This window comes from Oryzias latipes, chromosome 21, assembly GCF_053564925.1.
Source record: "Oryzias latipes strain Hd-rR chromosome 21, Olatipes_Hd-rR_3.1".
Lineage (NCBI taxonomy): Eukaryota > Metazoa > Chordata > Actinopteri > Beloniformes > Adrianichthyidae > Oryzias > Oryzias latipes.
Genome location: NC_136257.1, coordinates 4576621 through 4629070, shown reverse-complemented (window position 1 = coordinate 4629070; position 52450 = coordinate 4576621). Strand labels below are relative to the sequence as shown.

The following is a 52450-nucleotide window of genomic DNA, read 5'->3' as shown; positions in this document are numbered from 1 at the left end:
ATGACTCAAAAGTGTAGGCTTTTGTTTTTTTAAATACTCTTTCTCTTGTTGCTCTACTGATTAGCCGGCTTCAGTTACATTATTGGAGATCTGCCTTGCGATTAGTTTACATTGCATCTAGATAACATCTTTCTCCTGAGAAGCGTAAGAATTGTGGCAACATACAGTAGGTTGGGTGTCTTGCTTAAGGACACAATGACTGTCTAGCAAAGGTTTTAAACCTCAGATCAAGCAACTAAGTTGCTCCACCCGATGTGCTGCAGTCAGCCCACAAACAAGTGAATCGAAACCTTTGCGTAGTTGGAAATGAACCATAGTTGGGTTTTTAAAATGTCAGCAAATGTCTTTGAAAAGAAACTCTGGGCAGTGTAAAAGCCCCCTGGAATATTACAATTTAAATCAGAATCTAATAACCAATCTTACATTTTGTAATATATTTTTCTTTGCTTTTAATCTGCTCCTTTTAGGTTTTGCCACAGCAAACGATTCATACATTTAAACAGGATTCATCTTTATATCGGATGCTCTTCTTAACACGAAACCTGATTTTCATGGAAGCATTTGTGTAGCATTTTAAAAATAAAAGTCAAAACCAGAAATGCTTTTTCATTTTCAAAATAAAGCTGCATTTTTTGACAAAAAATTAAAATGAAAAAGCAATCTGCCAAAATAATTTTTCATTTTCTTCTTCAACACCGCTTATTCTGTCACTTAATTAAAATGATAATGAAACTGGTATTTGACATTTCATTTTCAAAAAGTTGTAGCAAAATTCATTTAGAAATGTCTAATTTGACCATTAAAATGGATTCACAGAAATGTTTTTTAATTTTCAAAATGTAACTGCATCAAAATGCTTTTTCATTTTCTACTTAAAAAACGCTTATTCTTTGTCAAACTTAAAATTTCTGGTATTGACTTTTATTTTTAACCATGCTACACAAATGCTTCCATAGATTTCACCCAGACTTGGGACTAGCACAAAAAAAAACAAAAGGGGGTGGATTGTGCCCCTAGTGGTCGCATTGAAAATGTCATGTCCCCGAAAACTGTTGCCAGAACTGTCAGTTTAAATGTCCGTCGTCACAAACATTTAGCCATCTGTGCACTTCTGGCAGAAGAATTCACAGTTTGTGTTTACAGTGAGAAAATAGTGGCGTCTACGTCAATGCCATTTACCAAAGGTCGTTTCAAAAACACGATAGAGGTGGAGATTCTGTGTCTTTAGGAGTCCTGCAGCTTTTTATTGAATGAGAGCGGCGAATGTAGCCACAGATTGTCATTGATCGTTTCGACTGACTGTCTCCATGACATTGGACCGACGTACAGAAGCCACACATGTACCGCACAATCAATCAACAATAGGCTCCACGGCTCGCTCAGGCAACAGAAACCTCAGGCAGGGTCATTTCTAAATATATAATCCACATATGGATAGACAGGTTTAGATTTTCTGCTGTGATCATTAACCCAGTTTCCCAGCATCCTCTACAGATGAAATTATTCAAAACAATGTAAACATGCTTCAAACTGACTTTACATTTAAAAATGTTTCACTCAAGCTGTATACTTCTGTGATGACATCATGCTGATGAGTACTAATTAGCATGGGCTGGGAACGACCACAACAAGATCAGCATAACAGAATATGAAAATTAAAAGCATGAAAGAATATTGATTAGTGAAACAGAGAATAATTAGCATTCACTTTCACACCTAATCTTTTATTAGGCTACTTCCCAACTTGGCAGTAAGCCTGACATTCCCAAAGAAGATGTGTGCGCTGTTCATGCATGCAAAGATGCAAGAAAAAAGTACAGAAACAGGTCTTTTTAAGCACCCAAACATGACCAGCTGGGCTTTTGTAATGCTTCCAGTTATAAGTGAGTGATGAAAGTCATGTCAGCAGACATGTGGCACCAAACTCTCACAGACTGCAAGATGCTGGACTTCCTAACATCTGTTTGTTGTGACAGCATGCTGACATTCACTAAACAATGACTCACAGGCTGACAGCGCCACAGTTTCGGATGACGTCACAAGGTCCAGCAAAGCAATTTATTCAGCTAACGGATCAATAACTTTGGAAAGTTCAGACCTGTTGGAGAAGCTTGGAGTGCCAGAACGCTGCCTGCATACTGGTAGAAATACTAAACCTTTCAAATAACATGAGTGCTGATCAAACGTAACACTTAGTTCTTTTCAAATATACTATCTCCAAAAATGTATGGTGAAGGGTTTTTGTTTCCTGTGGGTTTGCATTAAGTGTTTGCAGATATGAAAGCATGAGCATTTCTTTACAGCTTGTTCAAAAGAAAAAAAAATAACAGAAAAGTAAAAAACAACAGACTGTTATTCTTCTTTAACATACACACTAGTAGCATTTGCTTTATATAAAGACCCACTCCCAAAAAAATTGTTTTTGGTGTGTTTTGTTTTTATGTTTTGCCTATAAAAAGGCACAGTCACAGCCTTTTTTCACAGCATTACTTTACTATGATATCTGTCTATCTATCTGTCTATCTGTCCGTCCGTCCGTCTCTCTCTCTCTCTCTCTCAATATATATATATATATATATAAATAAAAACGTATTAGAAAAAAAGCGCTTAATCAATTATTGAAGATGGTTATAATGATTGATTACTAATCATATTAATTCACTTGCTCCAAAAAGTCATGATTTCTTATGTTTATTTTCTGATAGTGTTATTTTTTCCTAATCATAAACATGATTTTTCTAATGAAATCAATCTGAATATATTTTTAGATAACTGATCTGTATTATGGTATGTCATTATACAAAATAGTTAGAACTACTTTACATAAGTATAAAGTAATTCATCATTGTCATGTGATTTATTGCTACTTAAGCATACGTAATAACCTGAAACTGTGTTGGTAAGGCATAGATAACAAATGAAAAGTTAGGAAATGGATAATGATAAATCATGTAATAAAATGGTTACGGTAGAACAGGGGTGGGATTCTATAAATTCGCTTCCTTCCACTCCCTTTCAAACAATCTTTGATTTAATATCTAATTATCCTAATTTTGATTTGTCTTTAAATGAATGTATGAATACTTATTGTATTGTTTGGTGCATTATTCCGTGATTGCTTGAAATAAATCATTTCAAATCAAATCAAATAATTAAAAGAGCAATGGGAACGCTTTTACAACAGATTACTGTAAAAATGGGACTTTAAGAAGGGCTGTGTCCATTCACTGTCCATTCAGTGATTAGAAGTAATGCTGTTTTGTGGCAGCAAAGCAACCAGATTAGAATAGAAACCAAAGAGAAAATATCTTCTTAATGAACTTTTGATATGCAGAGATGTGACGCTGGTCTGATGTCACAACCAACTAACGTCACATCCAAAGCTGAGTCCTCCCCCCTCTCTCCTCCCTCCTCTCCCTTCCTCCAGAAATACTGTATTCCTGCAGGCAGGGCTGGATGACTACCTTACCTCCTCCTGGGGGGCACCTACAGCGAATATATTGATGACTAATGACCCCCCCCCCTCCTGCAGGTGCATCTTTCTGTTCCTGTTTTTTTTATTTTCATTTTTTTTAATCACAGATTGACAGGCTCTGACGTGTTGTAATAGATCAACACAGGCTGTTTACCGGCTGAATCTGCATTGTACAGGGTGTCACTGGGAAAAAATCACATTGTGACCATAAAGCAGAGAACAATTCATCAGGAGGCCCCAAACAGCAGATGGTTTAGGCATGCGTTCAGAAATACAACATCCTTCCACGCTGCAGTCGCCAAATGAATCACACAACACCAAACATGGCAACACGGCTGACGAGAACAATGCTTCCAAACATGCACAAGCTAGCTTGCAGCGTTCATGACACGCTGACAGTTTCCCCCCCTCACCAGACCGGTGGAGCCCTGCAGTCAAAGTGCTTGCAGCTGCCTCGGAGAACTGAAAGGTGTGGATCCAGCCTCCAACACCCCCCCCCCCCCCCCCCCCCCCCCCCCAGATCCAAATCATGCATTGCCTGAAGCTCCATGTCACAGTATGCTGCAGAACAGTAAGCTTGAGTGCACAGCGTGAACTACTCCCCTGCAAAATCACTTCTTGAAAAGTTACTGTGCAATCAGTGGATGACTGACAGCCAAACAGTGTTTCATTGCTACGGTAATTATTACGTGTTTCACATCACAGAGACTCTGACTGATGCTTATATTGGCCTTCTTTACAGGGATAAGCTGCTTTTTGTTGGACCAGCTAAGCTCATGCAGCTTGATGTAAAGTACCTGTTTTCAGCAGATTTCTCTTTTCTTTAAGAAACGCATTTAAATAGTTACATTGATTTCCTTTGTAACTAACATTTGTAAAAGTTTGACAATTTCCCCACTTTTTGTTGACCTGCAGTGAATATTTAAATAATGCTTGAATAAATAAACCTTTGTGCAGACTGGTAAATATTCTGTACTATAATATTTGCTTTATTTTTTAGTCATGACAACTTCAGAAATTTTTTTTCTTGTTTTTTGTGATTCTATTAGCGAACCAAATAAAAACCAAATTTTTAAGGATGTGGACTCAATCAGACTTCCACTCGCGGATGAGGTGGGATGTTGGCGATGTCAGAGATATTTAGCTCTGTTTGCACGTATCTATGGTTATAAAGAAAAGAATTTTACAAAAAAAATTAATCTTGAATGAAATGCAGGACACATTCGATCAAGCATATTCCAGATTTAGTTGGATAGAACAGGACATGGCGAATCATTTTTCACTGGTATTTTGTTTTATTTGGTCCAACAAGATGCCCCCAAAAAAATCAAACTTCTTTAAAAACGTCCTGCCACTAATACACATGATTTTTGGAAAGGCAATTGCATACCAATAGGTCTGGGCCTCCTCCTTCCTCCAAACCTAATAATACCATTTTTTGCCCTGCATTTTGTTTTTCATTTTATTTAAATCAGAATGCCTGCTTCCCCGTGAACCGCCACCTTAACGTGGTGGGGGAGTTTGAGAGCTCGGGTGATCCCAGGAGCTAAGCTGTCTGGGGCTTAAGCCCCTGGTAGGGTCTCCCATGGCAGACAGGTCCTGGGTGACGAGCCAGACAAAGAGCGGTTCAGAAACCCCTGATGAAAAGAAACAACGAGGACCCGATTACGTCGCCCGGATTGGCGTCACTGGGGCCCCACTCTGGAGCCAGGCCCAGGGTCGGGGCCCGCAGGCGAGCGCCTGGTGGCCGGGGCTCTTCCCACGGGCCCCGGTCGGGCACAGCCCGAAGGAGCGACGTGGGACCACTCTCCCATGGGCCCACCACCCGTAGGAGACCTCAAAAGGGGCCGGTGCAATGTGGTTTGGGTGGCAGTCGAGGGCGGGTGCCTCGGCGGCCCAAACCCCGATCATGGAACCTGGCTTTTGGGACATGGAATGTCACCTCTCTGGGAGGGAAGGAGCCTGAGCTGGTGCGAGAGGTTGAGAGATACCGTCTAGATATAGTCGGGCTCACCTCCACACATAGCCTGGGCTCTGAAACTCAGTCCTTAGAGAGGGGTTGGACTCTCTACCACTCTGGAGTTGCCCAAGGTGAGAGGCGGCGGGCTGGCGTAGGCTTACTCGTGAGCCCCCAGCTCAGCCGCCAAGTGTTGGAGTTCACCCCGGTGGACGAGAGGGTCATGTCCCTCCGCCTCCGGGTGGGGGACAGGTCTCTAACTGTGGTTTCGGCTTACGGGCCGAACAGCAGTTCGGAGTACCAGGCCTTCTTGGTGTCTCTCGAAGGGGTACTGGAAAGTGCCCCAACGGGGGACTCCATTGTCTTCCTGGGGGACTTCAATGCCCACGTGGGCAATGACAGTGGCACCTGGAGGGGTGTGATTGGTAGGAACGCCCCCCCTGATCTGAACCCGAGTGGTGTTTTGTTATTGGACTTCTGTGCTCGTCATAGTTTGTCCATAACGAACACCATGTTCGAGCACAAGGGTGTCCATCAGTACACCTGGCATCAGGACGCCCTAGGCAGGAGGTCAATGATCGACTTTGTAGTTGTTTCAGGTGACCTTCGGCCCTGTGTCTTGGACACTCGGGTGAAGAGAGGGGCGGAGCTGTCCACCGATCACTACCTGGTGGTGAGTTGGATTCGCTGGCGGGGAAGGAGGCCGGAAAGACTTGGAAGACCCAAACGTACTGTGAGGGTCTGCTGGGAACGTCTGGCTGAGCCCTCCGTCAGGGAAGTCTTTAACTCCCACATCCGGGAGAACTTCAAACAGGTACCGGGGGAGGTTGGGGACATTGAGTCCGAGTGGACCATGTTTTCCACCTCCATTGTCTCTGCTGCTGCTCGGAGCTGTGGTCGCAAGGTCTCTGGTGCCTGTCGCGGCGGTAACCCCAGAACCCGGTGGTGGACACCGGAAGTAAGGGATGCCGTCAAGCTGAAGAAGAAGTCCTACCAGGCCTGGCTGGCCTGCGGGACTCCAGAGGCAGCTGACAGGTACCGGTAGTCTAAGCGAGCTGCGGCCCGGACTGTTGCGGAGGCGAAAACTCGGTCCTGGGAGGAGTTCGGTGAGGCCATGGAGAAGGACTATCGGTTGGCCTCGAAGAAATTCTGGCAAACCATCCGACGACTCAGGAGGGGAAAGCAGTTCTCCACAGGCACCGTTTTCAGTGCAGGTGGGGAGCTGTTGACTTCGACTGGGGACATTGTCGGGCGGTGGAAGGAGTACTTCGAGGATCTCCTCAATCCCACTGACACGCCTTCTTTTGAAGAAGTGGAGAATGAGGATTTTGGGGTGGGGCTGTCCATTACCCGGGCTGAAGTCACTGAGGTAGTCAACGAGCTCCTCGGTGGCAAGGCCCCGGGGGTGGATGAAGTCCGCCCTGAGCACCTCAAGTCTCTGGATGCTGTGGGAGTGTCTTGGCTGACACGTCTCTGCAGCATCGCGTGGCTGTCGGGAACCGTACCACTGGACTGGCAGACAGGGGTGGTGGTTCCCCTCTTTAAGAAGGGGGACCGGAGGGTGTGTTCCAACCATAGGGGAATTACACTCCTCAGCCTCCCTGGGAAAGTCTATGCCAGGGTACTGGAGAGGAGAGTCCGTCCGATAGTCGAACCTCGGATTCAGGAACAACAGTGCGGTTTCCGTCCTGGTCGTGGAACAGTGGACCAGCTCTACACCCTATCTAGGGTGCTGGAGGGTTTGTGGGAGTTCGCTCATCCAGTCCATATGTGTTTTGTGGATTTGGAGAAGGCGTTCGACCGCGTCCCCCGTGGCATCCTGTGGGGGGTGCTCTGGGAGTATGGGGTCCGGGGAGCCTTACTGAGGGCTGTCCGGTCTCTGTATGACCGGAGTAGGAGCTTGGTCCGCATAGCCGGCAGTAAGTGAGACCTGTTCCCGGTCCACGTTGGACTCCGGCAGGGCTGCCCTCTATCACCGGTTCTGTTCATAGTTTTTATGGACAGAATTTCTAGGCGCAGCCAGGGGCCGGAAGGGATCTGGTTTGGGGACCACAGGATTTCCTCTCTGCTTTTTGCAGATGATGTTGTCCTGTTGGCTTCATCGAACCGGGACCTCCAGCGTGCATTGGGGCGGTTTGCGGCCGAGTGTGAAGTGGCTGGGATGAGGGTCAGCACCGCTAAATCTGAGGCCATGGTCCTTGACCGGAGAAAGGTAGTTTGCCATCTCTCGGTCGGTGGAGTGTCCTTGCCCCAGGTGGAGGAGTTTAAATACCTTGGGGTCTCGTTCACGAGTGAGGGAAGATCGGAGCGTGAGATTGACAGGCGGATCGGAGCGGCGTCCGTAGTTATGCGGTCGCTCTATCGGTCCGTCGTGGTGAAGAGAGAGCTGAGCCGAAAAGCAAAGCTCTCAATTTACCGATCGATCTACGTTCCAGTACTCACCTATGGTCATGAGCTATGGGTCATGACCGAAAGAACGAGGTCCCGAATACAAGCGGCTGAAATGAGCTTCCTCCGCAGGGTGGCTGGGCGCTCCCTTAGAGATAGAGTGAGAAGCTCGGTCACCCGCGGAGAGCTCGGAGTAGAACCGCTTCTCCTCCACATCGAAAGGAGCCAGTTGAGGTGGCTCGGGCATCTAGTTCGGATGCCTCCTGGACGCCTCCCTGAAGAGGTGTTCCGGGGCCCCGGGGAAGACCCAGGACACGCTGGAGAGACTACGTCTCTCCGCTGGCCTGGGAACATCTCGGGGTCCCCCCAGAGGAGCTGGAGGAAGTGGCCTGGGGTGAGGGAAGTCTGGGCATCTCTGCTCAGTCTGCTGCCCCCGCGACCCGGTCCCGGATAAGTGGAGGAAGATGGATGGATGGATGGATGGATGTCTGCATTCACAAATGTATGGCAGCATCTGGCATGTTCCCTATTCAAAAAAAAAACTAAAAGAGGATCAAATTTATAAATATATAAAGTTTGACATTTCTGTAAAAAAAAAACTACCTACAGTAGTAAGTTCTGAAAATGCAAACAAGCAGGCCCATTAAGTAATTTAAGCTAGTTTAAGAGAAGGTTATATTTCTGTCTCTACTCACTCTAACTGCTAGTTTCATCAACATAATATGTATAAGCTCACTTAAGCAGTTTCTGCCATAGGTTGTCAGATGTGGGAGGGGTAGAGTTACTGTCAGCAACACCCACAGCTTGTGGAGAAGAGTAAAAACAAAATGGGCTTCACATGAAAAGCTTCAAAAGAGAGCGGAAAAGGCCGAACAATGTTTTAATTTAGACAACTGATGAACTTCCGTGGGTCACATGCTGCAGGTGCGTGCAACCCTGACCTCTCTCTGTTTCTCTGGTTTATCTGCAGTCACACGGTAGTGAAATTCATCAAACTCAATAGAAGATACAGAGAGGATTGGTTAGACCACCAAAGTTAAAGTTGAGCACTCAAAACCTTTCACACAGATCAAGCTTTTCCAGAAAACTAACAGCCTTAGAGGGAAAGTCTTTATGTCTCCTAAAAAAGTTGAAATACTAACCTGAGCACATTTATGAGCAGTTTCTGTTCAGACCGTACACGTTGTTATGTCATAAAAGACGTAAAGCACCCACTCTCTAAAAACCTTAGATTATCACACTGACCTCACTGATTATCTCTACAAAGAAATCTGATTGCTCAAACACACATTTGCATTTTGATTAAATGAAGTAGCATTTTTTGAGCATTTTTAAATTTCATCTGTCGGGATGAAGGGACACCTCTGGTTTGAGTTTTCAGAAAAACAATCCGTTTTTACTTTTCTACCTTTCTCTTCCTATGTTGTGTCATTCTCCCACCTGACGCAAAGGACTGTAATATGTGAGCTTGTTCATAGAGGAGTGGACTCCAGTGACGCTAGCAGTCTGAACACAAAGCAGTTTCAACAGGAAATGGATTAAAAAGACAATGTGGGAGTCCCTGGGAAGGATTTTACCTTTGACACAAATAAAAGAAAGGCAGGAAAACAGAAAAAACAAAGGGTCCTGCTCCGTACCATGCCTTGTTATTTGGCTATGAAAGAGACACTGCGCTGTATAAACGCTTAAGATGCTTCATTATAAAAGTTAAAAAAGTTATTTTGACATTTTTGTTAACGTACACAAGGAAAGTCAGGATTGATTTGTTGTTTTTAGGATTTTTGCAAAAAGTGCTTTAAATTTTACATATTTTTGCCTAAAGTGTAACCATTTTTTAAAGGAATAAACAGAGAATTTTTAAGCATGTTTAGTGTCATTCCAAACACATTTGCTTCAGGATTTGAGGCCAACTTCCAATAGATTGCAATTCCTAAACATACCACTAGAGGCTGGTTTTGGGGAAAGATGTTTCTTCTCATCTTGGAAAGTCCAACTTTACAACAAATAAATGCATAAAGCTATGTTCACACCGCCTCTGGCAATGGCCGCTCGAGCGGCCACTTCCAATGAAAACTCCATGTAATCACACATATGTGCGCAATTCGGGCCTCCGTGTCCAAAACTACCTATGACTAACAGCTACGCATGTTTTTACGAACGTTTTTGGGCTCTACCTACAAAACGCGTGGCCATTAAACGGAATGGAAGTCGTACTTTGACCAATAAGGGACTCGGAAGTGCCAACAATTTAAACATTGATCATGGAGGAGAAAATCAAATTTGAAAGGAAATGACATTAAGCAGACAGGCATCCTGTAGATTTCATTGGTTGCTCTTGTGGCCATGACAATAACTATAGTTTGAGTAGATGACATGCACACTTCTGGTCTCTTGGAGGTTAGTGCTCAAACACTGTATTGTCCTTTAAAATAATAGACTCACGTGAAAGTTACACCTCAAACTAACTCTCATTTGCTGTTTTTTTTCAGGGGTGGATGCTCCGTCCACCCGTACATCAGAAGTTTCTTCCTCTTTTTCCTTGCTGTAAAATTGAAAAGCTTCTAGGAAGATTGAACTTGTGATACTTTATGATTCAGCAGGGTTGTTCTCCAGAGAATTGTCATCAACCCAATGACAGGTGAGACTTAGAAGCTTGGTTGTCTGGTAAACCCGTGGCCCGTTGTGGTGATGACAAAGGTCAAGGAGTTCACCTCTTGGGTTCTTCATGGTCATTGCGGCTTCCTGTACCTTCAGCACAACGTTTTTCAACAAAAGTCCCCAAAAGTTGCAAGATAGTTTTGAAAGATGGTGTGTCAACAAGAGAAATGGGTTGTTTGACCTCACGTTCAAAGGTCAACTTAAATTGTGTCACTCACCAACAGAGACTTTTGACTTTCTGTTTTCACCTTCCGTTTTTGTCTATCTTCATAGATGGTAATTGTGTTGGAGCATCCCCTCTCTGCTGATGCAGATAATATAATGGAAGGCACAGCGCCTTGGTTGACTGAGATACTCTTAGTGAGACTTAGCTGCTACATGTGCCCCTAACCCTTTGGCACCTGAGATGTCGCCAGTGGTCTAAGGATATGTCTTACCTCGTGAGATGTTCTTACCCATAGCACAAAATTATAAAGCTATCCAAATCTCCTATCTTATCAGATATTTCTACCTACTGTATATGAACAGACCAAGAGTTTTAATCGTAATCACAGCAGGGTAGGACAGATTCACGAGAGGCAGGGTAGACTAACGGGTGGGGTAGCAGTCTCAGGGGTCCAAATGTTGATGTAGTATGCCGTCGTGTGCAGGTGGAGAGTGTAAGAAACATGTGCGGCTCTCATTGATGAGCTGTATGGAGATGATCTGGAAGATCTGCGGCAGATGCAAGTCTACAGTGCCTCTCTGTCTGCGAGGCCTTTCAAACTGAACGCCGTGAAAGCGGCGCGGAATACAAATTCACACTGGAACTGAACCGCGCAGCCATATAGTTTATATTCCGCGATTTTTAAGCGTTAACCACACGGACAGAGAAGCACTGTTTGGGCACAGGTCTGGGCATTTGTTTTTGGAAACATGGTAAATGCCGCCATATGTAGCTGTTGTTATGTTCTCCTTAAGTGTAACATGCTTTGAACATGAGGCCACTGAAGTTCCTTCTCCTTCCCATCTGTTGCGTTGGACACAGATTTTATTTTTGCTTTTTTAAGGTGTCTTCGTGCTATAGAATGAAGAATTCATTCCATTAATTGAATGCATGACGTCTGGTGACTTTATTACAGAACAATCAATGTAGAATCAAGTCATGTAAAACCAAGCAGTGTTTCTCTGTAGCTCGAGTCGGTTGTGGCGGCAGCAAAGAGGAGAATCCTGGGAAAACTTTTATCTTCTCTGATGATGTCAGTCCTCCTCTGCGCCAGCGGAGCACAGAGGAGCTCCGATAGGAGCAGGTTACCGTCTGAAAGCTTCTCCATAGACATCAACATAGATAATCCTACAATGTGTGATGATTTCAAACTGGATAGATGCATGTGTGGACATTAATCATTCCCATTAATCAATGTACTTCACCCCTGCCTGTATATAGTCTATTCTATGTAGACATCAGATATTTTTGCATCTTACTTTACATTCTGTTTTTCTGTTTTTTACTTATTTCCATCGTTTTCCAAGTTTCTATCTTTTAAATTGAACCACCTCAGTTGGGTAAATGTGAAGAAGTAGCAGCGTCACTCTGAGCTTCTCCTGACCAACTAAACCTTTTTCTCTAGAGATGACTCCAGCAGAGCAGGAATCTCATCTGCAGCACTGCAGATCCGTCAGTCATGACCAAGTTTAGGTATCCGAGGGTTCTGTTTGTTCCGAACACCCAGATACTTGAACTCCTCCAACCAGGGAAGTGACTCATTCTCAACTTCCATCATTTTCTGTCTGAAAACTACAATCTATGACCTTGGTAGTGCAGATTTGTGTTGATTATTTACCGTATTTACTTGATCTGTAGTGATAAACACTATGTAAACAAATAGAAACTGAACTGGAGTTACTTGCGTGTTCAGATAATGTAAACATGTGTCAATGCTGCGAAAAGTGGAACTGAGAGAACTGTCTGATTAAGTAAAGTTTTGGATCAAAGTTCCACTTTTTGGTTGAGTTTACCAAATTTGACTGAACTGGACTTCCTTTCTTGAACTTACACTATAAGGTTTCATCAGTCTGTGCCACAAATTAGCTCTCTTTAGTGAGATTAGTGGTTGGGCCTTTTTTTTTTTAATATTTTGTAGCCAAGGAAATATTTACTGAAAAGTAAAACCTTAGTCAGTGTCTGCCACGTCACGCCTTCATACAAAAAAATAGAAAAAATAAAAACACTCGAGACGAATTTTTCTTTTTTTACCCATGTCAGATCATGGGCTCCGTACCTTCAAGTCATCTGAAGGGAAATTCAAGTCAAAAAGAAAGGAAAGAAACTGCTTTTTACCATAAGTAACCCTTGTGCTATCCTAGGAACATTGGGAGTTGGGTCATCTGGACCCACTAGACAGTGCGCTAAAGCTTTTTTCTTCAATGATTTGTGATCTTCACTGGTGTCCATGGATTACATTAAATCTTTCCACCTTTATCCACGTTTGTCATGGTAGGGAGAACACGTCAATGTAAAGGGGGGGGGTCATCTAAGATAGCACAAGGGTTAAATCCTAACACCTAATCGGTGGTGAGGGGTTCATCCACCACAAAGTCATTTTGTAGAAAGATTCAAGCTTTGAAAAAAGAGAGAGAGACAAATCCACCAATTTCCAGTGTGGCTGACATCCCACGGGGATGATTGCCCAACACCTCTGTGGAATTTCTCTTTCATCTGTGGTAGTTGAGTCAGAAGTGCGCTATTAAGTTTCAGCAAACGCCCCTTTGTTCTTTTCAGAGTGAATGTGATCCGTGTAAACCGAAAAGCATGAACACCATGGCCCAGAGCGGCTCTGAATTTGGGTTGGAGCATCATCATTCCTAATTTCAGAGCACCATGAACTGAAAGGAGCTTTAAGACGGAGAGTCCGTCTGCATGAAGCCAGCCGGGTAAACTGTCAGACTGTTTACTCGGGTGGGACATTGGCTGAGGCCGATAAGTTATCAGCAGACATTCCTGTGTAGTCAAGGTCAGCACAGATTAAGAGACCAGACCAGGCAGCAGGTCCATAAATTCATCCTGGATTGACGCATGAGATGACAGAATTAGTCATCGGAGTGACTTTACACTCGGCAGAACTCTGTGTGACAAACCCAGAAACACAGAAAGCAATCAAATGATTCAGCCTCACTGTCGTGTGGAAACGCTTGTCACCGTGTTGAACTTGTTCACAGAACGCACAGCGTCTTCAGCAAATCAATTGGATGTTTCCAAGATAAAAACAAATAGTTTGTTCCCCTATTCGTACACAGCGGGAAGGCTGGATTTGATCAAACATTACAGCAGCCGGAAGCACATGACAGACCCAAATCTGGGGCAAACACACGTCAGAAACTGGAAGAAACAAAACTAGGTATTAAAAATTAGACAGATATACAGATCTTTGTCACACGTATAATAAAATTAAAAGCGCCTCCTGGTCAGCGCAACAAGTTGCTTTAAAACAATAAAAACAACTCAGTACTAATCATTATAAGTAATACATAAAAAAGTGCTTCAATATGTGTTAAAATAGTTAAAAAACTGAGAAATAATGACAAATTTAATTAAAATAGAGAAAACTTCCCCAGTATCATATAAGAGGTCCAGGTTTAATGTTTCCTAACTTGTTAACATGTTTGTGGCAGCTGAATAAAAACTATTCTGGAGTTTTTTTTCCTGCTTCACCTGCAGCGTTTGCCTGAAGTTCAATGGCTCAAACAGGGAGTGTCCTGGCTGTGAAGTGTCTATGATGATGCTCTTTGCTCTGTTAAGACAGCGGGAGCAATAAAGATAAAAAGAAAAATGTAATAAATGACTGTTAATTGTTCTTTCTATGTTGTCCACCAGGCCTAGTTTAACAAAAATCAACTGCACAGGTTTTAATCAAAATGAATGCTATAAACTGAGGGAGACTCTCACTTTTAATCAGTTAGGTGCACTTAAAAAAACACAAAACAGCACAAACTAAACTTTGTAAACGCTGCTCCATCACTCCAGCTTCAAAATCCAACCAAGTCTGTCACCTCAGAACCTATGAAGATCCCATCCAGAACCTTCAGTGGTTCATCAGTTTTGTGAAGTCAGATTAATTTACTGGTATTTACCCATTTCAAATACTTTTACGTGAAAGAGTTGACTAATTGGGTATGGACAGAAATACATTGTAACAAACGGGAAAGGTTCAACCAAACCGTGACAAGTTAAAGTTATTTTATTTTTGCATTCTTTTTATGAGATGGGGGCATCAGTCACATGATTTTTTTTTTTTTTGTAAACTAAAAAGCTCCCTGCTCTGCTCTATTTTTCTGCATCTCCTTTTGTCCTCGTCTGAGGTGGAATGTGGCTCAAAACTCAACGCCTGGATAGTTTTGACATTGCTCGCCATTATTATTGCACTGCTAATGGTAGGTTAAGGGTGCGAGGGGCTGTAAGTCAGCGGAAGACCGGGTAAACAGATGCACGATAGGAAGTGGGGGCGGGGTTTCTCGCAATGGTACGGCCCCCATTTCAGAGGGAAATTTCTAATAAACTCCTGCTGTTCTGCAGGAAAATATGTCCTCGAAAACAACCCAGTGTTTTCTGATTTTGGATTAAAAAGACCACTGAGAACGGTTTGAAAAAAGAACAAAACAAATCTGCACAAAAATGCATACACACAAAAAAAAGAGGAATCTGAAAATCTCCATTTGATTAAGATGCTGACATCCAGTCTTATATCTCCCGTCTATCCTCTGGTTCAGAGAATAAAGAACCGCAGATCTCAGCAAATGTTCCCACAGTCAAATAATGAGGAATAAAGCAATATTTTAGATGAAATGACATGTTTTTCTCTGTATAATCATGAAAAATATACTGTTATAAGAGAATCCATTTATTCTGTTGAAATTTACATGACAAATAAAACTGAGTGTTGTCAACACTTTTAATAAAAACATGGAGAAACCCGTTCTTTGCTGCCCTGCTTTGGACTGGTGAACCATGGAGGGCGTACCACCTTTCTCTATTGACCCCCGTCAAGCTAAATGGGGATAAGGCATTCGGAAAAATGGACAGATAGCCGCTGTTTGTTTTTTACAACCCACGTAAAAAGCCATTGTTGTAACTGCAGCGAGCCGTCAGCGGAGCGTGACTTCATCCCAGTGGCTTGGCAATGACGCACCTCATCAAGCTTCATTAACATTCCCGGCATTCACTGCTCCTCTCATGACAGAAAACTGCAGCTGCTGAGGACGAGCCGTGCAGCTGTTCCATCCGGAGATCCGATATCCGACACGTATGACTGAACTAACACGCTAAAATCTTGTGTGATTACAAAAAAAAAAACCCAATCATACCTCAATACTTTGAGATATTTGCGTGCCAAAGACCACAGTAACAAACTCCCCTTAATTCCCCAATTTATTTGAAATGATTTACTTTTTTTTCTTTTTCTCATTTTTCGTGTGAAATGATTTACAATCTGAAAATGATCCTATGCGATGGATGTAAATCAAACCAATAACTGATTATCACCCATAGTTCAGTCAGATTATAAAGTAGCCTCATGCTGGTTCCATGTGATAATTAGGAGTCAAATGGCACTAATGAAGGGTATTTTATTGACTAATTAGCATTCATTGGTAGACATCGATAAAGGCACCTGGCTTTGACATCACAATTTCTCAACAGGATTTCGAATTTAGTCAACTTTATCGTTCCATCCTCACCAGACTTTGTGGTCTGCATCTCCCTCTAGTGTACCAAACCCAACCCACTGTCCTTTGTTAGCTCTCAAATCAACCCTGGATGTCCTTTTTCTTTTGATTTTATTTATTTATGCGTTTCTGCAATGGACCGAAGCCCATCATTAGGCAAATTCACACACTAAAATCACAAATTCTTCATACAAATCAATATTATAAAACAGAGAGGTGCCATATTTATGGCAAAATGGTCAAGAGGAACACTGACATCTGTTCATTATTATTTCCAGGTATTGGAAAATTTTTATACATTCTTATCGCTGTTCATTTGTTGATCTGGGATGATTATGAACTTACAATCATTTTTTTTTGTTTTTACTTTGAGACAGATCATCAGAAAAAAAATGTGTCAAGCATCAAAAACTGCTGTCTAGTTAATTCAGTTTTATGGGCGTTTCATTTTTCCTTCATCTGTTCAATGTGAGAAAAAAAACATTAGACACTTACTTTGTGCATCATTTTTTATTCAAGCTAAACTTTTAAAATAGCAAAGGTTAACACACACATACCTTAAGGTATAAAAGTAAAAATGAAACAAAGACAGCCCCCCCCCCCCACATATTTCCCACTGGTACAAACTGTACACATGAAATGCTTACCTCAAATTTACTACTCTTTTATATATATTTTTTAAGCTTAAGAGAAAAAAATTATAGAAAGAATCACATTTATCTTAAAAAAAAATCAATTTAGAAGCAATTTCCTTTGTTATTTTCTTTGTTTCTGTACATATTAAGGGGGGTTTTGTCTTTATAAAAATATTTTAAAATTTAAGAATATTTTTTTAAATTGTTCTAAAAAATGATAGATAACAAAAATCTTTTAATAGGACTCTTTATTCATGTCCTTACACGGAACAGTCCAAAACGGTGGCAGTGATGAAAACAAATAGGATGGCCTGTACAGTAATTAGGTTATCAAATTGCGACCTCTGGTGGACACTTCACTTCCAGATATATAAACATTGTTAAAAATATGATCTGACTTTTCCTAGGTTGTTTTTATAAAGAGACCAAGCTTTTATTCTGAAAATGCCAGAATTCATTTTCATTCCTTTTCTTTAGAACACGCCGAGCTAAATAATTCTGTTTTCATGCAGCATGCATGCAGCATTCTGAAACGTTTCCTTTTTGGGGGGGGGGGGGGGGGGGGTATTGTGTTTTGGTATTTAAAACAGAATGTTGTTTTTTTATATTATTAGTTTTACTTTTTAAACCGTTGTTATTTTTTTAAATATTTTTTTGCATTCAGTGATTTACTGATGAGATTTGTACTTCAGGGCCACCGTAGTTAACAGATTTTTTTGTTACCCCCCACACTGAACTGTTCGTGGGCTTCGACTCAAACTGAACGGCTCAGATGTACATTTCCATGAACAAAAACGATCTTTTTTTAAATTTTTTGCGAGTGTTACACCTGCATACATGTCCTATTTGTGGTTGTCTCTTAACCCGGGAGTACCGGCCAGAGGATCACCTCAAGGCCTTTATGAGGCTGGTGGGGTTGTCCGTCAATCCGTGTGTGAAACGGCAATGATGACCGAGGAGGGCTAGAAACCAGCTGTAATACAAACATCAGCCTCTCAATAAACTTAGAGTCAATCTGAATACATCTATTTGTTTGGGGTACATGGATGTGTAGTTTCTGGCAAAATATAAACACAAATAAAAATTAGATATTCAACTCAGATCACATACATATGTGCCGGAATAACTAGGAGCAGCCGTCATTTCCGGTTCCGGGTTAGGAACCGGATATTGATAAATCATGTAATAAAATGGTCATAGTATAACGGGGTGGGATTATATAAATTTGCTTCCTTCCACTCCCTTTCAAGCAATATTTATTAATATGTCTAATTATCCTAAGTTTGCTTAGTCACTGTATGATTTAACAGACCAGACTCGCGTGTGTGACAGACAGGGCTGTGGGTGTTAGTTTGTCCCTCATGGTGTTCCATAGATGAACATTCATGGCCAGCGCCTGCCTGTTGAGCTGTGATTGGCTCACAAGGCTGATAAATAGCAGCAGTGGGAGTTCCATCTAGATATTAAATCACTGATTTCAGAAATAGAGACATCTGAGGAACTTGATTCCCCAGTCAGAAAATGGGAATACTTTAAATACAGAATTCGTAAACTCTCAATTTGATTTAGTAAAAAGTTAAAATCAAATCTGGATAAAAAAGAGCTGGACATAATAAAACAGCTGAATGATCTTTGTTGTAAACCTAACCCATCTGAGGATGAAAGAAAACAGATATTGAATCTACAATCCAAATTAGATGAGCTTTATACTCAGAGAGCCCGAGGAACATATATCAGATCCAGAGCAAAATGGATAGAAGAGGGCGAAAAAAATTCAGCATATTTTTGCAGCCTGGAGAAAAGAAGACAAAAACGGAACAGCCTAAAGTCACTTCTAGTGAATGATATAGAAATTACTGATGAAAAGGCTATATCCTCAGAAATTTACAGATTTTATAGCCACCTTTACAGCTCTAAATTTTCAAGGACAGACTGTGACAACTTTATAAAAGAGATTACGCAACACATCCCCAAAATAGACGACAATTTTAAACAAACATGCGATAAACAACTTTTAATCTCTGAGCTTGATGCTGTCATTAGCCGACTCTCTCTTAATAAATCTCCTGGTTCAGATGGGCTCACAGGCAACTTTTATAGACACTTCTGGGAAGATATCAGAAATTTACTCTATCAAGTCTTTTTGGAAATCTTTGAAACTTGCACACTTCCAACCACAATGAGGCATGGGATTATAGTTTCTATCCCAAAACCTCACAAGGATCCTAGACTTATAGACAACAGAAGACCTATCACCTTAAGAAATTCAGACTACAAATTATTAACGTACATTTTCGCTTCTCGTCTCCAAACAGGACTTTCAGGACTTATTGCGGAAACACAATCTGGTTTTCTGAAGGGCCGTTCAATTCATAATAATGTAAGACTGGTTATGGACATCATTGAATACCGACACCTTATAAAAGATAATGGATTTATTCTCTTTCTGGATTTTTACAAGGCATTTGATTCAGTGGAGCATCCGTTTATAATGACAGCACTGGAAAATTTTGGTTTTGGTACTAAATTTAGAAACCTAATCTTTGGTCTATATCAGAATATCAATAGCTGTGTTATCCTTCCTAATGGTACCAACCAAAGTTTCAAAGTTGATGAATCCCTCAAGGTTTTCCCATCTCTCCATATCTGTTCTTATTAGCTACGGAAATGTTGGCCATTTATATTAAGAATTGTAGTGAAATCAAAAAGTTAAATGTCTTGGGCACAGAGATCATTATTAGCCAGCTAGCAGACGACACAACACTGTTTTTCAAAGATGAGCATCAAATTAAAGCAGCTATTGAAAAAGTAAAACACTTTTCCAAAGCATCAGGGTTAAACTTAAACTTAATGAAATGTGAACTGTTGGCTATTCATGACACACCTTTAAAAGAAATCAATCATATCCCCATTAAATCGGAAGTTAAATACTTGGGCATCTATATCAACAAAGACCAAAAAATAAGCCAATCAAGGAATGTGGGTGAAAAACTTGATGAATGTAAGACGAGGTTGAATATGTGGCTCCAAAGAGACACATGGCTGCTGGGTCGGATCTATCTGACAAAGATGGAGGGTTTGTCTAGATGTATTTATCCATCTTACTCTGATGCCATCCCAAACAAAATGATAAAATCCATCAACCAAATGACGTTTAACTTTATTTGGAGAAACAAGCCTCATTACATGAAAAAAAACTATATGGTCAAAGAATTTAAGGATGGGGGTCTCAAAGTTACTGATTTTGACTGTCTTAACGGAACCCTGAAAATAAACGGGTTGAAATCGTGGATCAAACACCACCAATCCTTCTGGTTTTGTGTTCCATATTATTTATTTAACAAATTAGGCGGGTTAAAGTTGGTGCTTATTAGTGATTTTGACATTAATAAGCTCCCTATAGCATTATCAGAGTTCCACAAACAAATTCTGCTATACTGGAAAATATTGTATGTGCATAATTTCTCGCCACACTCAAATATTATTTGGAACAACAGATACATCCTCCACAGAAACAAATCTTTGTTTTGTGCTGAATGGTTTGACAGAGGAGTCTGGTCGGTGTCTGATCTGATGGATACGGAGGGAAATTTTATTAGATTATGAGCAATTCTGTTTAAGACATAACTTTAATCCTCCTATTTCAGAATTCTTAAAAGTACGTAATTCTCTTCCTCGAGAATTTGTATTTCTAACAAGGAACACAATGACACATGTAAGGATAAAACCACAGTTAGCCACATTATCAATTGAAGGATGCCCTCTTATGGACAGAAAATGTAATAACTCTTTTATCAGAAATTGGTTCATGAATGATATTTATCCTTCAAAAGAACTACTTAGATTACGTTTCAACATTGATGACAACAGCTGTTCCTTCTGCCAAACTGCTGTTGAAGACATCGACCACATATTTTTCCTGTGTGATGTTGTACAAGTGTTTTGGTTGGATGTTTACAAATGGTTAAGACATAAATTTCCATTCATCATGGACTTCTTTTCCAAAGAAGTCATAATCTTTGGCCTGTCACTACACAACAATGTAAATAATGTATGTATCAATACTGTGTTATGTTTGGCCAAGTTTTTTATACACAAAAATAGGTTACAGAAATGCCACCCCAGCTTTAACTTCTTTAACAATGAGGTCAATTTATACTTAAAATCCATAAAGTTAATCGACTCACCTAAAGCCATAACAATTTATGACACCCTGAGTGATATTCCCAGTGTCTAAGACAGTTTATTTATATTTTGTATCCCCCTGCATTTTGTAACACTATCCAACTCTGAAATTGTTGTCTTCTTATGTTATACCTTTCCCTAATTTCTCTATGATTATGAATATAAATAGGTTTATGTATGCATACTGATAAGAATTTTTCTTTTTGCTTCATTTCAAATTGTAGTATTCTCTTTTGTATTCATCATATTTTGTAAGTTTTATGTAAATGTTCTGGTATTGTTTTGTATTGTGTTCTATAAAAAAATAAAAAAATAAACAAACAAAAAAAAAAGAGTTCCATCTAGATCAGGGGTCGGGAACCTATGGCTCGCGAGCCATATATGGCTCTTTTGATGGTCACATGTGGCTCGCAGACAAATCTTTAATTATACTTTTTTTTTTTCATTAGACCAGTCCTTCTCGGGCGCGATGCGATGCCAGAGGCGCGCAGTAGTAGCGGTGCTTGGAGAGAAAAATCTGCGCCAGCATTATCAGTTTTACTATTATCTATTATTTCACAGAGTTTGTACCACCTGGAAACCTGTGAATTGCCGTGCCTAAAACTGCGCTCCCGTCTCTGAGAAAGAGCGCGCAGATGCGGGGACGGGAGGTGTGAGGGAGAAAGCAGGGGGGGGGGGGGGGGCAGTGAACCGCGCAGGGATTGTAAAAACGTAAAACCCGCTGCCCGTCACTCACTGCAGCGTGTGAGTGTGTGTTTGGCTCCATGTCTGCATGTGAGCAGTGAGTCACATCTACAGAACATTCAGACCTAAGATCACGTTTAAAGTCTCAACGCCTGCATGAAGCAGAAACTCACCACGTATCAACCAGACTAGACCATCAGCAAAACTACCACGAGAAATACTCATCATTTATCAGCAACAGCATAACTATGTTATTAAAAAGAATCCACAGACTTATTGTACTTTAAAAATGTTGAAATTACATCAAATGCACACATTCATTTGTATATTTAGTTTTAAACAAATCGTTGCTTACTGACTTGGACTGGGTGGCTGTTGGGCCGCGTTAAAAGTTCTGGGGCCTCATTTATAAAACTTTGCGTAGGATTTGCGTCAGAAGTGGCGTACGGATGAAACATAGGACGCGCGTACGTACAGAAATATTCGGATTTATAAAACCGTGCGCACGCACATCCTACGCATCTTTCCCTTTATAAATCACAACCGATTCTAAATGCAGCGCAGCTTTTGAGGCTACATGACACGCCCATAGTTGCCCATAAATAGTCCGTGAAACGCCCACAAATTAATATTCATGGCTTGCTAAATCATGGCAAACACAGAGGGGAAATCAAAAAAACGTAACTTCACTCAATGTGAAGTAGAAGTTATCGTTGGCGAGGTGGAAAAGAGGAGAAAAGTGTTGTTTGGGGCACAGTGTGGGCATTACTAATGCCAAAAAGGCACGTGAGCGGCAAACGGTGGCAGACGCCGAAAATGCTGTAGCCTCACAACCTCGGACCGTGGCCGAAATGAAAAAGAAATGGTCGGACATCAAAGTCGAGGCAAAAAAACGTCTAGCGCTGCATCGGCAGAGTGTGTCCGCCACGTGGGGGGAAGGGGGGGGGGGGGCGGAGCTGACCCCTCTTGATGAGAAACTGGCCGCTATTATTGGGGAATCCCTATTAAGTCCCCCTTATCGGCGTCCTCCTCCGCCTCAGTATCCTGACTGAGACGGAGGGGCCCCCGACGCGCCAGGGTCAGGGTGACACAGGTAAGAGAAATAATTCAAATGAATGCAGTCAAGTCACATGTATGCAGGCTACACAATTACAGATTATTAATATAGAAAAATTTTATTTTAGTTGCTGGGTGTTCCAGCGGGGCCAGTGGTTACGATGCTGCAGCTGAGCAGCCGTCTGGCCCCAGCGTCTCCACGGCACGCGGCTCTCAACCCTCCAGCAGTGGGCGTGTCCTCACCGATGCAGTCCTTGAAATGCAGAGGGAAGTCCTTAGTTCACTCAGAGAGGTGGCCAAGGAGTTGGGCGAAATCAAGATCGCCCTGACTGAAATAAACTGCACGATGAGGGAATTCTTAAATAAATAATATTTTCCACACCTCTTTTTCTTTACAAGCGACGCATCACTTCCAAACGCTGGCGCACAGCAGCAGCAAATGGCTCAAATGCGTGGGGATGGGGTTCAGGGTCGGGGCCAACACAGCAATCAGCGCCAGGGGGTAGAGGCACGTTTTTAAGCTGTGCCACATTGTGTAGCACAGCACATGCCAGCACGATTTGGCACACACTGTCACTTTCACGTGTTTCTTCCATCTGCCGACGGTGTCGCCATTTCTCATTTCACCCGTTTTTGTGCGTACGCCTGGGTCAGAGCTTGCGTGGAGGACCGCACATTTTCCCGTCAAGTTTGCTTTTTATAAATCTCAACTATTGCGTAGAGAGTGGCGTACGCCTTCTTTTGTGCGTACGCAACGTTTATAAATGAGGCCCCTGGAGTTCATTAAACGCATCAAGCATAGATCTGATTGGCTCTCAGTTCTGTCGCTCAGGCTGTTGTTAGGTAGTTTGGACCAATGGGGTTGAGCTATGGGCCGAATAAGGGAGATGGGAGGGCTGGAGCGGCAGTGAGAGAATATAAAGTTGGTAGAAGCGCTCTCGTCTCAGCGGGAGAGATTCAGGAGCTGCTGAATTAATTTTACGGCGTTCGTTGCGGTCTACAGTAACCAGAATAAAGAACCTTAAGAGAGGTTAAGTCTCCATGCCTCAGTGTGGGAAAAGGACACTACATTATTGTATGGCTCTTTCGAAATTACATTTAAAAATATGTGGCGTTTATGGCTCTCTCGGCAAAAAAGGTTCCCGACCCCTGATCTAGATGTTGGTTTCCTGGTTTGGCCTTGGTGGGTGAGCTTGATTTGTGGACCTTTTTTTTTACTAAAACTTTTAATCATTTGAGTCCTTTTACTAAAGTTTTTAAGCATTTGAGTTTGCAACATTTTAAATTATATTTATATTAACAGGTGGTGGCATGAGTTCTGACCCTGGGGCATGAGAGGTAATATAAGGGTTTGTAAAACATGTGTTTGTCCCAGGGGAGAACTAACTTATTTTTCTTTTTCCAGCAGAGTTGCCACTGCTGTTTTGCTTATAGTGTTTTTAGTCATTGTTTTTAATGTTTTAACCAAGCTTGACACCCTTGCTTTTATCCATTTTTAAACTGTTTTGTGCTCATTTTAGTAACTTGGTGGTTGGACCTGGCTAAAGGTGGCTGCCTCCTCCTTTTATCCTTATGGCAGCTGGTGGGTGCCATACGTGGTGTTGTGTAAGGGGGACCCCCCTGTGTTCGGCCCATAAATTAGTGGTGTCCTGCTCAGGTGCACCTCTTCTGTTTTTGTATTTTCTTTTAATCACTGTTTGGGTTGTGGCTTGTTTTTGTGTGCATTTTGGCCCTGAGCAGGTACTCCTGGTGAGGGTTTGGATCAGAGATCTCCCTTGGTGGTGTTTGGGGCTACCCACCGGTGCAGTGGGGCTGAGGCGATCCTGGAGGCAGCCGCCCTCATGCAGTGTTGGAGTGCGGTCCAACTGTCTGAGTTTATTTTAACCTTTTCTATGGAACTTGTGTAAAGTTTTTAATAAATTGTATATTTTTAACCTCTATCAAATCCAGTCTCCATTTGGTGTGCAAATGTAAGGGGGCATTCGGTCACACGTGCGCTCAATACTGCGTGGCTGCATCTCTTTGGGGCCACTGGCCAGCAGGAGCCAGTTCCTATTGTGCGTAAATGGGGTAGTCCCTAAACAAGTAGCTAGTGTGTTGAGGGGCCACAAACGCATGTCTAGGAACAATTAAGAATCAGCAATTAACCTATGAAGGATGTTTTTGTTGAGTGTGGAAGGCAGCTTGAGTGCCCAGAGGAAGTCCACGCATGAATGAAGAGAACATGCCAACGTAACCAGACCACTTCTGCGTTGTGTTTAAGGAATCAAAAGATGTTGGGACACAGCAGACCCCTCCATTTATTGCACATCTGACAATTTTCCTAAAAGAAAATAGAAACCAGTGTTAGCGTCCTGTATTAACTCCTACATGAGAGGTGAAAAGTAGAGGGAGATCAGTTTATTCTAACACTGAAATAAACCGTCAACATCTACAAATTTGTTGTACTTTTCATAACAGATTTCAAATAAGAGCATGTTGGACATAACTGACATAAAATGAGGATTCATATTGCTAACGGTACAGGACACCGTATTTAAAAAATCATCAATGTCTTTATCTTCAGAGGACAGTGGACTCATAAATAATCGTCGCAAAATGCTTATATTAATTCAATTTTAACTTTGTGAAATCAATGACGTCATATGACGTTTAAAAAGAACAAAAGTAGTGAGCATGGTGTCAGAATTGCTTTTAAGGGCATTACATAGTGCAGCACTATTTAGTTTTGTAGTAGTTAGGGTGGGATTTTGGACATAAACAATGTTCTACTGTTTAAAAGGGCAGAGGCCCCCCACCCCGCCCTAGGAAAAGAAAATCGTGGACACGCCTCTGTCTCACAGCACCTTCTTATGGAAAGTCCCGTAAATACAGAAAGTGAAAGCAAATTCGCGCGGAGGGCGTGTATTATTTTATTATTTTTGATTATTCTGACCCCGCTGACTGTTCAGGCGGACTTTGTGTCTTTGTGCGTGGCCTGTGCGGGGATCTGAAGGCCCCTGCGGGACCGAGTGACAGTTCGTCACTTCCCATAAAACAAAAGTGAAAGCGTTCCCGCCCGGCTCACTAGTGTTGGTTTCAGTCTGCTGGGGCCGCCGCGATGGCCGGAGAATATTCCCACCGGGTGGTGGTGGAACTGGAAAGCGGCGACGTCCCCAAAGTGAAGAACAAGCTGGTGAAGTACTTCCAGAGCCGCAGGTCCGGCGGCGGAGACTGCCAGGTGGACTATGAGGAGGGCAGCCGCTCGGCGGTGCTGCGCTTCAGCAGAGAGGAGGGTGAGTAGTGACATTCAACCGGTCTGCCACGCGCGTCCGTGGGTGCTGCTCCCTGACGGCTCGGTTTCCACAGATAAGAAGAAAGTTCTGGATAAAGAAACCCACCAGGTCCAACTGGAGAAAGGGGTTCTGAAGATGACAGCTCGTCTGCCTCCAGAGGAGCAAACAGCAGCTCAGGTCAGCTGACTGGAATGAATACACAACAAACAAATCCACGGACACACAACATTTTAAAATCAAAGTTTTTTTGGTTAGAATATTTTCAGCTCAGGGATTTTTTTCCTAGTGAAAACATGTAAAAGTTTAATTTATTTCTTAGGCCTTGTTGTTTCAGGAAGTCCTCTGGAATTGTGGACACTCCTTTTGTTTGTTTGTTTGTTGGTATTAAAACATTATTTCCTTATGAGTACAATACATAACAAAAAGGAGCAAACCATGTTTTCCAAACAGAAATTTGCTTATTTGTGTAAATTAATTTTTTTCTGCCACCTATTATAGGAATACTTTCATCCAAGGAAGTACAATACACTCAAAAAGAATCCATATTGAATATAAAAACCTGAAAGATGTTTCTAGCTTTAAGCATATCGATAACATTTTGAAGACAACTCTTAATTATTTATTTTAATTTGTAAAATCATAGTTTCGCTTTTACCATCCGATATGTCAAATACTGCCACCTTGTGGAGTTATGATTAAATTAATAACTGTCAGTGGGGTGTCTATATCAATAAGGTTAATATACATTTAATAATTATGATGGAGTATTAGGGTCACCATAAAAGTGAAAAATAAAATAAATACATTTAGGAGAATGTAGTCGTTTTGAGCCAGATGCCAGCTCAGATGAGCAAAAGGAAGATGAACCTGAGCTGTTTTTAAACAAAGTATTTTTTTATCTGCTCCTGATCCATCAAGATTTGATTACAAAAAATACTCAGAAATGCAGTTTTAATTTTACTTTTTTTATATACTGTATGTCCATCATGAGAAAAGCTACAACAACATGTTGAAAAAACACCAAAAAACTGGGTCTTTAACCTCTTTTATATAAATATGTATCAAACCACTTCTGCTTCAAAATTAGCTTATCTTCATTCTAATTTTTTTAGTGTTTAAAAAAAGTGTTTAAAAAAAAAGCCACAGTGGGACCGGGCCTTAGACATGATCCATCTCTGTTTTTTTTATGTGCTATGAGGCGTTTGTTTTTCTTTGTGGTGATACAGAAAATACGGAGCCCGTGACCTAACATGAGAAAAAAAACAATGAATTTGTTCCTACTAGTGTTGTGCCGATGGACGATATCATCGTCCATCGGCACAACGGAAGGATATAACGGAAGGATATAAATTCCGCCGAGCGGCTTTTTTTTCCAAACTTTATTGAATGTAACAATTCAATACAAAACAATGTTAAACAGCGCCGAGCGGCTTTATATATTGACATGTCAGCTCGGTAAAATACGAGATGATCTTCTAAACGTGCCTTTAATAATGTTACGGTTATTATGAAACACCTGTTCGCTCATCATTTGAATTTTAATCCGTGTGGTCAGTTCTTTATCTGAACGAAGCCAGGATTAGCAGTATGCTAACACGGGCTAACAACATTAGCTTTGGGTGGTGCTGCTTGCTGGCTGCACGTAAACATGTAAGAATAACATCAGACTTTATTTAGTCGGGACACGACTGGAAACACTAATCCGCGTGATTGTTTGAATGTTTTCTAAGGACTGAGCGACATTTCTGCTTTGAAGCTCAAACCGCTGTGTGTCTGCTGACGATCCGAGCTGTGCTCAGACACACACTTTTAGACCCGGTTCTGAGTTCGGTTGCTTGTACCCCTAGAGCTGCAGGACAGATCGCAGTCTTAAATCTCCCACACATAGCGCTCATGTAACAAAGCACCCCCCCTTTCCCCTCAAACACAAAGCTGTAAGTCCGCGCTCCGCCGGTCCACTTCAGTAGTGAAGTGCGGGAGCGGACTACTTCTTTTCTATTTTGTTTGTCACTTTTTTTGTTAAAGTCACTTCCCTCAGTTTATACCTGATCATCGCGGATAAGTCATTAGTTGGGAAATAAAATGAAAAAAGCAAAAAAACGAATAGCAGTTATATAAGAACGAAAAATGTAAAAATACCCCCCCCCCCGACGATGTCATCGTCCATCCCGATGGTTGACAGCAAACATCGTCAACGGCCAATTTAAGGGACATCGCCCAACCCTAGTTCCTACGAAATAATAATTCACGTGATAAGCCATTCATATACACGGATGTGAGCAACACTTGGATTTACAGCAGATACCTTCACATTTCGGTTATTAAATAAGATAACTGGTTTAAAGCAATAATGAAATATATTTTGCCATTGCATCATTGATGTTTCCATTGACTTTAGCGAGGTGATGGCTACTCCAGGCGGCGTGCTGAAGGACAGACGGAGAGCCGCTGTCTGCCGCCAGAGCGATATAGCGACCTACGGCGGCGGAGCTCACTCTGCCGGCGCACAGCGAGATCCCCTAGTTTGATTTTTTTTTTTTTATGTTTACCCTCTTGAATGAATGTGGGTCACAGAGACACAATGTGGCGACGGAAAGCGGCAGGACGGAGTGCGTGGAAACGTGATTACCAATACTTTTGTGGAGCTTTTTAAAATAAATAAATATCTTCCGTGTTTTCCATGCATTGTAATGAGACACACACAGACAGAAATGGGAAGAAGGTATCTGCTTAAAATCCAAGTATTGCTCACATCCGTGTTTATGAATGACTTGAATTATTATTTCGCAATAATGAAATATTATTTAGTGTGAACAAATAAATTATTATTTTTTACCCATGTCAGGTCACGGGCTCCGTAGAAATTAGTCAACGCTGGAGTTCTTTGAGAAGTAGAATCCGCTTGTTCTGAGCTTTGACGTTTGCCGTGACGTTGATGCTTGGGAAGCTGCAGAGGCAGGCAGGGACCGTCAATAAAGTACAATAAAGACAAACAATATCTCAGTAACTCGCCATAAATCATCTCAAAAACATCACAAGTACTCATTATTGTTTAAACAAACTCCACAGAAATTCTTGATATCATTACTCTTTCTCTAAGAGTGAACCAGGGTGTTTAAGTAAGCAAATTATATATCTTCGCTTTGCGACTACATCTCTTGTAGTCCTAAAAAAACAGAGCGAAAACAAGAAAAGAGGAAAAAGTAGAATTGTATTAAAAACCAAAGAAATAACAAAAAACCCAAAAAAAACTCAATATTTTATAAAGTTTGAAAAAAAAAAACGAAAAAAAAAAAAATTACATCAAATATCTTGAAAAACAGACTACATGCTACAAAGTTGGGCACACCCACAAAGTGAGCGTCCAGCAGGTCTTTGCTGCTTTGTTCCCAATATTGTCGTGGATATTGACTCACAAAATTAGTAAACAGTTCATAGGAAAACAAAACCGACTGGCAATATTGTGACAAACACAAAAACAAAACCGATCAGGTCTACGACACGGACACGTTGTGGCTCTTCAACTTTAAATTGCAACTCATCTTCTGGTTTCATTAGCAGATGATGTTAGAGCCCAGCCTGTTTGGAGTTCTGTAATACAGAAAAATGGAAAGGCATATACACTGCTATAATGTCACAAGAACAGGCAGACTGCTGGATCCAAATGCAGCATGTTTATTAGCTCAGCTAAAAGCCCACAAAGCTAAATCAGGGTCAGGCAGGCAGGGGTCAATGACAAGCATGAGATCAAAGGAGAAGTAACAGAGGTAGTCAGGATCCAGGCGAGAGTCAGGGCAGGCAGCAGGCGAACAGAGTCAGAGCCAAAACAGGGTCAGGAGACAGAGGATCAGGAATAACGCTGGATAAGGAAGGTAGAGTGGCACCAACAATACTTCACACTGAGTGAGGCTCAGTGCAGTGCTTAAGTATACTGTGAGTGATTGTAAATGAGAGTCAGGTGTGTGGCATCCAGAAACTGCACTGGGGATGCAGGGAGATGAAGTGCAGTTATAATTCTGGAGAGAGTTCCCGCTGGTGACCAGAAGGGGAGATCTGACTTCTGACACAACTTGAAAGCAAAAGCACAAGTGATTTTTTTTTTTATTATCACAGCTAGAAATAAATTCTGGTGTCAGGGTGGTAAAACTTTATTCTTTCCATGCTTTTATTTTGGCACTTTCATTTTAGGATTTAGTATTATTGCCATTAACACTTGTTGCCAATTTAACTTAGACTTAATGTGTTTATTGTTTTTTATTTGCAGTGTAAACTGTGCTGAGTGTTTGTTTGAAAGGTACCACACAAATATAGGTTTAGCTTTATTAATGATAAAAAAATCACTTAAGATGCTCCACTGAAATAAGATTGAGAATGTTGATTTTTATAGATTAGAAAATGGCTCATGGCTTTTTTTTTATGTCATGCAGAAAAGCCCAGCTCCCGAACAGAAGAAGAAATGTAAGTATGAAATGAAGAAACCAATTAATTTACTATTGAAAGTCTGTGTTAAATTGCTCATACCACCTTAATATTTGAAACTTCTTTGTAGTTCACCTGGTGGTTTTACAACATAAAACAAAAAGAGCAGCGGTTACAAAGGTTATGTTTCCTGCAAGACATGAGACTAGAATTAAAAAAGAAGATTTTTACAATAGATCTATTGTGTAAAAGATATTTCTATCTTTTTAAAAAGAAAATAAGATTGTAAAAGCAAATCCCCGGCTTTTGGGTGGAATATTTAAGGAAAAACTACCAGTCAGACGTTTGAGTATGCTTTGAGTGATAGTTTTTATGCAAATATTAAATGACTGAAGATTTATTTTTACTTTTTGAGAGAGCTTGGTCATGGTTAGATTTTAGTCATGGTTAGATTTTATTATAAAACCAAAAGGATGTTGTATATAGAATGTTTTTATAAGTTTTATAATTAAAAAATACAATAAATAAACAATATAAATATAAATAAATACAAATATATAAGTGTTGAATATAGAAAAAGGTATACGCTCCCAAAAGTGTTCTGTATTTAACTTTGATTCATAATTTGATTTTTGATAAATACCTATTTGATTGTTGCATTTGTCAAATTTATATTCCAAAGTTAATTTTGCTGGACTATAAAGGCATTTTTTTATGTAGCTATTGATTCGAACTGAAAAAAGAAACAAAACAAAAGGAAACTTTCATAAATAAAATTACAATTTCAAAATTAAAAACAAAAATGTTCTATATTAAGTGAAAAATAATTTGATTATTCAATTTTATCGATAATGTTGTATTGACCTTCTGGATGAAGTTACAGATAGATGAACACAATGTCCTAAAATTAAGGTAAAAGATTTCGTTAGTGTTCAGAAATAAGAAACAGAAAAACCCCAACACGGTATGTACTGCATCAGTTTATGGACTACAACTGCAAATCAATTCATATGTGGTCCTGTTTTAATATTTGCTTTTCAAAATCAAGAATTTAACTACATGCTTCCTGTTCTGTTCTGGGTTGTCATTTAACTGAGGTTTGGTTTTCTTCTTAACAGCCAATGATGCAGAAATTCCTAAACAGGAACTTACAGATGAGGCCGACCATTCCCCTGACACAGAAGAAGAAGAGCTGTGTTCAACCTCGGCGGTTTTGGAGAACATTTCTGCAGAGACCAGCCAGGAATTCTTGGAAATGTTGGTGGAAAATGTATTGAAGGGTCTCCGCTTATCATCCCAGAAATTTAGTTTGGAGATGCTTCCAGAAATTTCCTCAGCTGTTGTGACTTTCCAGACAGGAGCAGGTACTTTATGTTGGCGTAAACTTATAAACGTAGGTCCAAAAAACCTACACCAAGGTCTTACTTATTGATGAAGTGCTGATTCTTTTTTTGTTTTTTATTATTTTGCAGACAACTCTACTTTTATCAAAGCCTGCCCTCAAAACCGGATGTTTAACAGGAAGGGATTAATGGTCCGGTCTCTGGAACTGACAAAGCAAGTTGCCATCAACAATGAACACAAGTTTAATGCAGACGTACTCCAACTATACTTTGATGGTAAAGGTGGAGGTGTTGAAGATGTTTTGCTTAATGAAGAGGAGCAGTCCGCTGTCATCACGTTTACAGAGCCTAAAGGTATTTCTGTTGATCTATGCATGTTTGTGAACCTTAAGTTGTTTTTACATACATTGGGGCAAAAGGTATAAAGTCAGCTACTAATCCTGCAAGTTGTCTTACGTAAAAAGAGGAGAAATGTTTTTTTTTTTTTTTTACCATTGATCACTTCAAAATCCCAGTGTCGGATTTTTGAAGAATTTATTTTGGAATTGAGGAGGAAAACAGTATTTGGTCAATAACAGTTCTTGTCAATACATTGTTGTATACCCTTTGTTGGCAGTGTTAGAGGTAAAAGGGTTTCTGTAGGTCTTCACCAAGTTTTTACAGACTGTTGTTGATATATTGGCCCATTCCTCCATGCAGATCTTCTCCAGAGCAGTCACATTTGGGACTTTTGCTGAGCAAAAAGGATGTTCCCCTTTCACAGGTTTTCATGGGGTTGATGTCTGGAGACTGGCTTGGCCACTGCAGGACCTCAAAATGCTTTTTACCTAGTCACTCCTTTGAGGTCCAGGCAAAATGTTTAGGATCAATGTCATGCATGAAAATTCCGACACATTTCTTCCTTAATGCTGTCACCTATGGATGCAGGTTTTCACTCTAGCTTAAAAAGCTAAATTTCACTCATTCAGTCTTTCCTTTATACGGATCAGTCGTCCTGGTCACTTTCCAGAAAAACAGCTGCAAAGCTTGTTGTTTTCCACTGACTTGCTACAGAGTAGGTATGGTGTTCTTTGGATGGAACTATGCATTCTTTTTTCTCCAAAAACAAAAAAAGTTGAGATTTTACCAAAAAGCTCTATTTTGGTTTCACCTGACCACAAGAATTTTCCCCAATCCTATTCTGGATCATCCAATTGCTTTTTAGCAAACTTCAGACCCGCCTGGACATGGACTTGCTTAAGCAGGGTACCGCGCTTGGCACAGTGGTGGCGTGGTGTGTTACTTTGGTCTTACTTACCGTACTTTGCTACTTTGGTCTCAACTCACTGCTGGTCATTCACTAGGTCCCCTGTGTAGTTCTGACATTTTTACTCACTGTCCTTACGATCATTTTGACTTCATGGCGTGAGATCTTTGTGGAGCCTCAAATAGGAGATTTTTGGTTCAATTTTGGTTCTGTTCTTTGACAGCTTTTTGGTCTGGAGTTTGGACTGTGATCATTGGACAGATGTCTTTTCTACTGATAGAGTTTAATCACACCATGCCCTTGATAGAGGTAACAAATGGAGGACAGAGGGGGCTCTTACAGAAGAACATACAGGTCTGTGAGAACCAAACTTCTGGCTAGTTTGTAGGTAACTAAACATTTATTTAACCAAGGAATTAACTATTTTTCATAAAAGATCCTACAATAGGATTCCTGGGTTTTTTCTACCCATTCGGACTCTCATAGTTGAGGTATACCTGTGATGTAAATTAAAGGCCTGTCTCATCTTTTTAAGTGGGACAAGTTGCACAGCTTGTTGCTGACTACGTACTTTTTGCCCCACTGTTGCTGTACTCACAATAAGACACCATTATTACTAATATAGCTTGAATGGTTAAAACATTTTTCTTCTTCAAAGGTGTTAGGGATGTCCTCAAAGAAAAGCACAACTTCAAAAATAAAGAAATCAAAGTCTATCCATTTTATGAGTCTTTGGGAGTGGCTCTCTACGGAAAAGATAAGAAAATCCTCAAACTTCCTGCAACCATCTCTGAGCCCTTGGAGAGCGCTGTCTTTGCATACCTGAAACAGAATCCGGCTGCACTGGAATCCATTCGCAGTGACTTGGAGAAGCATTTCTGCAATGTGGCCCTTGACCAGGCTGCGGTGTGCTTAGGACCCAAGCCTCTGTTACTGAAGCAAAAGGATTCCAAAACATTGATCAGAGAGTGGACCAACACAGTGAAGGCTGCCTTTACACAAACTATGTCTAAATTCAAATCTACAACGTTCCAGCTAAAGCCAGAGGCTGTAGAAGAGTCTGAGAGGGCAATTCGACAGACTCTGCTGAAGGTGCCTGATGAGGTTATTTTGGTGCCTGATAAGGCTCAGGGTGTTTTATCTGTGGCTGGTCTTGTGGATAATGTAAACGCACTAGAGAAACCAATTCAGGAAGTCATTAACAAAACTGCACAAAGGGTGGAGAGGCAGAAATTAAGCAAAACCCAGGAGGTGAAAGTATCACCTACAGTCTTTCATATCCTGTGTCAGGATGGTTTTGAAGACAAGCTTTTGTCATTGTTCCCCGAGCTCCAGATGTCCTTCAACAAAGAGAAATCCACTCTGAAAGTTACTGGTCTTGTCGACGAGATTTTTGCTGCCACCAAAACCATAAACGATTCAAGTTTTTCATTAAAGCGACAGAGTTTAGATATGGAGGAAACTTTGCTGGATTTTTTGAAAGGTGGAGAAGAAGTTGAACTGACAAATTCTCTCCTTACCGCCTACGACATAAACGCTGCTTTGGAAATCAGTGCAAATAGGGTGCAGCTCATCGCTGCTTCGGAAGAAGATTTAATGGATGCCCAAGAGCATCTGAGGCAGTTGTTGACTAGTAAAGGCTTTGTTGTTGAAGATGCGGACGTACTAAAAATGGCAAAGTGGAAAGAGTTGGTCAGGCAGATGGAGGATGAAACCAACAGCTCGGGTAGCAGGATTCAAATCCAAACCACCGATCAGCAAGTAGTGGTGTGCGGTCATAAAGATGTGGTGGAAAAAGTCAGTTTCACATTAGAAGAGTTCTTAACGCAGAACGCTCGTGTCGATGAAACTGTTCATGTGAAAGCAAATATCATTATAAAGTACTTCAGAAGTCCTGAAATGCCGTGGTTAACAGAGTTGCAAAAGCAAGTGAACGTGTCTTTCCAAAAAAACACCATCCACCTAAGTGGTTCTAGAGCCGCTGTGGAAGAAGCCAAGATGTCTGTTGAATCAATGTTGTCGTCTTTAGTCTTTGACAGTTTAATGGTCAACAAACCTGGAGGGAAGAAGTTCTTCCTGGAGAAGGAAAACATGTATCTTTCCTCACTCAAGAGTGAAACTGGTTGCTTGGTACAGCTGGTTGATGAGGTTGTTCAGGGTTTGGAAGACGCCATTAAGCAGGAGTTTGGCAATCATGGAGTCAGTCATTCTCAACAAGCTGTTCCTCCAAAAGACATCAAAAAGAGGTCTCCTGCTTCTGATCCCTTCCTGTGTCAAGTGAAAACTAAAGAAGGCTTGTGCATCATTCTTAAAAAGGGAAAAATAGAAGCTTCAAAGGTAACTCCTCTATTTTTCTGTTAGTCTGTATTTTTTGGAGATCTCTTGAGTTTATCGAGCCCATTTGTTACCCTTGTTTTAGACGGAGGTAACGGTCAACACGATATTCTCGGATCTTGCACTGAATAAAGGTGCAGTTTCAACTGCCATTCTGAATGTGGCAGGGCCCAAACTTCAGCAGCTAGTGATGGCTCAGAAAGCAGCCGGAACTGAGGGGGAGATCATTATTACTGATGGCTGCAATCTGAAGAGCCAGAAAGTCTTTCACGCTGTTGCCACCAAGTGGGACAATGGTAAAGGCGCTGCTGAACAGGTAACCCACTGTCATACATATATTTAAATAGCAAAAAAAAAAAAAAGGTCATACATTTATTGAAATCTACCTGCAAAGATGCTGGTTTTTATTTCACTACTTCTCTCTTAGGTGTTGAGTGGAATATTCAAGGGTTGCTTGGAAAAGGCAGAAAATGGTAATTTGACCTCCATATCGATCCCTGCCATTGGCACGGGAAACCTGGGTTTTCCAAAAACCCTTGTAGCCTCCATGATGCTGGATAAAATTGTTGAGTTCGGTAGCCAGGCACAACCCAAACATCTGAAGAGGGTTGAAATAGTTATTTTCGCTGGAGATGCACCAACAATCCAGGTGAGGAAAGAGAAACACGTTAGAACAGTTACACACATGTAGGAATCATTGTAAACAGCAACTGTTTTCCCATTTAACATACGCATATTTTTTAAGTTTTCTCCTTTCTTTCCAAGTATATTCATTACCATGTCTTTTTACTGTTAGTTTAGTTTCACTTTTGCTCAATGGGCTGTAGTGGCTCAAAAAAACTCAGCAAAGTTTAGATATTTAAAGTTTCTAATTCTGTTTTTTTTTTACGTTGATGTTTAATTTAGTTTTAAAGAATTGTTTCAGTCTTTGTGTTTGAAAATCAATCAAGGTAGGCTCTTGATCTTTTTGTCCACAATGCAATGTTTATGTGGCATTTTAAAGCCACATTATTGTTATTTTTAAAATCAAAGTAGTAATAATCTGATTACATTAACTCTTTTTTTAATACTTGTTAACAGGAATTTACCAAGGAATTTATGCGGAAGTTCCCCAATGCTTCCGTTGGCTCAGATATTAAAAGTTCCTCACAAACAACAGGTAACAACAACCTTTACTAATCTTCCCTTACAAACTACCGTGCTAATACGCTTATCCATAAGGGGTTCAATAAATGGCAACTAAAGTAAAAGCTTATAAAGACTTAGATAATATGCTGTATTTATTGTCAGTTTCTCTTTTATTTTTACCAGCAAGGCCCTTCTCAAAGGTTACTTCCAGTACTGGGATGCATGAAACTACAATGGGAAATGTGACTATCCAAGTAATAACCGGAGATATAACCAAAGAGACCACAGATGTTATTGTTAATTCTTCGGATGAAAAATTTACTCTCAAGTCAGGTAAAAATAAACCAAAAAAGAGGAGGATTTTCATATTTTTTTTATATAAATTGGATTAATTGTTCATTTTCACAAGTTTTCTTAAATCTTGAAATGTTTAAATTCTGAGACGGTTGGGTTTTATTCCCTCTTCCTTTCCATAGGAGTATCCAAGGCCATTCTGGATGCTGCCGGTCAGGCTGTTGAGCAAGAGTGCCAAACCTGTGGTAAGATTACGATTCGGAAACTTGGAACCTTTGTGATTCTGGGAATTCTGAGCTGATGATTAACTGGATCTGCAGCCTTTTCACATGATTATCTAGAAAGGAAGGGCACGCTCAACACCCACACTTTATAATTTGGTATGGTTAAATCCGGTCTCTTCTCCTGTAGGTGCCCAACCAAATTCAGGCATGATACTGACACAGTCTGGGAACCTTAAATGTAAGAAGATTCTCCACCTGACTGGACAGACAGACCCTGTGAAAGTCCAGAAGGTTGTCAAGGATGCTCTGGGAATGTGTGCGAAACAGTCCTTCACCTCTGTCTCATTTCCAGCCATCGGCACAGGTGAGACCAAATCAGAAATTCTTCCCCCCAACTCTCGGTTGATGAAACACACAATGATCGCTGAAGTAAGGATTAAAGGGTGTCTTCTCCAAAATCCATGTTTCAGTTTCAAAGGGTTTAAATCAGGACTCTTAGGCTACGTTCACACTGCAGGCTGAAACAACGCAATTCCGAATTTTTTGCCCCTAAGCGGCCCAGTTCCGATCTTTTCATGACAGTCTGAATGACACAGATCCGATCTTTTCAATTGCGACCCAGGCCCCGTGGGTTTGCCGTCCTGATTCCGAATTGTAGCCGTTCTTTTCAATTGCGACCGCCGTCTGACCGGCCAGGCGACTTGATTCCGAACCGTACGTCATCGACACGCAACAAACGTCATCATTTTGCGTTGAAGTAGGCGGGAACGAGAACATAAACAACAACCATGGTTGACGATGCTGCTGAGACCAGTCAGTGGAAGGGAAGCAGGTCACTGATTGGATTAATATTTGGGGTGACAGCTCTCTTCAGGCCAAACTCCAGGGCTCTTATTGCAACTGGGCGGTTTTTGAAAAAATTTCCAGATAAATGGCAGAGCGTGGTCTTTAACCTTTCCCGCGATAACTTTTTTTTCTTTCTCCCCTTTCCGACTGTGCTCAGAAGCGCGGGGGACCCGAGGCGATCCTCCTCCTCCTCCCTGTTCTGACCCTTAGATTCTCCAGAACGGGTTAATAAAGAGTCCATAGCATTTATTCTGGGGGAAACCTTCTTTTATTACCGTCCTCCGTAACACACAACATGAATGCGCGCCCACACTGCCCCCCCCCCCCCCCCTATTCTCTATCGCGGCACGCGCTTGCACACACGCGGGGGCGCGGCCCCAACACATACACATTCCTCTTCCACTACAGTGGGTACAGACGATCCCGACTCCAATGCCTTCTTAAAATGAGAAGATTGTAATTGTGCTGCTCCTTCGTGAAAATAAATTTAATATTACAAAAAGAGCTCCGCTTTTGACAACACTGTTCTAGACATCCATTGTTAACGTTTGCTCCGCAAACAACGAGTGACGTCGTTCACCGTTGAGTATTCTTCTGGCTTCTGCGCATGCGGGTCTCGTTTGGGTCGTGTCACGGTCACACTGGAGATCACAAAAGTTCGGATTTACTTGGAAATGTGAATGGTCTAGCAAATAATTCGGATTTCTTCAAAAAATCCGAATTGAGCGTTAAGCCCTGCAGTGTGAACGTAGCCTTAGAATCTCTGACTCTTACCCATTTATAGCAAAGACTTTTTTTTCCTGGTGGTGGGCGGAGCCTCAAAGCAACATCTGATCCTGTCCCACGAGAACCAAAATAGGCAATGCTATAAAATTGTCTCCAAACACCAGAAAAGTCTCCAGTGACAACAGGAAAAGTGGCCAGATTTGTTGTTAGTTGGGTTTAGCAAGAAAGTTACCAAGTTGGAAACATGAACACAGAGACTATGTGCATTTTTTTCTACTGGCAAGCTGCGGGCAACAGGTCGTGGGGAACACTTATACAACATGCAGGGGTAAATAAGGGTGCAGTAGGTGAGATGCAGGCACATCAAATGGACTAGTCTTTTTTTTTTCTTCAATTTTAATAGATTTTTTTCTCCCTCTTTTTACTTTTACCAAAAACACAAATGACAAAATAAATTTAAGAAAAACTATTTGGGTTTTAGCATCTCGTTTGGAAATGTGCTCAAACTCAAAGTTCAATTAAACACAAGCTGTAAAGTGTTTGTAGATCAACGCAGCAGATATTTTCTGAACTAGCGCCATCTTGAGCAGCTCATAAAGAGAAACACTTCTCACACTCAGCAGAATCTCTGTTTCAGGTGGTGAAACAAATCTGTTGTACTTCCACTTTTGGCAGCTTTAATCTTCATACAGACTCCGACTTCTAATCTGTCTGGGCTCTCTGCTTTTGGCATTTTCACATGGTCTATGAAGTGTTTTCTTTTTTTAATCACAAAAAAATAAAGCTGAGCTAAAAAGCCCCCTTGTACTCCCCATGAGGAGAGGGGTTTCAGTCAGTCACCTTGAGTCTGAACCAGCTGAGAAAGTATTTTTATAAGAAAATGAAATTGCTTTTAAGCATTTAATAAATGGCATTAACACATCTTTAATGACATGTACTGTAACTGTAAACTCAAATTGAAACGACAGATTCACTAAAGGGGAGCAGATTAATGGAAAATGTACCGTTTTCCTAAATTTGCCTTCAGTTTATTCATTTTTACATGAAATCATAATAAAAACAGCCTAAAAACATAATGTTTTGGATTCTTGCCCAGCCCTAGCTGCACCCATTAAGTCGTTTGCAATCTGCCTTTATTCTGACGCCCATTTTCTTCTCCCTGTTGATGAGTTCTCATGGCTTAGCTGTTTTTCTTTTGTCTGCTGCATCCTTTCAGGTCAAGGCAATGTGCAGGCCGGTAAGGTGGCAGACGCCATGTTGGACGCAGTGATCGATGTATTGAGCCAAAACCCTTCAAGTACCCTGAAAACAGTCCGCATAATCATCTTCCAGCAGCAAATGCTGAAAGACTTCTACAACAGTATGCAGCAGAGGGAAGCTGGAGAACAACAGGAGAAAGCCACAGTACCCTCTTCTATTGGCCAAAGACTCAAAAGTAAATGTGGAGGTTTTTTATTTGATTTCCTAATGCTATATAGTATTGTTTAGAAATGGAAAACTTTAAAATGTATTATAATACATTTTCTTTCAGGCCTCTTTTTGAGTCAAAATGAAGAGAAGCAGAAGAAGGAGGATGATATTTCCATTGTGCCGGTCAAACCGGACCCTGCTTGCTTCCACATCTGCGGCGGCACACAATCTAAAGTAAATGCAGCCAAAAAGTGGATAACTGACCTGATATCCAACGAACAAACCACTATACCCATAACTGACAACGCCATCTTAGACCTGTCGAAGGCAGACTGCCAGCACATCAACGGCATCCAGAAGAAAATGGGGGTGACCATCCAAATGGAGAACAAAAACTCCCAGACCTCGCTCATCGTGGAAGGCCTCAGCAGGGACGTGATCAAAGCCCTTCGTGAGATTGACGATATTCTGAAAAAAGTTAAAAGCAAGCAGGAGTTGGACAAATTGGTGGAGCTGACGGGGGCAGTGGCAGACTGGCAGTACCAACTGCAGGGGCAGCAATTTCAGAGTTTTGATCCAATGACGAACTACAAGCTTGAGCAAGCAATGCAACAGGAGCTGCCGTCGGTAAACATCAAAGTCCAGGGACAAGACTACACCGCCACCCTACCTGAAGGACCAGCTACAGACAAGAAGGGAAACACTCTGCAAATTAAACGAATTGATAAACTAAAAGGCAAGATTCAGGTGCTAAACCTTTACATTTGCAATTCTGACGTCAAGCTAACTGAACGTTCTTGTGTGAAATCTAGGTGAAGGTATTCCAGAACACTGGCAGCAGATGCCTCCCAAGACCACCTGTTTGGTTGCCAACGTCCAGGCTGGCACACCAGAGTACAATGAAGTTCTCCAACTGTTTCAGGCTTCCTGCAAGCGAAACGTGATAAAGGTACCCTCTCGCTCCTCCCGCGGGAGTATGGTTTTGAAAAAGCTTTACAGTTTAGGCAACCTTTGGTGAAAATTTTTAATGAAACCCTTTTTTTCTTTGATCTTAGATTGATAGAATCCAGAATCCTGCACTGTGGAGGAGTTTACAAATCAAGAGGAGTGAGCTGGAGGTGAGAAACGGCCACCAGAACAACGAGAAGCGGCTCTTCCATGGCACCTCCGAAGACACGGTGAAAATCATCAACGAACGCGGCTTCAACAGGGTTTATGCTGGAAAGAACGGTATGACATCCAAAGGCCTACTCTCTTACTTGCTACAGCTTTAGTTGAAGGTTCTTTGTTGAGTTATCTGGACTCAAAGTGTTCTTTCTAGAAACATGTCAGCCCTCATCTCAGTGACTGATGAAGAAATAAGACTTGAAGTCCAGATGCCATAATTCAACTTCATAACAAGAGAGTTTTAGATATGGCAGGAAGGGATGGAATTCAGATGAAGAAAATTTATTATATTTAGAAGACAGTTCAAAAATGTTTCTAACTTTCTCTGCAGGGATTGTGTTAATCCTTTTTTTTTGAATTCTTATCTAGAGTTACAAGAACAGACAGACGGCTGGATCCAAATGGAGCAGGTTTATTAGCTCAGCTAAAAGTTCACAAAGCTAAATCAGCGTCAGGCAGACAGGAGTCAATAACAGGCATAAGATCATCAAAGGAGAGACAGGATAGTCAGGATCTAAGCGAGAGTCAGGACAGCCAAACAGAGTCAAATACAGGGTCAGGAAACAGAAGATCAGGTCCAAATACAACGCCTGATAAGGAAGGCAGAGTGGCCCAGTGCAGTGTTTGAGTAGACTGTGATTAATTGAGTGAATGAGAGTCAGATGTGTGGCATCCAGGAAGTACAAACAGGGGTTGCTGGGAGATGAAGTGTAGTTAGAACTCTGGACATGGTTCCCGCCGGCGACCAGAGGGGGAGACAGAGTTCTGACTTCTGACTCTTAGGTTAAACGTCAGTAGAATAACTTCTTCCCTGTTCTACCTTTAGACAGCATCAATGTCAAGAATTCAAATATTTTGGTCAAATCACATTTAAATGTAAAATAAATGTATTTTATATACATTTGTTTTACGTGGAAGAAAATTCATTCAGTCTGCTAATTTGTTATCCACTCACTTTCTAGTAGAAACAAAAACTGTTCTTTTTCTCTTTTCTTTAATTTGGGAGGGTTTACTAAAGAAATCAAAAGAAACAAGATAATTAAATATTCTCAAAACTACCATGTTCTGCCCCTCTCTTTGCCTTTCGTCTTGTTTTCTGTCCCTTTTCTCATTCTTGACTTTCTTTATCTTCTGTTTGAGTTTTTTTTCTGGTTTCATCTTCCTACACTTTCGAAAAAGTGGCAACAAATTTCTTGCTTTCTCCTTGGCTTTTCCTTTTCCTACCGCCGCTCGGATAATAAACACTGTAGTGTCTCTCTTTTTTTTTTTTAAAGAATCTCTTCGATCGGTTTCTATGCTAGCTAACTTGCTGTTGGTGATGACGGAAAAGTCCATTGCTGCAGAGGGACGGGGAGGACAAAACACTTTTGCATGACCAATTTTAAGTTGTTTTAAGCGAAGACAGAGTTAAATAATAATGGCAGTGAAAATGAATAACAAATATTTAAATATTTTATTACTGGGTAATAAAATTTATTAGGTAAACAATTGGCTACCTTTGCCTAATGGTAAATCTGTCCCTGACTTTTTTTATATACCTCCCTCCCATCTGAATTATTTTAAATTGCATCCTAGCACCTAATCACGACGGAGAGAGTTTTAGGGCCAGTTTACAAAAAAAGATATTTTTTAACCCCTTGTGCTATCTTAGATGACCCCACCCTTACATTGACGTGTTCTCCCTACCATGACAAAGGTGGACAAAGGTGGAAAGATTTCATGTAATCCATGGAAACCAGTGAGGTTCACAAATCATTAAAGAAAAAACGTTCAGCGCACTGTCTAGTGGGTCTAGATGACCCAACTCCCAACGTTAAAGTGCCTACGATAGCACAAGGGTTACATTACGAATTTTAAGTCGTAAAAAAAGTCATAGATAAACAAGGAATAAACCCCAAAGTTTTCCGTTTATCAGAGCCTAGCTTGAAGATGAAATATGTGGAGCCTTTTGTGAAGCTTTATTTCCAGATTATTATAGGTTTAAAACAAGGAGATTCTGAACCTTTTGGCGACTCAACATCAGATTATTGTCAGTGGAGCCGTCTTTCCGCGGTTCGGTGTCAGTAAAGCGGAGTTTCATATGTAAAATAAGGAGTTCGGAGACACGTTTTGGTGTAGAGGACCGCTGCAGCCTTTATTCTCCTTTTCATTCACATAACCTGAAGTTCATCTGTCACCTTACGTCATGAACCTGTCATCCGAACACCAATGCAGAAGTAAACAGTGTTCCATACGCCCCCTCCTGCAGATGAAACGTCCTGTTTCAACATAAAACAATAAAGAGGAATGAAAATAGTCTGTAATATTAGCATTAGAATGTTGAAAATGCCAAAAAGTGCTCCTCCTCAGATGGAAGTGTCACACAGGCGTAGAGATTGAAAGGATTGAAGTGAACATCTGCAGGGACACCGACGACTTCATCAACGGGCTGCAGAGATCCTGCAAGCCATCCATCAATAAATAAAACATTAATAAATCAAACAAATGAGCTTCCAGACCCTTGGAACGTTATCAATAAACATTCAGCTCAGTTTAGTCTGTCTGCTCTGCTGCTGCGCAGCGTTCACTTTTTGTTCTCGTAAATCTACGATTTTAAATCTCTTTTACTTTTTTTTTTCTTTTTGGTGGCCCTAAAACTCTGTCGTACCTAATAACAGAGTACATTTTTATGCTAATTCTCATTGGAAATTTGAAGCATTACTTTCATATCGCCGAGGTAACAAATGTTTTTTTTTTCTGTGAGCAATCAATAGAACAGAAAATACACAGTTTTCAAATTGTTTATACTTGTGAACTTATGTAAATTGGCAGAAGGTCCAACTGTATTTGAATAGCTCCAACTTTTTATTTAAAGCATTAAAATCTGTAAAGTTCAGTCAGCTGTCACATATCGGATCTTTAAACTTCCTATTTGTCTCTTTCCCAGCTGCATATTTTGGGAACGGCACTTACTTTGCTGTAAACGCCAGTTACTCTGCCCAAGACACCTATTCCAAGCCCAACGCCAACGGGGAGAAGATCATGTACCTGTGCCGAGTGCTGACTGGAGACTACACCCTTGGTCAACAACACATGATTGCTCCACCAGCCAAGAGTTCGCTCTCCATTGAGTTGTTCGACAGTGTTGTGGACAAGGTCGCCAATCCCAGCATGTTTGTTATCTTCCACGACACCCAGGCCTATCCTGAGTATTTGATTACATTCAAGTGATACTGCCATTCACGTAACCATTAAAAAATAAATAAAAATGTCAACACATCAGTTGTTTTGTTAGAAATGTTCAACTCATGGAGGGTGCTCATAATAAGGGAAAGCACTGTGGTTATTTTATAATAAAGTACACTGTTTGTACATACACTGATACTTCACATGACAAACGCTGTCCACAACCAACGACTCGCGTAACTGTAACTGACCGTGTGTCTAACAGAACAAACTTGCATCACATAACAAACCATAAAAAATCATCTAGTTAAAAATTCATTTTCCGTTAAAGAAAAATTAGCTGAATGCATCCATAAATGTGTTTATTTTTGTGTCATTTGGAGCTTACGTAAATATTTTCCTGGTTTCTCCTATCCTTTACTGTATTCTCTCATCATTTTGTTTTTCAAATTTGCTAGATTTTTCAGGCCAAAAATTGTGTACTTTGAGGTGCCAACATGTTAACAGTTGAAATTGTCATTTTCTTTGATCCATTGCTGTTTTTTAGCAACATATGCGATGTTTATGTGCAGGTAAGCAGTACTGAAATAATTGAATTAATAAACATGTGAAATAAACATGTAAATATCAAGTAAACGGCCATCTTTCTTTGTTTTAGTTCTCCATCAACCTACAAGTTAAAGAAGACATATGTCTTAATTACACACACGTGGTGAGTAAAAAAAACTAAACTAAGAGATGGCAAACTGTACGAAAGAGTTTTAGCGCCAGTTTATTAACAAAATTGGTTTTTTTTAAATTACGTCTTTAAAGTCGTAAATTTACGGGGAAAATGTTGTAGATTTACGGGAAAAATGCCAACGTTGTTCAAACCTTCTGGCCACTCAAAATCAGATTTTTGTCAGTGGAGCCGACCTTTCGGGGTTCAGTCGGTAAAGCGGAGTTTTGTAAATTAAAGAGCTCAGAGATATGTTTGGGTGTAGAAGACCGCATTTGTAATCTGCTATCATCAGTCACACACACTGAAGTTCATTTGTCACCTGACGTCATGAACCTGTCACCTAAACACCAATGCGGAAGGAAAACAGTGTTACAAATGCCCCCTCCTCCAGATGAAACGTCTCATTTCAACATAAAACAATCAAGAGTAATGAAAATAGTCTGTTATCCCTTGTGCTATCCTAGGCACTTTAACATTGGGAGTTGGGTCATCTAGACCCACTAGACAGTGCTCTGAACCTTTTTTCTTCAATGATTTGTGATCTTCACTGGTGTCCATGGATTACATGAAATCTTTCCACCTTTATCCACCTTTGTCATGGTAGGGAGAACACGTCGATGGAAGGGGGGGGGGGGGGGGGGGTCATCTAAGATAGCACAAGGGTTAAATTAGCATTAGAATGTTGAAAATGCCAAAAAGTGCGCCTCCTCAGACGGAAGTGTCACACATCTGTAGAGATCTGGTCTTTGGTGGAGGAAGAAAGGATTGAAGTGGACATCTGCAGGGACACCAATGGCTTCACTGGACTGCAGAGATCCTGCAAACCACCCATCAATAAATAAAACATTAATTAATCGTAAATCAAACAAATGAGCTTATTATCAATAAACATTCAGGTCACCTGTTCAACTGAGTTTAGTCAGTCTGCTCTGCTGCTGCGTGGCGCTCACCTGCTGCTGCTCTGTAAGCTCACTTTGACATTAATCTTGTAAATTTACGAGCTTTTTCTCATAATTTTTTTCTTTAAATCTAGTAATTTTACTTGTCTTATTTTTTGGTGGCCCTAAACCTCCATCATAAAACTGTGTTATGGCTTGATGCAAAAAAAACAAAGTAAAACTTTAGGCTCATGTACACCTGAGCACAAAGCAGTGGAAGTAATAACAAAAGGATCTCAAATGACCTAAAAAACAAAAGCTTTGGTTTTATCTGCATTTGATTTGTGGGTCGCCTGGGATTGACGAACATAGTGATGTAATTTTTAGAAGAACCATCAAAAATAAACTTTTGGATTTCCTTGGCAACGGAGGTTTTATTGTGACCACGCCCACATTCTTAACACATTATAGAGTGACATAGCTATTTTTTCAGTTTGAGCAAAGGATTCATATTTACCATAATAAAGTAAAAAGTGTGGGGCTATAGGGGAACGCTATGCCCGCCACTCTAACTGGATCATTTACAGGGCTAAATCCCAGAGGACACATGGCATGATGGCTTAAATGTATTGGGTGATGTACAGAATACCTTCAAATACTCTGATTCACTAAAGGTTAGTTTGTAAAACATGCAAACTTTACAGGATTCAGTCTGCTCCACCTCCCGTGCTCTCTTCTTCCCCTCTGACCCTTGCTGCCACACTCCGGGGCAGATGGCAAGGGTTTTTACCTCTGCTTTTCACGGATGGTTAAGTCGCGCAAATGATGCCGACCGTCTTGGAAGTCTGCACGTGGTTGCATTTGTTCCTGCTTCATCCCCTTCCTTGCATTTATTCTCCACTCTTGATTGCGTTGATTTTCCTAGCATTCCACAGTGCACGCTAAATCTTCCTCATAACACTGGTTTGCATCTGTTATTTGCTGCACCATCAGTTTTTTGTAACTGACGCACACATTTTTACTAAACGTATTGTCCAATTGCATGACATTTTTCTCTTTATTTGAAAATTTAGGAAATGAGGTCACGTGTTGCAAGTTTTCAGAGAATGCCGTTTTGCCTTGAAGAACAATTTGTTAATAGTTTTTAGCTCAATATTCTTAAATTTGACCATTAAGGTTATCTGCGTCCACTTTTGATTTTACTTTGACATTTTTTCTTGGACTTTTGTTCACATCTGTAAAAATATCTTTCACTTTGTTGCCGCAGTTAGTTTCCTGTCCCAAAATGCATTCCTTACTTTTATTTAAACTAACTAAAAACTTTAAACTAACTAGGAGGTTGGAGCCTGAGCTTGAGAGTCCTGAGGCCGCTGGAGGTCTAAATCCTCCTTTTGCAGGATTTTCTTCTCTCGAACATACCAAAGAACACCGAGACCATTTGAGTCATCAGTTCTGACAAGAAGATCTGTGTGCAGCTGGAAATATTTCAGGTGTTTAAAGCTGCATATCTAGTCTATCCGGTGCAAACCCACGATTTATGTAATTGTTGTCTCCAAATGGAATTTTGGCTTCATGCTTTTACTGAGAAGTTAAAAGTGTTTCAGTGAAAAAAATAGGTTCAGGTGCAGAGAAACTCTAATTTGATCAGAGTTTTATTGCAATAGCTGAACCATGATGACATGTTAAAGTCTAAAAAGTTATTTTAGTTTAGGTAGAAAAGGCTCACATCAGTGCAAAACAACCTAAAAGGAACATAAATCTTATTTCATATCGGTGACACTTAAGGAGGGCGCTGTTCACCCGTCACGCCACTAGAGGGCAGCATTAGCTGCATAACTTTCTTGTCCGGGTGACACTAATGCATTACAAAGTATCTGCGTTCCTCTGTATCACTTGGTTGTTGGTCTGTGTTTATTTGTTTCTTCCTTTATTGTCTTCTTGCACCCCGGCTCCCCTCACTATGGAAAGATTAATGGTTCAATCTAGTTTAGAGGGCCTGCGGCTGCGCTGTTTCCTGCATCCGCAGCGAATAAGAAGTGTGTGAAAGTTCAGGATAGGTTGACACATTTCCTGCGCCTCTGAGACAACCAGCAATTTCTTACAAGAACGTGAGCAGCAACTCTGAGGAAAAACTTTTGCAAACAAACTTTAGACTGCGAGGATATGGAGTAGTTCCCGGGAATGCAGTCGAGTAAAAACATTTCTCCTTCATTTATACCTAACATTTTTGCACATTCTTTCTGTCAGTCACTGTGAAAGCTCTGATAGACTTTATTTACTCAATGAAGTCAACAGTTACAGCTATTTCCTCCTCAGCACATAGTGATTGCATCTGCTGCTGCGGGCGTCTCTGCAAATACTTCAGATGAGTTTTTATCCTTCTACTCACCCTAGCAGACCCCATCCTTCATTCCAGCATCTCCCTTAAAATACTGTAGTAACAGTTTAAGGGCACCATGGCAACAGCCACCAGAGATACGAAGCAGCACACTATAGCAACGTGCTGAAATACAGCTGCTACCATTCTGTGCTGCCAACGCAACCAGATTTAGGACAATAGCAAATCCTTAGCAACACATGAACGCTGTCACATCAGCTCTCTGCGTCTGCCTGACTCCAGCTCATGCAATTCTGTGAAACAAAGTGCTTCTTAGCTGTCTGTGTCTGGGTTTCCCAGACTAGTTTGCATTTAAAACGTCCTCCCATGTCCTCATATTTGGTATACATTTTAAACCTAATTAAAATTTGTGAGTTGTAAACGGGAACAGTGATGCAATTTTGCACTGCTGTGTTAGCACTTGGGTAAAAACTGAGCCTGAATTCACAAGAAATTGTTCCAAAAAACCGAATTTTTATGTTTTTTTTTTTATTTTTGCAATCCCTGACTAACTAAATTTAGATAAAACACTTTAATCTAGACAATGCAACATTAAAACGTTAATTCTCTTCCATGTGTAATATTTTTATGTTTAAACAGTGCTAGGCGCTAGTTGACATACACAAAAGAATTCCTGGAGCCCAGGGTGTGTCAATGAAAACACAAGGCAGCACTGAAGGTAAAATGCAATCGATTGTATTAAACAAAACAAAAGATTTGTACAGTACAAAACAGGGGATGGGGGCACATGGGTGCAGCCTATTGTCTGTTGGGAGGTTTGCTGTGGCTGTTGACCGGAGAAAGGTAGTTTGCCATCTCTTTGTGGGTGGAGTGTCCTTGCCCCAGGTGGAGGAGTTTAAATACCTTGGGGTCTTGTTCACGAGTGAGGGAAGATCGGAGCGTGAGATTGACAGGCGGATCGGAGCGGCGTCCGTAGTTATGCGGTCGCTGTACCGGTCCGTTGTGGTGAAGAGAGAGCTGAGCCGAAAAGCAAAGCTCTCAATTTACCGGTCGATCTACGTTCCAATACTCACCTATGGTCATGACCGAAAGAACGAGGTCCTGAATACAAGCGGCTGAAATGAGCTTCCTCCGTAGGGTGGCTGGGCGCTCCCTTAGAGATAGGGTGAGAAGCTCGGTCACCCGCGGGGAGCTCGGAGTAGAACCGCTTCTCCTCCACATCGAAAGGAGCCAGTTGAGGTGGCTCGGGCATCTAGTCCGGATGCCCCCTGGACGCCTCCCTGGAGAGGTGTTCCGGGCATGTCCCACTGGGCGGAGGCCCCGGGGAAGACCCAGGACACGCTGGAGAGACTACGTCTCTCGGCTGGCCTGGGAACGCCTCGGGGTCCCCCCAGAGGAGCTGGAGGAAGTGGCTGGGGTGAGGGAAGTCTGGGCATCTCTGCTCAGTCTGCTGCCCCCGCGACCCGGTCCCGGATAAGCGGAGGAAGATGGATGGATGGATGGATGTTGAGATGTTATTGGAGGCGGTAGTGTCATGGATCTCAGGGTCATGCCGTTGGGTAGCTCACCATCGAATGGAGGATCAACAATGGAACACAAACCACAAAAACAACCTGAACGATGAGCAGGTCTTTTGGGGTTTGGAATGACCATAAACCCAGTGCAAGATTGGAGTTTTCCCAAATGAGTCTGTGTCAAGTTTTCAGTTGACTTTTGGCTCGTCTGTGCTCCTGTACCTGACCGTGTACCTCGTCTCTGCTCCTGCTCCTACATTTGTTTGTGGACCCTACCTTTGGCTCGTCTCGCGCCCCCAGCCGTCCCCCAACTACCTCTAGATGAAGCCCATCTGCTTCAACATGTACTTGTAGAGTTAGATAAGTTAATTCCTCTCTAAGAGTTGTGGGACATTGCCTGTCCGTCCTGGGGGAGGATCCCTCTAAGGATGCCCAGTTTAGTTTAGCCATTACCTATTAAACTCCATGACTTTATGTTCTTTATAATTCATGATTATTTAACAATTACCGGTATGAAGCCCATTGAGAGGACCATTGTTTTAAATATTGGGCTATATAAATAAAAATGCATTGAATTGAATAGTCCTGATGAGGCTACAAAAGCAGAAACATCCAGGAGCAGGAAGCAGCTGGCAGGAAGTGCAACCACTGATCCTCAATTTATATGGACAATGACCCTTCCACAATAAGGGCATGAGCAAGGTGTTCACACTTACGCGGATTGCATGGGGTTACACATGGAAGTAGTTTTATGTTATTAAATTTAAGGTTTTCGATAATTTTCTATTAAACTAACCCCTGGAGTGAAGCAACCGACTAATAATATAACCTTATGGCTTAACTTTGCATCCGCAAGCGTTTAAAATCTGCAGAATTATCAGATAATTGATCAAAAGAAAGAAAATAATCTAAAGAATAAAAAGTGCACTGCAGGTGTGACATGTCATATAGTTCATCCTTCTGGACTATTAAGATGGATGCCTCTTCATCCTGCCGTCTGAGTGCGGATGCTGGGGTGTGATCACATGGTTTAAATTCAAACCCAATTAAGCCTTTCAGGGAGGAAAGACTCAAAGAGAAAAAAAAATAATCCATAGGTTTGCTGTTAATCCGCACTTCATAGAAACTCCTTTGTGTTCCTCATCTAGCAGCTTGTCTAGATGAGGAAGATCCCAAAATCCAACCTGGAATATGAAACATTTCCAACCTCAATCACTGCCTTCTTCAGGAAATAATACTGACATGCAGAACTATAAAGTCTTTCCTTCTTTGTTTGTTAAGTCTTCAGTTTTTGCTCTTTATTTTTCTCTAATCGTTTCAGAGAAACCCTCTGATCAATGCTTTCCACGCCTTAAAATAACAAATTAAGCACAAAGGACATGTCTTGTGTGGAGAAAACCCTTTACAAATTTGTCATTTTTGAATTTATGAAACTTTTTAAAAAAATTGTTATGATCTCTCTTTGTATTATAGATGCTACATTTGAGCTGCGCCTCAGTTGGAACAAGTATTTCACAGGGGACACACTGGAACCAAGGTCCAGAACCAAGTACACACTGGGCATGTGATGCACCACACTTTTAGTGTTCACACTTGACAAACAGGGAGGGGTTTCTTCTTTTTGTCTAATGTTTACTAGCACACGTCTGCCACCTACATTTACAAGACACAGGGTGCAAAATGTCAAAGCGGAGCAAAACTTGTGAGGTTTTGCTCCGGGCGTTTTTCTTTCACAGCTCTGTTCTGATATTTTAAAGACTTCGTGTCAGATAATTCCAGCCCGGCATAAACTGCGCTTATTAATTTATCCTCTATGATCAAATGGTCGGCACTTCCATGAATTAAAAGTGACGCCATCCGTGCGCCATTACCAAATCCGAGTCCCCGATTGGCCAAAGATCAACCTGCTTCAACTTGTAATGCATGTTCAATGGACGCTCGTTTTGTAAGAACAAACAGTCGCAGAAAACTTGTGTCGCGACCAGTAAACCAGAGTTTTGAAACGCTGAAGCCCAAAACCAAATAACGCTTGTTTTACGCGATCAAACAGGACAACAGATTGTTTTTTCCAAGAAATTCTAGATAAAGGAGTTTCGAAGATAGTTTCAAGTGTAGGTTCTATTAGGTTAACTTCCAAGACAAAATTCTAAAATTTAAGGCTTTTCTTGTGATAAATGTCTTTGTTTAGTCACAAATTAATTCTTTATTGCAACTGCTGCCGGTCACAATAAGTTCTATTCTATTCTTTGATTTCTCAGGTTCTTTTGTATCAGACACGGCTGTGTTTCTCACATTCCTGACATATTTCAATGGATGCACTTCAGTCTTCATCAGGTGATGAGGATGTGGCGTATTTAAAAACAGATGACGCGGAGTCACCTGTTGAACTTTGACAAGCGACTCCGCCCCTTGATGAAAAGACCCTGAGAAATCAATCAATCAATCAAATACAGACACTATGAACTTTCTTGATCTATTCTATTCTGTTCTAAATTTAAAAAAAACACAGATTAGTTTCATAGTGAGACCTAAAAGGAAAACAATTCTTTTAAATACATTTTTTTTCCCAAATGTAGACTGTATGTAAAAAGTCAAAGAATTTCATTTATAGACTCAACCGGACAGAAAAAAATATTGAATGATGAAAAATCACAAATAATAATAGTAATGAAGAAGTAAGGTGA

General features: G+C 41.1%; 1 protein-coding gene across 1 annotated transcript; it reads left to right on the top strand.

Annotated features, from left to right (window-relative positions):
- Positions 1-25544: 25544 nt before the first annotated feature.
- On the top strand, positions 25545-44951 carry parp14rs1 (poly(ADP-ribose) polymerase family member 14-related sequence 1). The gene is made up of 17 exons (XM_011489218.4): positions 25545-26013; positions 26087-26190; positions 30441-30471; positions 31551-31796; positions 31905-32129; positions 33680-35358; positions 35441-35671; positions 35783-36004; positions 36436-36514; positions 36667-36816; positions 36960-37022; positions 37189-37365; positions 39790-40008; positions 40105-40719; positions 40796-40932; positions 41039-41213; positions 44077-44951. The coding sequence occupies exons 1-17, from the start codon at positions 25839-25841 to the stop codon at positions 44358-44360; spliced, it is 4812 nt and encodes a 1603-aa protein (XP_011487520.1). The 5' UTR covers positions 25545-25838; the 3' UTR covers positions 44361-44951.
- Positions 44952-52450: the final 7499 nt, after the last annotated feature.

Excerpts from the sequence above, each read along its gene's own strand:
- parp14rs1 (XM_011489218.4), top strand. The coding sequence starts at position 25,839 with ATGGCCGGAGAATATTCCCACCGGGTGGTGGTGGAACTGGAAAGCGGC. Across the intron at positions 36,515-36,666 it reads AAGTTCCTCACAAACAACAG|CAAGGCCCTTCTCAAAGGTT; the intron begins GTAACAACAACC and ends TATTTTTACCAG. Across the intron at positions 40,933-41,038 it reads GCAAGCGAAACGTGATAAAG|ATTGATAGAATCCAGAATCC; the intron begins GTACCCTCTCGC and ends CTTTGATCTTAG.